Consider the following 71,841-nt stretch of genomic DNA (forward strand, 5'->3'; position numbering starts at 1 on the left):
ATGGGCAAGCTGCAAGGTCTTAAGGCGGTTGAGTTAGATTTCTGCGAAGCATTCTTGGAAAGCAGAAAAAGCTATCTTTCAGCAAAGACGGTCAACCTCAAAAGCTGGAAAGGCTTGATCTCGTGCACACTGACGTGTGGGGACCCGCTCAGGTATCTTCAATTGGTGGAGCTCAGTATTTTCTGATCTTTATTGATGATGCTACCAGGAAGTTATGAGTATTTTTCTTGAGACACAAATCAGAGGTGTTTGGTGTCTTCAAGAGATAGCGAGTAGCGGTTGAACTCGAGACAGGAAAAAGATTGAAATGCCTAAGATCCGACAATAGTGGTGAATACTGCAGCAAAGAGTTTGAAATTATTGTGCAGAGGCTGGAATAATTATTCAGAAAACTATTCCAGGAACACCACAGCAAAATGGAGTTGCTGAAAGGATGAACAGGACAATCAACGAGCGTGCTAGGAGCATGAGGATACATGCCGGATTGCCACAGCAATTTTGGGCAAAGACAGTTAGTATTGCTGCCTATTTGATCAACGAAGGACTATCTAAGAAGCTACAACTTGGGATTCTTGAAGAAGCATGGACAGGGAAGAAGATTGACTTGGCGCACCTACGGAATTTTGGTTGTACCCCATACGTCCATGTGGATTCCACCGAAAGAGGTAAACTAGATGCCAAATCAAAAAGATGCATCTTCGTTGGATATGTTGGTCATCAGTTTGGATACAGGCTTTGGAATCCAGAAAATAGAAAAATCATCAGAAGAAAAGATGTGATCTTCAACGAGAACGAGATGCAGAAGAACCTAGTTTTAGAAGAAAAACCTAAGGAGCCAAATCTTGTAGATCTTGAAGAGGAGTCTACAAATTCTGATCGAAAGGTTCAGTCCGAGCAAGAGACGGAAACTACAGTTATGGCACCCCCTCTACAGCTAAGAACATCCACCCGTACCACACACGGAAAGCCTCCTCAGCGGTATGACGGGACTCTTAGCTATTTGCTGCTCACAGATAGTGGTGAACCTGAATGCTATCAGGAAGCATTGCAGGTTGACGCCAAGAAGGAGTGGGAGTTTGCCATGGATGACGAGATGAAGTCATTGGAGCGGAATCAGACATGGGATCTGGTGGATATACCCAAAGGTAAGAAAGCAATGTTAAACAAGTGGGTTTACAGGCTAAAGGAAGAGCATGATGGTAAGAAAAGATACAAGGCCAGATTGGTTGTCAAAAGTTTTCAGCAGAGAGCCAGTGTCGACTTCATAGAAATATTTTCTTCTGTGGTGAAGATGAGCACTATTCGAACGGTGCTGAGCATGGTAGCTGCAGAAGATCTACACTTGGAGCAGCTTGATGTGAACAAAGCCTTTCTTCACGGTGATCTCGAGGAAGATATCTACATGCAGCAGCCTGAGGGATACGTTAAGGGTGACTTAGTATATAACCTCAAGAAGAGCTTGTATGGATTGAAGCAAGCACCCAGACAGTGGTATCTCAAGTTCAATAGCTTCATGCTTCAGATTGGTTACAAGAGATGCAGTGAAGATCATTATTGCTACTTTCAGGACTTCGAGTCATCTTATATTATCTTGCTGTTATATGTTGATGATATGCTAGTTGCAGGTTCTAACATACGTGAGATTGCAAAATTGAAAACGGAGCTATCCAGAAAGTTTGCGATGAAGGATTTAGGAGCAGCAAAGCAGATCCTTGGCATACGGATCACCAGAGATAGGTCCAAGCACATCCTCAAACTATCTCAGGCAGAGTACATTTGCCGAGTACTCAGAAGGTTCGACATGGAGGGTGCTAAACTAGTTAGCACACCGATAGGTGCCCATTTCAAGCTTTTAAAAGGGGAAAGTCTGAAGACACGGGAGGAAGCAAAGGACATGTCTAGAATTCCGTATGCATCGGCGGTAAAAAGCTTGATGTATGCAATGGCATGTACACGACCAGACATTGCTCAAGCAGTGGGAGTAGTAAGTCGCTTCATGAGCTGCCCAGGTTTGGAGCATTGGAGAGCAGTCAAGTGGATATTCTGGTATCTGAAGGGCACGAAAAGCATGGCACTATGCTATGGAGGGTCTGAGTTTCAGCTATAGGGATTTGTAGACTCGGACATGGCAGGAGACTTGGACAGCAGGAGAAGCATGACAGCGTACTTGTTCATCCTGGGCGGCAAGGCTGTCAGTTGGATCTCTAGGTTACAACCGGTTGTTGCACTATCGATGACAGAAGCTGAATACGTGGCAGCCACAGAGGCGTGCAAGGAATTGATATGCTTCAGAACTTGATGAAAGAGATTGGGAAGGAGCAGAAGGATTGCAGGTTGTACTCCGACAGTCAAAGCACAATTCATCTAGCGAAGAATTCAGCCTTTCATGCGAGGACGAAGCATATTGATATACGGTATCACTTCGTGAGGTCGATGCTCGAAAAGAAGCTTGTCAGGCTGGAGAAGATCCACACCAGTAAGAATCCTGCGGACATGTTGACGAAGGTTGTCACGGTGGAGAAGCTGAAAGCAAATTTAGCTTTTGTTGGTCTTTTTTGAAGATATTGAGGAGGTTTCCAATTCAGTTGCAGTGGAAGCAAAAAAACCAGAGTCTATAAGAAGGCACACCTAAAGTCTTTAAGTGGGAGATTGTTGGAGTGTGTGGAGACCCAAGGTGTTTCAAATTGTACATGAAAGTATTTTGGATCGAAATCTTGGATGAATAAAGCTTCTACAGGTTTTTCAGCAGCAGTGGAGTCGACCCCAGCAGTCCAGGAGTCGACTCGCACCGTGCCATAGTCGACTCGCGTTGTGCCGGAGTCGACTCGAGCTTTGTCCATTTTTCGGATGTTTCTGTCTTGCCTGAGAAAGACAACTCGTGCAATCTGGAGTCGACTCGCACTGTGCGGAAGTCGACTCGTGCTTTGCTGGAGTCGACTCGAGCTTTGTCCAGTTTTTCAGATGTTTCTGTTTCATCTGAGAGAGACGACTCGCGTTGTGATGGAGTCGACTCGAGCACTCTAGGAGTCGACTCCAACTCGGACGGAATTTACGGAAATTTACTGAAACGGGCGAAAAGGGTGTTATTTTTGGGAAAATCTCAAGGATATAAATTCGTGGCCAAAGACTCTGGGGAATATTGAAGGCTGTGATGGCTAGGGTTACAACGAGATAGAGAGAAAGCCCTAAGAACGTGAGAGATTGAGGGAAAGAGTTTTTCTCTTGTAAAAGGAAGAAGGTTGTTTCTCCTTTATTCGAGCAATCAGTTTGTGATTGACTCGGAATTGTGTTCTCCATTGTAATTGCTCTACTGTAATAGAATCGAGCGGTCTTGAGGAAGTAGGCAAGTTTTGTCGAACCTCGGTAAATTCTGGTGTGTTGTGTTAAAGGTCTTCCATAGCAATTTGTTTCGTATTGTTTTTCGTCTCGTGCAAGATATAAGATCCTGCAGTTCCGCATTAGGATTGTCCTCTCCAACAGGTTGTCAAAGTTGTTGGAGACTACGGGCTTTCCTTGATTTGTTCATCTTAGAACAAGCGGTATCTGGGCATACCGCCTCTTCTCCCAACATCTGATATATTCTGAAATTAACTAGCTCTAATACATTTTTCTGTTAAAATCATCTGAAACTTTTACATAATAATATGCTCTGATACAATTACAAATATCAAAAGTTGTGATACATTAATAAGTTAAAAAGCTCTAATACATTTACAAATTGAAAAGCAATTGCTTTTGGTATGGTGGTAAGCTATGTTGGATCAAGCATAAGTTAAAAAGCTATGATACAGTTAATAAATTAAAGAGCTTTGATCCTTTTATAAGTCAAAATGCTCTGATACATAATCAACAAGGATGATCAACTCTGTACTAATAACTCTCTAAAATCTTGGCACTGAAACTTCCGCTAAAACTCTAATTCTGTAATAAATTATTATCAATCTGAACCTCCTATTCAATTATTCTCCTTAACTCTAGATGTTTAATTCATGATCTACAAGTAGAAAACTTTATAATCTCTCCCCCTTTTTTTGATGACAAAAAGGGGAAGAAATAAAAGAATTTCAAAAAAAGGGAGAGAAGTAAAAGAATTTTAAAAAGGGGAGAAGAAAACAGATTGTTTTGGAAATAGAGATATCAAGAATCTTATGGAAGAAAATCGATAAATGACAAAAGATAAGGAGAGAAGCATAATTTATTTAATCATAATATAAAGGACAAAATTTTATCATCAACATATAAATTTACATATTGAAAGTTTTAAGACTCAATAATGCACATGTTTTGAATATTTCCTTGCTCTGAACCTTATTGCAAAAGTGCTCTCATACTAAACTTTATTGCACATTCTGAACTTTCTAAATATTCTTTTTGCTCTGAATCATATTGCAAAAATGCTCTGAATATTGTTGCAAAATTTTTTTAGACTCAATAGTTTTGTCATCATCAAAAAGAGGGAGATTGTTAATCCTAAAGGATAGATTTTGATGATCACAAAAATAATTGAGTTAAATATGTACTCTAATGATGTTGGCTTAAATGTGAAGGGTTAGATCTTTAGATGAAAATAGCACCTACAAACTCCAAAGAATCAAGAAAAACAAAATCAAGAAACTTGAAAATTCTGTCTATAAACTGAGCGAGCCGACCCTTGTATTTAAGGAGTCGAACCTTGTATAGTTCAAGAGAAACAGAGAAGAATCACTGCCTGAGACCAACTAGATAAGCCGACTCTTGTGTTTAAGGAAGCGACCCAATATCTACACGAGCCGACCTCCGACATTGAGAGTCGACCCTTAAGACCAGCGCAGAAAATCTGTATGAACTGAAGGAGTGAGCCGACTCTTGTACTTAAAGAGCCGGCCCATTATCTACATGAGCCGACCTCCGATATTGACGAGTCGACCCCTGAGGCAAGCGCAGGAACTTTGTATGGATTGAAGAAAAGAGCCGACTCCTATGCTTAGTGAGCCATCTCCCTTAGTACATGGGACGACCCCCGAACCTGGTGAGTCGACCTCTATTATCCTGACAGCTCCAACGACTACTTTCAATAGTACTTTTTCAAGGTGTCAACGGGTAGTTTCTTAGTGTGACGGCTATCTGGTACTTCCTAAAAAGCATGTAGCTTATAAATTCAAAGGAGCACCAAGAGAAAAAGAAGACGAAGGGAAAGGATCAAGTGAGAAAATCAAAACACCCAAAATTCAAGCTTCAAAAGATAAAATCCTCACAAAAGAGTTTTCCAAAAAAAACATATTGTGAGGAAATCAGTTGAAATATTCAACAGAGGAGTTGCTATTGTGCTATCAAGACCTTTGACTGCAGCCAACGACCATCTTCAAAGCTTCTGATCCATATTTATTATTTCATTTACTTTGAAGCTTTGTTTACATAGTTACAACATTTATTATATATTCCTTAAACTCTACTGTAACAGTTTTATTTGCTCTAAAACTGATAAAGGTTCTTACAAACTTAAATTGGAAGTTGCTGAATCAGGGGATTCAACAAAGATTAAGGTTTTGGTTGGTGAGCCTGTGAAAACCGACTAGGTTGTTTATGAGCCCCGAAAACAATCATGTAAAGATTTTGGTTGGTAAGCCTGTGAAAACCGACTAGGTTGTTTGTGAGCTCGAAAAACAAACGTGTAAAGATTTTGGTTGGCGAGCCTGTGAAAACCAACTGGATTGTTTGTGAGCCTGAAAAACAAATGATTATGGTTGTGGTTGGTGATCCTGTGAAAACCGACTGAGTTCGTTGTCATCCCAAAAAAACGAGTTGGGTTGTAAGCTCAAAAAACAACCATATTGTAATCAGGATGGTTATAGTGAAATTTCCAAGAGTCTTAGGGAGTGGATGTAGGTGTGGGTTACACCGAACCACTATAAATTCTCTGTATTTGTGTGTGCCTGTCTCTTTATACTTTTGCACTTTAATCTCTGCCATTATTCATTCATTGTTTAAGCACTTATATCTTTCAAATTGAAATTATAGTTTATCCGTTGCATTTAGCTAAAAAGTTTTAAAATCCAATTCACCCTCCTCTTGGGCTACATATCTGGGCAACAATGGGGAGGGGGAGGAGGAGTAGGAGATTGGCGCGGAAAGGTGGAGGCGGTGCTTGATTGGCAGCGATCGATTTGGGACAGAAGGAATTTGGGGCTGAGACGATGGGGCTGAAAGAAATTTGGGGCTGAGATGGAGCGGGTCAGTCGGGGGGATGGGGTATATATGGAGCCCGACGATAGAAGACGACGCTTATAAGCGTCGTCTTCTATTGCCTTCTGACAATGCTTATAACCATCGGTAATTATGGGCTTTTAGCGATGCTTAACAAAAAGTATTGGCATAGCTCTTAATATTCCGATGCTTTTTAATAGCATCAGCAAATTTTGGCGTGCGAGCTAAATTACCGGTAATTCTATCTAGTGTTAGTATATAAAAATTGAAAAGTATCATTTTTTCCGTAATGCGAGAAGCCTCTGATAAATGTCAAAGGTCAAACAAAAAAAAAAAAACTACAAATAATTTAAGATTCTTGTCTGGTAAATGTGAAAGTGCTGCAAGTACGCCCAAGCTGCACAGCTAATAACCTGCCATCGCGAGCTTTAGGGGAAAAAAATATGGCAGCAATTAATGAGCCAATCAATTGGTAAAAAGATTTATGTTTTATGTGGTTTGGCTTTGACTGCTTGAGTAAATGAATGATATGGGAACTACCATCCAAGCCTATGAAACTCGTTGTTTCGCCATTAGTGAAAGATCAATTTTTCTCATGGCAAAAGGTTAAAAAGAACATAAATTATACAGTGGCATCTTATTACTTCTTCCCATTTACACACACACAAAAAAAAAAAAAAAATCAGTAGTTCCTCTTGCATACAACAAGAAGAGAACCATAATGAGTTGTACGGTGATCTTAAACATATGTTGGTGTCGCAAGAAATAGATAATACAAGCCTAAAGAGGCAGCTCGTTCAGCTTCCATTATATGAAGCCTATGCTTCTATCTGTTAAAATAAGCAAAGGCCTACTATATAATAAGCATCTATTACTACGATGTTTTATATTATAATAATTTCCCATGACAAAGCATTACCAACTACATCACAAGCGAATGTATTTTTGCACTCTGATGGATCTTTCCTTTGAGGATTTTGCTGAACCATTGAGCAGAGCTTTTGGGGTATCTCTTAAGACCATTTTCAAAATCCACGAAAACAATGCCAAACCTAACCGTGTAGCCATCCTCCCATTCAAAGTTATCTAACAATGACCAAGCAAAGTATCCTCTCACATTTGCTCCTTTCCTGTCGAGAAAAGAAATCATACAAGTGAAGAATAGATTGAGTTAGAGCCGTGGCTCAAGGCCACAGCCATAGCCATGCCCACTCATATATCATCCCAATTATTTATGTAGGCCAGGTATTTTGAGATTCCCTACGATAACATTGCAGGTATGCATGGATTGACAGACCTGATGGCTCTCAGAACATTTAAAAGATGCTTGCTATGGAAGTTTATTCTGGTGTCATCCTTCAAGGCTTCTCCAAGCGATACGCTCTTGTTGTTGAACTCATCTACACCTACAAAATATGGAAACCGGGTTCAATGCGAGACAGTTCCGATCTACCAAGATGCTACATCTGTACGTAGATCAGTGATAAATCTTGCATTTCTGCGCGCAAAATGTTGAAATTAGCTGAACCTGAACCATCTTACCATTCTCCGTGATGTAGATAATTGGGTTGTCGTATTTGGTCTTTAAATGGAGTAAGAGATCTCCTATTCCTCGGGGGTAGATGTACAGCCAGTCCGAAGCAGCCTGTGATGCATCTTCTATCTTAAATCACTATGTAAACCCAAGTGGTCATCGTATTATGCACATGCACACGACTTGGCAACCCCATATGCAGATCTTTTTGAAATGATAAAAGGCATGCAATCAGGCCTCCGTAACAAGTTATGTCAACGCAACTCAGGTCATTCATTATATGTATTATATGCATGGAGCTGTATGCATACTGCGAACATGCATGCAAAAACATACAGATAATGAGCACATAAATAGTTATGATATATGGGGAAGTTCTAAAAGAAGGATTCTTACCTTAGGACCTATTTGAATTCCATTACGCATCTCTATCGCAAACGAATCACCCGGTTACGAAGATCTTTAATCAGAGACATAATGCAATAGCTTGTTGATTGACTGAAAAAATGACAGGGAAGTTTATATTTGTTTACCTGTCGCTTGAGCCTGCATATCGGTATCATAGCTTGCGCTAACATTCTCGGACACAGGAAGTTCAGAAACATATCGTGCTGTGTAGTAGTTAACTCCAATAAAATCAAATGATCCATTAAGCATTCTTGACTGCTGTTTGGTAAATTTGGGCAAACGGTTTCCAACCAATGTCCTCATACTCAATGGATAATCTCCTCGAGTCAAGGGGTCCATGAACCTATAGGAGTTTCAGAAAATATATCTAGCGGTAAAGCCGTAACGATTCACATGCGCTCTTAAGCAGATTACTTGTGTAGGATTTGTCAGTGACTCACCATCCAAGCATGAAATCTAAGGCCCTGTTGGCTGCATCCTTGTCGGACTCCGAATCAGAGAGAGGGACAAACCAGCGGGAGTTCAATGATATACCTATTTTTCCATTTTGCGTAGCCTGCGTCAGGGCAATACATGTAATTGCGCTTTATCTTATTATTATCAGAAGCAAGTTTGTTGAAATCTCAAATCTGAGATACTACTCATCTTAGCTAGTGACTGATATCTAAAGAGTACTGCTACGCGACCCTTAAGCATTGTCCGGATCAAAATCAAGATAATCCAAGATCTCAGCTAGTATATTATATAATAAAGTTCATTTTGACAATTACTTTAGAAAAGCACATTCGGTAAACTGAAAGAAGAGTTCGAAAATATTGGCCATCGTATTATATCTTACCGTATTATATAATCTTATGATAACTTGAAATGGGTTACAACACACATTTTTCTCAAAAAAAGAAATAATAGTAATGAAGATCAAGAATTTGAAAATACCATATCATTATCTTTAACGTGATGAAAATCTTAATCAGAAAGCTGCATAATAATTATGAAGCCATATTGAGCATCCTAAAGAAAATCTTGCAAAAAATAAAAATCTTAATCTTCGTTGAACCAAAAAATTTTAATATTTATTTGAGAGAAAAGCGAGGAAGATCGATCCACCTGTACTATAATTACCTAGGCCAAAGTACGGTCGGATGATCCAAGACTTTAACCTATAACTTCAGGTATCACTTGGAGACGAGACCCAACTCACAAACTGGAAATCTTAGTGCTAAGGCCATTAGGATATTAATATTGGCCTTTTCTTTTTGTTTGTTTGTTTTTGAGAATATATAACCCAGTATATTGCATTGTGTTGAGTTATAAAAATAATATCAAAATCGAAGTGGCGATCATGGGCTCCGAGTTGGCACCTGATACTCGTCTTTGTATAGCCGTACGGCAGCGGCATGAGCTAGTAGCATGTGATGGCCGGCCATGTATGGCTCCATTCCCGAATCCCCAATATCACACTTTCCCTCCTTCCATGGGGAACACCGGCCCGGTGCTTTCGTGCCGTCCCCGTACCCTTTGGCGCAAAATGTCAATGGTTCATTGACTGTGATCCAATTCTTCACCTGATTGCCAAATTCCCTGAAGCAAATCTCAGCATAGATCTTGAAGTCCCGCCTGCATAATTGTCACAATTAAAGACAAAAAACAAAAGGGAAAAAAGAAGGGTCAAGATATCTCTTTGAAGCATAGAAATATGGCCCAGCACCGGGCTGCCAAACATTGGTGTAAGAATATACATTTTATTTTTCGAATTAGTTTTTGCGCCCAAATTCTTTATTTTTGAGGGGAAAAAATAAAAAATTATCAAAGCTTGCTAGCTTATGGAATTTCAAAATTATCCTTATGAAATGACAATATGTGACCTCAAGTTCAGCGCAATTGTCTTTGGGGAGCAAATTATCATAGCTTGCTAACTTATGCAATTTCAAAATTTTTGAAGGCTTTTGTCTTTTTCCATAAGCAGATACGATTGATTGTATTTTTAAGTAGAGTCAGATGCTTATATTTTCTGCACATACTGACTCAGGACAGGCTTAAGAGGCAGAAAACATAAGGTGCTCCGATACCAAACTATCAAAGGATAGAGGGAGAAGAAGGAGAAAACAAGAAGAAGAATAAAGAAAGAAAAAAAAGGAGGAGAATGCAACTTAATATTCTCGAATCTTAGTAATGCAAATTTGTACTTTTAAGTACATAGCAATGGATTTATACGGACTCAAAATCCTAATAGGAGTCCACATAAAACGAAAGAACTAGAATCCTAATACAATTCTAGCTAAATAAAAATAAAATCCTCTAATTTTCAAAAAAATAATATTTAAAATAAATTTTTAGTTGCTATATTTGTGTCTAACAGAAGTGCATGTAAATATCTTATAGGACGATTTGCTGTCACATACTTTTTATAGGCTGAACGTGTATATTAATTATTGGGTTCATATATTTTTGCATTAAAATAGATGCAGAGTATTTGCAGGAATAGAGTTAAAAACATTCATTATTATCAAAATGAAGTTATTCTTCCAAATTAAATTTTAAAAAATGGCCCAAATATCAAAAAATGAAATGAAATGAAATGGGTCGTTTCAGAAATAGACCCTTTATGTTTTCTGTACTGTAGTATCAGAGCCAGAAACAAAGAAACACGTAGAGTTTAAGGCCATCAACGGCCCAGATAAATTGTCGGATCCCAATTTTTACATTCAGCTTGAAAGGAAGTTTAGCCGGGTCAGGATTCATTTTACATAAAAAGGATACAAAGAGCTGGGCTTCGAATGAGAAATCCAAATTTTTGAATGGTCCAGACTAGAACCAGCACAAATTAATATGGTATTTGGTAAAGGACTAAAGTAAAGTAACGAACTTTGTAAGGAATAACCATCAAATAGTAGTCAAGCAAAGGACGTGTGTATGTGTTCAATTTCCTTGAAGCAAATAGGTAGGACACATTAGTAGGTGACACTTCGTAGCACATCTCAAGATACTAGTGCATAGCTTCTAAGTTTTTTGCAATGCTCTCTTGGTTTTGCTATCAAGAATGGAAGGGCCTAAATTTTATCTCTCTGAATTCGATTTGTTTTAATGACTATATCACGGCAAAATATGGTACCATACTATAAAATCTTTAGAGGTCTTTCTTCCACTGTCTCGAGCTAAGCTTGGGCAGAGCAAATCCTAAAGTTGAATAGTGCAGCATGAGACCCAGTCAAAAAAGATGCAAGATTTGGACAGCAAAAGCAGCACAGTAGCAGCTAGCCCTGTCTATGAACAGTAGGAGTGAGGCTTATAATTAACAACTCACACGATATGATGGCTCAAGAAACCTCCATATTTCTCTTCCAAGGCTTGGGGAGGGTCAAAATGGAGGAGGGTCACGAATGGTTGCACACCTGCCCATATTTTCAACTGTAGAATAATAAGGTTGACAACGAAATGGCCTAATAATCAAGGGAAAGAAATGGAGATGGTCGAACCAATACCATTGGATATGAGCTCATTGATAAGCTTGCTGTAGTACCTGATACCTTCTTTGTCGATTCCTCCACTTAGGCTGCCATCTGCCGTTAGACGATAATATTAGCCATGAATAAAGGAGTTTATTTGAGGGAAAATAATCAAAGGAGTTTCTTTTCTTTAGAGAAAAGGGATGCCACCAGTCCCACCAAATCATTTGAATAATAATTTTTTTGGATGTAGAACGGATTAAGATCAATTACAAAAGTCTAACTAGAATCTTTACTCTCTGCAGATCATAATGTCAGCCTCAAACCCTTTTATCCGTATTCTTGAGACCAACCGATTGACCGGTACCAATTACAGAGACTGGCTTAGAAATCTCAAAATTGTTCTGAGTTTCGAGAAAATAGGCTATGTGCTCGACAATGACATCCCTGCATTACCAGTACGTCCGACCGCTGATCAGCGTGCGACGCATGAGAAGTGGACAGACGATGACATTAGGGTCAAGTGCTATATCATGGCATCCATGTCCAATGAACTACAATGCTAGCATGAAAAATATGAAGACTGCTAGGGACATACTGGCACACCTGCAAGAGTTGTATGGTGAGCAGAGTCGCACAGCTCATTTTGAAGTGTCCAAGAGGCTCTTCAAAGCAAAGATGCGCGAGGGGCAGTCCGTCCATGATCACGGTCTGACTATAATCAAGGACCTAGAGGAGCTTGAGAAGCTCGGTATGAACATGCACAAGAAATTGCAAGTAGATCTGATCCTTCAATCCCTTCCTGATTCATGTAGTCAGTTTATAGTAAACTACCACATGAATAAGATTGAATGCACTAAGACTGAACTGATAAATATGTTGGTAACTGCTGAGGGAGCCTTGAAAGGTTCAAGGGGCAATGTCCTTGCTGCTGAGTTGACTTCTGGTTTCAAGAGAAAGTCTACTTGGAAGAAAAAGAAGCCTGCTAAGAAGCAGAAGAAAGACAAGAAGCCAAAGAAGGAAGTTCAAAAGAAAAAGGCTAATGACAAAGGAAAATGTTTCCGCTGCAATGTCGACAGCTACTAAAAGAGGAACTGTCCTTCATACCTCGAGAGCCTGAAGAACAAGAAAGGTGACACACCTTCAGAAGGTATAGACTTGCTCATAATTGAAACTAATATAACGATTTCTTCTACTTCTAGTTGGGTTATAGATTCTGGTTCTAGTGCTCATTTGTTCACTACCATGCAGGGTCTAAAGGAAAATAGAAGGCTGACGGAAAATACGGTAACCCTTCGGGTTGGCAACGGGGCAAAAGTTGCTGCTATGGCTGTAGGCACCTACCATCTGCGACTACCGTCTGGTTTTAGTTTATTACTTAGAGACTGCTATTATGTACCTGCTGCTAGCAGAAATTTGATTTCTGTTTCATGTCTAGCACAGGAAGGTCATGTTTTTACATTTGACAAAGACTGCTGTTCTATTTATTTCAGAAATAAAATAGTCGCACGTGGTTTTATGATTAACAGTCTCTATCATTTACATATGGATGTATCTATAAATGTGTCTGAGCAAGAAGTGAATGCCAAAGGATCCAAAAGATCCAGAGATAAGATAAACCAAAAATATTTGTGGCACCTCAGGCTTGGCCATATTGGAGAGAACAAAATGAACAAAATGGATAAAGATGGGCTTCTCGGCTCATTGACTTCCGAGTCATATCCAGTTTGCGAGTCCTGTCTTCAAGAAAAAAATAGCTAGATTGCCCTTTGTAGGACATGGGGAGAGGACCACTGAAATACTTACCCTGATACACACAGACGTGTGTGGCCCATTCGATGTGCAAGCCAGGGGACGTTATTCATACTTCATTACCTTTACCGATGATTATTCACGGTATGGGTATGTGTATCTTATGAGACACAAATCTGAATCTTTTAAAAAGTTCAAAGAGTTCAGAAATGAAGTAGAAAGACAAACTGGAAAATTTCTTAAGGCTCTTCGATCAGATCGAGGAGGAGAATATCTTAGTGGAGAATTCCGGAACTATCTCAAGGATAATGGCATAGTCTCACAATGGACTCCTCCGGGTACATCTCAACTCAACGGGGTGTCAGAGAGGAGAAATCGGACTCTATTGGATATGGTCTGGTTCATGATGAGCTTCACTGATTTACCTATATTTCTTTGGGGAGATGCCTTACTTACCGCAATATATCTACTGAATAGAGTTTCCTCTAAATCCGTTTCTACCACACCGTATAAGATATGGCATGGTAAGAAACCAAGTCTTGGTCATCTCAAGATTTGAGGATGTCCAGCCCACGTCAAAAGACTACAGGCGGACGAGCTAGAGGCTAGGACCATAAGTGCTCGTTTTATAGGATATCCTAAAGAGTCATTAGGATACAATTTTTACGTCTCAGAGGATCACAATGTCTTTGTGAGCCGTCATGTCATCTTCTTGGAAAACCAGTTTATCCTTGATAGAGGCAGTAGGAGGAAAATTGAGCTTGAAGAGAAAGTCTCTGAAAAGCAACGAGTCATGGATCCTATGGAACCCATTCATACAGAGCCAGTACACGATGTCCCTCAACCACCTCGCAGATCTAGTAGGGTCTCCCATCCTCCCGATAGATACTTAGGTATACTAGAAGAGGATACCAAGAAAATGTTCCTAGTGGGAGATAGGGATCACATACAGGATCTCAAAACCTACGACGAGGCGATATCTGATATCGATTCCAAGAAATGGTTGGAAGCTATGAAATCAGAGTTAGACTCAATGCATTCCAACCAAGTCTGGACCTTAGTAGATCCACCAGAAGGTATTGTACCTATTGGATGCAAATGGATCTACAAAAGAAAGATAGGTTCGGATGGAAAGATAGAGACCTATAAAGCAAGGCTAGTGGCGAAAGGGTATAGTCAACGCGAAGGCATTGACTATCAGGAGACCTTTTCACCTGTAGCCATGCTAAAATCCATCCGAACATTACTTGCCATTGCAGCATTTCATGATTATGAAATCTGGCAGATGGATGTGAAAACTGCTTTCCTGAATGGATATCTTGATGAAGATATCTATATGGAACAGCCTTTGGGTTTCACTTCCAGTGATGGAGATCACAAGGTCTGCAAGCTGCAAAGGTCCATCTATGGACTAAAGCAAGCATCTCGAAGTTGGAACACTCGTTTCGATGACGCAATCAAAACGTTTGATTTCATCAAAAACGAAGAGGAATCGTGTATTTACAAAAAGGTTAGTGGGAGTGCTGTCGTGTTTCTCGTACTGTACGTGGATGACATCCTCCTGATAGGGAATGATATTCCCATGCTAACCTCGGTCAAGGTCTAGTTGTCAAAAGAATTCTCCATGAAAGACCTTGGAGAAGCATCCTATATTTTGGGAATAAAGGTCTATAGAGATAGATCCAAAAGGATGCTTGGCCTATCACAGAAGATGTACATAGAGGAAGTGCTGAAAAGGTTCAGCATGGAAAACTCTAAAAGGGGTCTCTTACCCCTAAGACATGGAATTCATCTCTCCAAGAAGATGTGCCCCAACACATCTGAAGAGTTCAACGCATGAGCAAGATCCCCTATGCATCGGCAATAGGGAGCCTCATGTATGCCATGCTATGTACACGACCTGATATAGCCCTTGCTGTGAGTGTCACAAGCAGATATCAGTCGAATCCAGGTGAAGAACACTGGACAGCCATGAAGAATATTCTTAAGTACTTGAGAAGAACTAAAGATTTATTCTTGGTTTTTGGAGGATCATCAGAGTTGAAGATAGAAGGGTACACAGATTCAGACTTAATGACTGATGTCGATGATAGGAAGTCAACATCTGGATATGTGTTCTTGTGCAATGGTGGTACGGTGAATTGGAAGAGTTCTAAACAACCGATCATTACTGACTCTACTATGGAAGCTGAATACATCGCCGCATCTGAAGCTGCTAAGGAAGGCTTCTGATATAATAAATTCATTGCAGAATTGGATGTGATGACATCAGATGCCATAACACTCTACTGCGATAATAATGGCACCATAGCTCTTGCTAAGGAACCAAGATCTCATCATAAGTCCAAGCATATAGAGCGACGCTTCCACCTCATACGCGACTATGTTGAGAAGAAGTATATCGAGGTGCAGAGAGTAGACTCCGCGGACAATGTGGCTGACCCGTTCACCAAGCAGCTAAGTCAACAAAAGACTGAAGCCCACCTTAAGAAGATGGGACTAAGATATATGACTAATTAACTTTAGTACAAGTGGGAGATTGTTAGATGTATGCCCTAGAAGCCAATTTTGGCTGACACATTATTAATTCTAGAACATAATTTGTACTTGACTTTATTATTGTTGAATAAATGAAAGGCATCTTTTTCATTCATATTGTTGTTGTGTCTATAAATCGTCCAAGGAATTAATAAGATGATGATGCATATTCTCAAGAGTTGAGAATTTGAGCCATGTATCATTAGTGATTAATTTCTAAAAAGCTCCTGATCGATGGATCATCACGAGGACGGTGATCGATCCGATGAGATCAGTGCACACATTACTTTCCCTATGGATGGACGAGACTCGAGTCCATGGTGTGGAGACACTGAAGTAATAGTGCAGGTGCTTATTAGAGAACAAGGGTACTGAGCGTGACCAAGACAAGAAGTCACTTGGATGTCTATCCACTCGTCAGTGACTTGCTTGATGTTGCAGTAATGTGACTAGTCCTTTGACCTGCGGTGCTTCGGCTACTCACAGTAAGGTTATTGTAGTTTGACTGCACACATGCATGGTCTCTAGCCATATGGGTCCATGCAGTGTAGATTGGCTACAGTAGGTTCACTGTAGAAGTAGGGTATGCACCTATAAGGAATCTATTGACCTTGATAGATAAGGAGAGATCCTGTGTGATTTATAAGACTGAGTTTGTAAGACCTCGGCCGGGGCAGTATGCACAGTGGAGAAAGAGTTTTCTACCCTCGAACTTAAGTCGAATAAATCTTCACATACGACAGACGATGGGGTTTGACGAGTTGTCCATGACCTCCGTCCTGTAGGGATCCACGATAGTAGGACTATATAACATAATAACTGCACCTAGAGGTTCATCATTCTATTCTGCTGGGTAGCCACTACATGCTGCTAGGTGTCACTGGTGGATGGTGAGACTCACAGGAAATATCTCGACGATCGATAAACCCTAATGAGTTGAGTTGGAATCGTTCCAACCTATTGAAAGGAGTTTTCAATGATATTGTGATGGAGATCGCAATATATCTCACTACCAGTCAGAATAGAACCTATGGGGTCACACACACTAGAAGTATTGACCGATCCGATGGTTGAAATGTGATTATGAATCACGAGTAATCAATTCGATTGATAATCAGTTGAAGAAGGAACACTGGGGATTGATTAGTTGGACTTAAAATACGAATCCTACTTGAAAAAGGATTTCTAGAGTCCTTATTGGATTAGGACTAGGAATCCTACTTGGACTAGGACTGGGAGTTCTACTTAGAGTGGGATTCCTATAATCCTAATTAGATTAGGATTTTGAATTCAATTTGGATTCCTACTTAGAATAGGATTCCTAGAAGTCCTAATTGGATTAGGACTTCGGATTCAAATTAGAGTTCTAATTGGATTAGGACCAAAATTAAATAAGTCCTAATTGGATTAGGGTTTCTTAAGTCCTAATTAATCATTAATCTAATGGATCAACATGACTCCTAATTGGATTAGGATTGAAGGGTTCAATTGAGTCATGGTTCATTCAAGTCCTAATTGGATTAGGACTAGCATTGATTGAACCTAATTGATTCAAGCCTAATTAGATTAGGACTAAACCATGAGAGGGACACCTAATCCTCCTTGGAGGAGGATTAGGTTAACCAAAAAAAGAGGGGCATGAGCCCCTCTCCTTTTCTTGGTGCGGCATGAAGAGAGGGGGCCGGCGCCCCCTCTTAGGAAGTTAGTCTAGGGCTCCTAAATTGTAGGAGCCCTAGATGGCTTTAAAAAGGGAGCAAGGGCCGGCGCCCTAGAGCATGTGAAGCCCTCTTCCTCCTCCAGCCGTGAGCCCCCTCACCTCCTTTTGTTTCAGCCGCACGCAAGGTGAAAGAAAAGAAGAGGCTTGGCGGCATCCTTTCTTCCCTCTCTTGGTTCCAACGTGAGCAAGGGAAAAAGGCTGCAAGCAAGCATTGGATCTTCATCCATCTTCATCCTTCTTCTTCCTCCTCCCAAGCACAATCAAGGGTTGATCAAAAGGGAAGAGATCAGCCACTTAAAGTTGTTTCTGCAAGGGAGCTAGCACCCCGGAGAGACAAAGGAACTAGAATCGGTTTTTGCTTCGTGTGGATACCCGTAGAGGCCGGACGCGTGTGCGGCTTTAAGCGAATCTTCCTCCAAAACCACGATTATCAGTTTGCGGCGATCATCTACCCGCACAGAGGTGAAGATCTGATCTTCCTAATAGTTTAAAATTTTTAATCCTTATCTAACTACGAACGGTTTTTGAACAATGTTCATGCGATGAACAGTTGATCCCGCGCATGCCTCTTCCGCTGCCATCTGAATTTTTTTTAATTTTCTGCGGCATGGGCGGGTTCTAACACTATCATTGCACTTACTATGTATTTGTCGCTGGAAGAGGAAATTATTAGACATCAAACATGTTTATTCACAAGTTGGACGAATCGTAAGAGATTTTTTTCCCAAATACATTCGGGTAAGGGGTTTAACTTACTCGGTAGGATTCTTGACCATGAGATGGAAAACCTGTAAGCGTCCATGCCGATGTCCCTCATAATGTCTACATCTTCCTGTGTTTAACTTTGTCATCAGAAGCTTTTAAAGTAAAATGATTAAAGACCAAGCCTGAATAGGAGAAAATGTTAGAGAGAAAAATGATAAGATGGAAAGAGGCTGCTGGGAGCTACCTTGTAACGATGAAAGGAATCCACTGCTACATCACCGTTGCTTCGGTCCAGAATCTTCTCTGTAAAATTGTGTATGAAGCCATTAGGTCATTTATTTCCTTTTTATAACTTTCAAAGAAAACTCACTGCATTTTTTCTTTGGAAAGGTTGCTGAACATAGGTGGTGGAGCCAGGTTTAGTTATTCATGCCCAAATTAGAAAACAAGCGGTCGAGCCAGGCTTTTGAATCTGGAAGCTATCTTTCTTCTACCGCTTTGCATATATTGTTAAATTATCCGCACATGGAACCTTGAACTACTTAGGCGTTAGCCTAAACAGCTAAAAAAGAAATTGGTTTCTCATCAATCTATTAGAAATTTATTTCTTGGTAATTTGCGAGAGAGAAAGAGAGAAACCCGGGTGCTTGTGGGTGAAGGCATCCCATATGCTCGGCCCCCTGCCACCGTCTCTAGCTCCACCTTCGTACTAAAATGAAAGCTAGCACGCCATCAAACAAATCCTTCTAGATTTTTTTTCCCCTTAGATTCATTAATTTTTAAATCGAGGCTAACCTGGTAAGCCGAGGAGGACGTCCCAAAAATGAAACCAGCGGGGAAACTACTCCGGTCGAGCGATGCAGAAGCATTCTTCAATATAGCCACGAGGAGGAGGAGGAGGAGTGGAGGAAGGATACCAAATCCAAGAGCCATGGTGGGAATAAAATCTGAAATGCTGGGAATAAAATCTGAAGGCCCTCACAGTCTAAGCAAGGATAATTTCTGGTCCCCCTTTAAGAAACTCCAATAATTTAAAATCTTGTCAAGGCTTCGTGGGTGGGCACCCTCTGTCATTTGCTGCACATGGAAAATTATGGAAAGGAGTTTGCTTGACCCCAAGAGTTTGCTACCCATAATTTACGCAAGAAAAAAAAAAATCACTGGCTGCTGCAAAAGTAATTACTTGATCAGTTTTTATTACCGACCGTCTTTTTTTTTTTTTTAAGGTTGTTAAAAGAATAAAGATATTAGTAATAGAAGGTCTGCTTGTAGAACAAAAACCTTCTAAAATGTGCGCCCAAGAAGGTCACCTGGGGATAGCTTCCATTTTTGCCGTGTAAAAGGTCTGCAGAGAAAAAAAGGAAGCTGTTTTTACCCAAAAAAAAAAAAAAAAAGGAAGCTGTGCCCAGGTGGCTTTTGGTGCGCCTATCATAGGATTTTTTGGTTCATGCTTGTGAGTTTTTTTAGAACGCTTTGCGTGGTTCCTTCCTATTCACTGTTGCTCCTGCTTTAAGTCACAATTAACTAATTAATTTTCAACTATTTAAATAATTACAGAAACACTAGGAGGACAAGGTCACCTCCTATGTAAAAATTAGGTTCCTATTTAATTAGATCCTAGAAGATTCCTCCACCAAACCTTGATTGCTCCCCTAATATCTTTTATTTATTGCTGCATAATTTTTTCGTAATTGCGACTGTCAATTTACAGGTATTGCTTAAAAAAGGGAAATCAATTTACCAGTGGCTGTCAGATGGATTCTTTAGTCTTATATCATTCGACTAGATTTGTATATTTTTAAACAGGATGATAAGATTTTCAACAACCACGCACCTGCCTTGCGCTGCAGCATGTAAATTATTAATGTCCCATCAACCATGCTCGGATTGGGAGTGATTAGGTGCGTCCTTTTTTTTTTCGTGCATCAATCATGCACAGAGCTGTGATATTGATGGGAAACGTTATTGATTTTTTTTTTTTTTTTTGAAGGGAAAGGTAGGCTGGATACGTCATTGATTTAATAGGTGCCCCGCGGTTGGTACGATTCACGGGCGTCAATACTGGCAGAGCGCCCATTCACTCGCTCGAAGGGCTTCGACTTAGGCCTTTCGCACGTGATAGCTTCGATAGGGCGAAAATTAGGCAGGTTAACAATTCGAGCCGAATTCAAACCTGAAAGATTTAGGTTCGGCTTGTTTTACAGAAGCTCAAACTCGGACTCGAACTCGGTACCGAGGTCTGTACTGGGCTCGAGCTTGGGGCTTGCTTGGCAAAATAAAGGCTCGGACTTGAGCTTGTAAAGCTCGTTTCAATTACGAACCCGAACCCGGGCTCAGGCTCGAACTTGTAAAGCTCGTTTCAATTACGAACCCGAACCCGGGCTCGGGCTCGAGGTCGGACTCGGGCTCGATACGAGCCCGGTGGTCTGTTTTTTGTTTCCTTGAAATAGCACAGAAATAATTTGAATGTATATAAAAGAAATCATAAAGTGGTAGAACAATAAACAAGTAGGAAATGGATGAGCAAGATTGAGAAATTTAATTATGCCAGCATAAATTCTTTTTGGCTCAGCGCCTTGGATTACCATAAGACCACAGAGACAAGCGTCACATGAAATTAAGGGAAAGTATGAACACAAGTTGTTAAAAAGATGCATTATCTTGAGCGAAGACATCTTAAATGGTATTCATCAGATTGGCTGCCAATAAAAAGAACAAGAAAGTTTTGAATTAGACATTCATCACTGTCCTCTGCTGCTTAATTTACAAAGAGAGCACTGCATGAGCAAGCTATGGTAACCGCCAGGTGTTCTGGATGTTGTTTGAGCGGATAACCTCCATGGCTCCATTTCAGTAACATCCTGTGGCCTGGAAAGAGAAAATTGACTATTTGATGCATCAGTTCAGCCTATGATGCACGATAGCAATTATGGCGATGTCAACTATGGGTATATCCTGGCTCTTTTCAAGGAACGAGCTTCGCTTTTCCCTTGGGAGTATTTCTCACCCAACGGTCACCTTGGACGCAAGTCAAACTGTATCATGGCAAACAAGCAATTAGGTGCTGTGGCTACTAAACAAAACAAGATTATAAAAGCAAATGTAAGAAATAATTTGCAGGGTTTTTTTTCAAAAAAGAAAGGGAACTAATTTGCATGTTTCGAAATGGCAAATCAAAGACTTGGATAAGTAGCATTCACCAACCTGTTTCCAAACAACTAAGAATTTGCTGAATTTGCTTGTGAAGAAAAAAGTATACAATGGCATGTTATAGGAACAAATACAATGGCATATTCACCAACCTGAATTGCCATGTTATAAGATCACAGCCATCAAACCAATGGCATATGCATAACAAAGCTGCACTGTTCATTCCATGGCACGAGAGTTTACAGATCTGCCATTGAAATCAGCTTACGCTAAGCATCTCTAAACAGCCATTGATGTTAACAGGATTGGCTCTTACCTATATAAAAAGGTATAATAAACTGAACAAAGATGAAGATGGATAGCTGATGAACACTGCTCAATGACCCAACTCCAACAAGGTCTCGCTTTTCCTCCCAGACCATTAAGATCTGTTGGTTATTAAACTTATTTTTTAATATTAGAAACTTATGGTTTTATTTTGTAATTGCATATTAATATGGTGAGGAGTTACATATCTTTTGGGTTTTTAGGCATGTGGGAGTTACATGTCTTTTGAGTTTTTAGTCATGTGGGAGTTACATGGAGTTATAAGGGATTTATTTAGAGGAAGTTATTTGAGATTTATTTAGAATTGTGAATGGTGTAATGACCAATTCAATTAGGAAGGTTAAAAGGCCATCTAATGATGCCTATAAATATCCATGTACTCTAGTTGTTTTAAAAAAATAAGTGGAATACAAGTTATTCATGTATGCCTAAAATCCACTCCACTTTTCTTCCATAGAATAATTTGTGAGTATGAATCCTCTTGATTTCCAACAAACTGGTATCAGAGCCAAGACTTTTCTTGTGAGAAAGAGTGATGGCAAATGGAATGCTTCCGTTTCTTATGCCGCGGTTCAACAAGGATAACTATGAAAATTGGTATATCCGCATGAAGGCAATCTTGAGATCTTAAGATTTGTGGGAGATCATTGACAAAGGCTACACGGAATCGGAGGATGAAGATTCCTTGACTCCAGCTCAAAAAGTGTCCTTACAAGCCACAAGAAAGAAGGATCGGAAGGCCATCATGATCATCCATCAATGTTTGGATGATGGCATGCTACAACGAGTTGCTAATGCAACTTCTTCGAAGCAAACTTGGGAGATTCTCCAAAACTCCTATCAAGAAGTTGACAAAGTCAAGAAGATTCGTCTTCAATCTTTGCGTGGTGAATTTGAAGCCTTACATATGAAAGAATTCGAATCAATCTCAGATTACTCTTCAAGGGTGTTGACCGTCGTAAATCAACTAAGGTGGTACGGCGAAAATGTGAGTGATACAAGGGTTATTGAAAAAATCCTTCGTTCACTGGATCCCAAGTTCAATTTTATTGTTGTAGCCATTGAAGAGTCTAAAAATCTAGACTCCATGACAATCGATCAACTCATGGTGTCACTACAAGCTCATGAAGAGAAGGTTGTCCAGAAGCAAGAGACTTTAGAGCAAATGTTATAAACAAAAGTCTCTTTGAAAGAAAAAGAAGATCGTAGTTGGAAAGGCGAAAGAGGTCGTGGACGTAGAAATGGACGTGGTAGAGGAAGAGGTGGTCTTGGATCATCCAACAAAGAAGAAAAGAAGCAAGAATGGTATCAAACAAGAGGATATGGAAGAGAAAACAATTCGAGATCAAATAGAGGGAGGTATGATAAATCTCGATTTCGTTGCTATAATTGTCAAAAATATGGTCATTTTGCTTCGGAGTGTAGAAGTTCTTCTCAAAATACCGAAGAAGAAGCTAACTATGTTGAAAATGAAGAGACGGAGCAAATTTTGTTGTTGGCATGCAAAGGAGAAGAAAATGGAGATCATGATTTATGGTATCTTGACAATGTGGCTAGCAACCACATGTGCGGTGACAAAAGCAAATTTGTGGAGTTGGATGAAACTGCAAGCGGTAATGTGATTTTTGGAGATTCTTCCAAAGTATCGATCAAGGGAAAAGGTACAATTTTGATTCGCTTAAAAAATGGTGATCATCAATTTATTGCTAATGTTTTCTATGTCCCAAGCATAAAAAATAATATTTTGAGCTTAGGACAACTCTTAGAGAAAGGCTATAATATTCAAATGAAAGATCTTAATCTTTCGATAAGAGATCAAAAGGAAAGTTTGGTGGCCAAAGTTAAAATGACAAGAAACCGCATGTTTTTGCTCAACCTTCAAACCGATGTTGCTAAATGCTTGAAAGCTTGTATTGAAGATCCAAAATGGCTTTGGCACTTGAGGCTTGGGCACTTGAATTTTGATGGGCTAGAATTATTGGCCAAGAAGGATATGGTGAATGGGTTGCCCTTTATTGACCACCCAAATCAACTTTGTGAAGGATGTCTCTTTGGCAAGCAATCAAGAAAAAGCTTTCCAAAAGAAGCCAGCACAAGAGCAAGGGAACCACAACAACTTGTTCATTCAGATGTTTGTGGTCCATTCAATCCACCATCTTTTGGTAAGAACAAGTACTTTCTCTTATTTATTGATGACTTTAGCCGGAAGACTTGGGTGTATTTTCTTAAAGAAAAATCGGAGGTGTTTGAAGCATTTAAAAGATTCAAGGCACTTGTTGAGAAACAAAGTGGTTTTGATATAAAGGCTATACGATCCGATAGAGGAGGTGAGTTCACATCAAATGCTTTCAAAAATTTTTGTGAAGAAAATGGAATTCACCATCCTTTAACGGTTTCAAGATCCCCGCAACAAAATGGAGTTGCAGAGAGAAAAAATAGAACTATCCTTAATATGGTTCGGAGTATGTTAAAAAGCAAGAATATGCCTAAAGATTTTTGGACCGAAGCCGTTAATTGTGCAGTGTATTTATCCAACCGGTGTCCTACTAAAAGTGTGCCAAATCGAACACCACAAGAAGCATGGAGTGGAAGAAGACCAAGTGTCTATCATTTGCGTGTTTTTGGAAGCATAGCCTATGCACATGTGCCGGATGAAAAGCGCTCCAAGCTAGATGTCAAGAGTGAAAAATTGGTCTTCATCGGTTATGATGCAAGGTCCAAGGGCTACAAGTTGTACAATCCAAGAAGTCACAAGATCATCATTAGTAGAGATGTTGAATTTGATGAAGCAAGTTCATGGAATTGGAATTCTCCAAAAGAAGAGTATGACTTTTTTCCTTTCTTTGAAGAGGCGGAGCCCCCTTCTCCACCTTCAACACCTCCATCATCTGCTCAAGTGCAATCATCTCCATCATCAAGTGAGGCAAGCTCAAGTGAAGGACCAAGAGGCACAAGGAGTCTTCAAGACATATATGATGCCACGGATGAGGTAACGGAAAGATTAAGTGATTTAACACTTTTTTGTCTTTTTGCCGGTAGTGAATCTCTAAGATTTGAAGAAGCAACTCAAGACAAGAAGTGGAGAGATGCTATGAATGAAGAAATCAAAGCCATAGAGAAGAATGAAACTTGGGAGCTTACTACTCTTCCGGAAGGGCAAAAGGCAATCGGAGTCAAATGGGTGTACAAGGCAAAGAAGAATTCAAGAGGAGAAGTCGAGAGGCACAAGGCAATACTTGTTGTCAAGGGATACAACCAAAGGCCTGGGATCGACTATGATGAGGTATTTGCACCCGTTGCTCGTTTGGAAACTATTAGATTAATTATTTCTTTGGCGACACAAAACAATTGGAGAATCCATCAAATGGATGTGAAGTCCGCTTTTTTGAATGGTTTTCTTGAAGAAGAGGTTTATGTGAAACAACCTTTAGGATATATTGTGAAAGGGCAAGAAGACAAAGTTTTGAAATTAAAAAAAAGCCTTATATAGCTTGAAGCAAGCACCAAGAGCTTGGAATACCAAAATTGACAAGTATTTCCAAGACAACAAGTTCACCAAGTGTCCTTATGAGCATGCCCTTTACACAAAGGTCAATGATAATGGAGATGGTTGGCTTGTATGTAGATGACTTGATTTTTACCAGCAATAATTCTATTATGTTTGAAGAATTCAAGCAAGCTATGTCTCAAGAGTTTGAGATGACGGACATTGGCCCTATGGCTTACTACCTTGGCATTGAAGTGAAGCAAATGGAAGATGGAATGTTCATCTCTCAAGAAGGTTATGCTAAAGAAGTTCTCAAAAAGTTCAAGATGGATGATAGCAACCCGATGAGCACCCCCGTGGAATGTGGAGTCAAATTATCAAGATATGAAGATGGAGAAAAGGTAGATCCTACATTCTTCAAAAGTCTTGTTGGAAGTTTAAGATATTTAACTTGCACAAGGCCGGATATTCTATTTGGGGTTAGACTTGTTAGTCGGTATATGGAAGCTCCTACTTCATCCCATTTGAAGGTGGCCATGAGAATTCTTCGCTACATCAAAGGTACCCTTAATTATAGCCTATTCTATTCATTTGTTGATAACTTCACACTTGTTGGATATAGTGATAGTGATTGGGCCGGAGATGTGGATGAAAGAAAAAGTACAATGGGATATGTTTTCTTTATGGAAAGTGCGGCTTTTACATGGTCTTCAAAAAAGCAACCTATTATGACACTTTCTATTTGTGAAGCGAAGTATGTTGCCATCTCAAGTTGTGTTTGTCAAGCTATTTGGCTAAGATATTTGCTGAAGGAGCTTCATATGTTACAAGAAGAACCAACGGAGATTTTTGTGGACAACAAATCAGCAATAGCATTAGCCAAGAATCCGGTGTTTCATGAGCGAAGCAAGCATATCGATACAAAGTATCATTTCATTAGAGAATATATGGCTAAGAAGAAAGTGAAGCTCAAGTACATAAAGTCTCAAGATCAAATTGTCGATATTTTCACTAAGCCCCTCAAGAGTGAAACATTTTGCGAGTTAAGGAGTTTGCTTGGAGTTGCAAAACCAAGTTTAAGGGAGGGTGTTGGTTATTAAACTTGTTTTTTAATATTAGTAACTTATGGTTTTATTTTGTAATTGCATATTAGTATGGTGAGGAGTTACATATCTTTTGGGTTTTTAGTCATGTGGGAGTTACATGTCTTTTGAGTTTTTAGTCATGTGGGAGTTACATGGAGTTATAAGAGATTTATTTAGAGGAAGTTATTTGAAATTTATTTGGGGTTATGAATGGTGTAATGACCATTTCAATTAGGAAGGTTAAAAGACCATCTAATGATGCCTATAAATATCCATGTACTCTAGTTGTTTTAAAAAAATAAGTGGAATATAAGTTATTCATGTGTGCCTAAATTCCTCTCCACTTTTCTTCCATAGAATAATTTCTGAGTGTGAATCCTCTTGATTCTAACAAGATCAGCCGCGATCCTATCATTCTATCAAGATCAAGACTTTCAGTCGCGATCCATTGCTAAATAAGTGAAGTTCCAAACCATATTCCAGCTAATAGGCCTAACTCCTGAAATTGAAAAAGATCTTTAAAATTTAAAACCCAATTCCAGCAATTACATGTGATTTTTTAAATTCATGATATCTTTCCTTTGATCTTATAATTTTGGAAAATAATCATCAGATTATGCATCAAAACTAGGGAACAAATTCGGCTATTCAGTTTCGCATAAATTACAGCATCTGTCTCTGCAGAAAAAGATAAGAATATTAAGAAATCAAAATATAGCTATATACATCATATGGAAGCTGAAAATCAACAAAAGATTAGTCTATATGACCAAAACAAATAATAGTTACTGTAAGGACAAATAAGAATCAGCAAAGCTTGTAACTAATGTCAACATCTTAAGTGCTCACTATTGAAGATTCCAGAGGTTTTGCATCCAATATTAGTACAATAATACAACTGACAAATGCTAAATGAAGCATTACCTTGAGTAGAAGAATAACAATAAGGTACCTCCTGCTCATAGGTGGATGAACTTGGACCAAAATTTCTTTGCGAAGAAGTCATATGATCTTTATCTACACCACTAGCTCCATCTTCAGCATTGTAATATGGACGTCCATCTATACCATAAAATGACGACCCAGAACTAAAGGATGTAGAAACCATGAACATGACTAACTTGTTTCTGTTGATCCATCAAGTGGGCTAGCAATTGTTGAAATGGTCACAGACAAAAAAAGGCAATGACAGCAAGCCCGGTCACAGACAAAAAAGAAAATATATGTTCGGCCAAAGAAAGACGACAAGCTTGGAAATCAATATCCCATTCCAAAATACCTTAGAATTTCAAAACAAGGCAATCTCAGATCCCAAAACCAACTAGGAATCACATTATGCTCATAAAAAAAATCTCAATTAGCAAAAAAAATGAAGAGAACAGAGGAAAGCTCACTAGAAAAGTGATATAGAGAGGAGAGAGATGGGCGCAGTGAATGCCAAACAAAGGCGAAGAAGGTGGATGACATCAGAATCCTTTGTATTCTAATCCATTCCAACTTTCCAAGAGAGCATTAAATTAATCCGAGAAGAGGCCAAGAACTCACCCTCTCCAGCTGCACACACGTGCATCCGCCAATCCAAAAACCCTCAAAAGATTCAAAAAAAAAAAACCACTAAAAATCCCCTCAAAATCTTGCCTTTTTTCCTCCTGCCTAAAATCAATTAATGGGATTCTTTTAATCGAGGACTCACCTCGTTCTGCTTGCAATAGTCGACGTCGGTCTAGCTATTCTCGTCCTTGACCACGTCGGCGGGCCAGCTAGGGCTGGGGATGATGGTCGAGATCGATGACGTCAGGCGAGTTTGAAATCGGCAACCGGCAGATTGGGAGGTTAGCGAGGTGGAGGATCCTGGAGTGGAGGTCGCTGACGGAGATGGAGGTCGCACCAAAAGCAGATAAGTAGAGAGATGATGGAGCAAAGAGATGACGGTAGAGGAGCAAAGAGATTTCCGTCGCGATGGAGGCCGTCGCGATGAGGAGAAGTGAGGAAAGAAGAGGGAACTCACCGAGACGTCGAGGAGGAGGACGATGAGAAAGAAGAGAAGCACCGCACCGGCCGCCGGGAGGAGGAATGGAGGTTGGTTAGAGTCTGTATTGGAGTTGGAGAGGAGCCAAGGAGGCTTAACCGTTTGCCCGTTTAGAAAATTAGGAGACTAGGAGAGGGAGAGCTGGGGAGGAGGGCTTTGGCCCATTGGATGCAGGGTTTGGTTTCCAAATGATCTCGACCGTCGAATTTCAAACTTTAAGTCACGGGCTCGTTTAGGCTCGTAAGCTGCTCCGGCTCGGATTTAAACGGGCCTCATTTTGAGCTCGGGCTCGTTTGCCTAACGAGCCAAGCCCGAGCCGAGCCCGAGCCGAGCCCGAGCAGCTCGGCCTGTTATCAGGCCTAGCGAAAATGACCGGAAGGTTTATTAACTCTGACCAAAAGATTGTTTCTAACTTTCTTACTTTGTGAAGATTTCCCACAACTCTAGGCTTGAGAGGACTTTATTTTTATAAGAATTTGGCCGCAAAGGGTCAAACACCGAGGTGTCGAGGGTGAAAAGGCTGAAAGGCCTCGAGCTAGAGGAGCAACAGGGGGTCAAGCAGGAGGAGAAATAATAGATGGAGGAGGATGAGCCGAGAATGGTTGAGGTAGAAGTGACGATCTAGAAGACAAACATGGGCTTCAAAATAGTACATCTAAAAAAAATATAGTGCCACAGTTGAATCAGAAAACTTCCACAAGGAACATTTGAGGTATGCCTAGGATCTGTTATATTAGGGCTTGTTTGATTCGCAGAAAAGGAAGGAAAAAAAGTGTGGTCAACGAAAAAGTAATGAAATGCCTCTTATTTAGTTGGAGTTTTCAAAGAAGAAAGACGGAAAAGTTGTATTTTCATGGAAATATGATTCCCACATTTCATTAGAAAGTCTTTTTCATGGAAAACATGGAAAAGTTACTTTCCCATGAGCTGGAAATTACCCCATTTTTATTTTTTTTTCCAAAAAAAGCCTTTAAACATTAAAGAGGCATTAAAGACCTAATTTTTATTAAGGATATAATAGAAATTACACGTAACTTTTTCAAGAAAGTGGATGGTCAACCAAACATAAACACTTTGGAAATTTGTCACTTTTTCATAGTCAACCAAACATGCCAAAAGTACTTTTCTAGGCATTTTCTTCCTACGAATCTGCTTCCTAGAAATCTGCTTTCCAAAAATTATATTTGTAGAAGAAAAAATACTTTCCGCAAACCAAACGAGCCCATAGAGTAATTCCCCCAGATGAAGTCTTAAGCCCTAACAACTAGATAAGAATGGAATCACTTTTTTCACTTGGTTGGATCTTTAGCATATGAAACTTGCCTTACCAATGAGCAGAGCTTTTGAGGTCTCTTCAGATCTTCAAATTATACAAATTAAGACCATACCTAATGCAAAGCCATCTGTTCCATCAAACAAAATATCCTCACTCACATTTGCTACTTTCCCTTCAAAAAGAAATCATAAATAGGCAAAAAGAGATCGAGTTGTATCCGTTGGTGTGGTGGGACCCACCTCATTTAAAATTTAAACACAAAAAGAATAAGATAACGGTAATTGCGGAAAATTGGAGGTCTTCGGCCCGAAGTAAACAGAGAAAGAAAGAAAAATTTGTCGGGAATGGTTGATTTTCTTCAAATTTGGCTAAAATTTTAGTTTATTGTATCCAACATTAAAAGCTATAGATTAAATGATTTGGATTTTCGAAAATTCTCCTCTATTGATTATTTCAAGCAACAAAATTTGATGAGATCTATTCTCTATTTTGCTGTTTATTATTAAAATCTGCCTTATTGGTGATGGATGTTCTTATTGTGGAAGCCAAGATTAAATCTTATTGATGATTGTGCAGCCTCTAGTTGATCTAGAGAGGATCTATTATAATCTTATTATTCTAAATAGTAGAAGTTTTAGCAAGACTAGGTTCTGTAGTTTTTTCTCCACATCAAAAAATTTGCCATGTTAAAAAAATTGTGTTGCCTCTTCTGTATAGATTGCTTAATTATTTTGCTTGTTAGTTGCTTGAATAGATTGCAGAGATTATTGTTGTTTGGTGAATGAAATCCTATTTAATTACACAAAGAGAGAAAAGAAGTTAATAGAATTATTATTTCTTGATTGCATTTTTCCAACAAAATCGTATCAGATCCAAGTTGCTAGTGGCCGATTTTTTCTTATGTTGATTAAATCGAAGAGCATTCAGGTGGCATTATGGTTAAACTCATATCTTCCAATTGTTCCATATGAAAGTTCTGAATGGAAGATTTACTATTTTGTAAATATTTGTATAATCTTATTAAAGGAGATAGTGCCAAACCAAGTGACAAAACCCGGCAACAGTGGAATAAAATAAATAGAAAGATGATTGGATTAATCAGGTAGTGAATAGAGTTGGGCACTGGGCCGGGCCGCCCACGGCCCGGCACGAAGAGGGCCGTGCCTGGCACGGCCCGATAGCTACAGTGCCGGGCCGTGCCTGGCACGGCCCATTTAAAGGGGCCGTGCCGGGTCACAGGTAACTGGCCCGCGGGCCGACCCAGGCACGCCCTGCTTCGGGCCTGGGCCGGCACGGCCCGCTCTAGGCCCGCGGGCCAAGCACGGTACGGCCCGCGGGCCAGCCCGGCACGGCCCATCAGGGCCTGGGCCCGGCCCGGCCCGATAAAAATTAATGCTTCATAAATTTTTTTAATAAATTAATAAATATTGAAAACTAAAGATTTATGAATATAAAGCCACCTTAATGGTGGGGGGTTTGGCATAGACCCCTACCAGTTTATTAATTTAAATCAAAATGGTACATGAAGGGAGGTTTGGACCTTGGTCTGACCTCCAGAATACAATAAGAAAGGGGCCAAAGGGCCGAGGTTTGGACCTTGGTCTGACCTCCAGAATACAATAAAAATGTACAATTATAAAAAATTAAGAAATCTTACTAATCATCAGTGATTCAGTGAATCAGTATTCACTCTTCAGTCTTCAGTAGTGTTTGTATCATCATCATCAGAGGATGTTGTATTATGTCCACCTTTATCTTGAAGTCTTGCCTCAGCATCCAACCAATCTTTGAAGCAGAGAAGCATCTCCACCGTTTCGCCCGTCATCCTACTTCTCTTTTCGTCAAGAACACGCCGACCTGCACTAAAAGCGGATTCCGATGCTACCGTGGACATCGGCACAGCTAAAATATCGCGTGCAATTGCAGACATAACAGGATATTAATTTCTAACACTCTTCCACCAAGATAATACATCTAGATTTTCTATTTAATTTTCATCATATGCAGACTGAAGATCATTTCGTAAATAAAATTCTAGTTCACTACTTAAAGATGAAGAAGATGAAGATAAACTTGAAGCATGTGTGTGTCTTCTCTGTGCAAAGAATGAAAAAATAGATGACGAACGAGAACTACTAGAAGAAGGAATAGAGGTTTGTATTTGTGTTCTAGATCCACGAATTTTTTCATCATATATAGCATAAATATCATAAAGAAGTTGTTTTACCTCATTTTTAGCAGGTTCAGGATCTTTAATCATATTTTCACAGTATGCATCAAGTAAAATTAGCACGCCATTTAATTTAACTCTAGGATCAAATACAGCAGCTAAGTTATGCATAGGACATATCTTGTCCCAATACTCATTCTATTTAGATTCCATTAGGTCAATAATAGGCATTAAAACATCATCATATCTATGTTCTGCAAATTTTTGACTAATTATATATGCTTGTTGTAAAAATGAACATGAAGTTGGATAATAAATACCAGAAAGAACATTGGTAGCATTATAAAAACTAAGCAAAAAATCTTCCAAAATTTTTCCTTTATTCCAATCAGTTTCAGTCAATGTAAAGCCTAATCCACGATCATTAATATATGCACTTAATAAGTTTCTATATGGGTATGCATCATGTATCATGCTATATGTTGAGTTCCAACGAGTAATTACATCAAGTTTAAATTTTTTAAAATGTTTACCATGATTTATACATAGTTCCTTAAATTCTTGAAGTCTTGATCTTGAAGCATGAATAAAAGAAACTGCATTTCTAATTTTACCAATCACATCTTGAATCATACCCATGCCAGCTTGAACAAAAAGATTTAAGATATGACATGCACATCTAATATGCAATAAATTTCCATCTAACATGGGATGCAATGAGTCTTTTAGTAATGCAACAACAGAATTATTATTAGATGCATTATCAAAAGTAATAGACATAATTTTATCATTAATATTATATGAACATGCAGTTTGATAAATGATATTTGAAATTTGTTGCCCAGAATGTGGAAAATCAAAAGCACGAAAAGCAAGAATACGTTTATTTAATTGCCAATCATTATCAATATAATGAGCAGTAATGGCAATAAAACAATTACTACCTACAGATGCTGACCAAATATCAGAAGTTAATGAAATTTTTACATTTAAAGTAGAAAGTGATTCAATTAAACTTTGTTTCATTGCTAAAAAGTTAGTCATAGCTACTCTTCTAAATGTACGCCTACTAGTTCTTTTGTAAGCAGGTTGTAGGTTTAATTGAACATATTCTTCAAAATTAAAAGATTCACATAAACTAAAAGGTAATTCATCCTTAACTATCCATTTTGCAAGTGCTTTTCTTTGATTTTCATGATTATATGCAAAATTACCTACAAGTAATCCCCCTTGTATATTAAGGGTACTTTGAGTTTGAGCATGAGAATCATGCATCCTATGACTCTCTTGATGTCTTTTTAAATGCCCTGTTCCCCCACTACTACTACAACTATAAAGTTTGGCACATTTTTTACATTTAGCTTTCCAGACTCCATCAACCATAACTCTATCAAATTCAGTCCATACAGCACTAGTCCTCTTACGAGAAGAGGTTTGATCTTCACTCGGTTCACTAGTTCTAGAGGAACTAGGAACATAGGGTTGGGGATTAGTTTCTTCTCCATCAGAAACAGGAGGAATGCCAAACTGACTTTCCTCAAAAGATGACATATCTAAATTGATGAATTAAAAAAATAAAAACTAACCACAAGGAGGATTGGAGGAATTGAGTAGAGGGTCGGAGGGCAGAGGCAGAGCCGCAGAGCCGAGATTCTGAGCTTCCTCTTGTGCTCTCAACAAGAGTGACCTTCTCTTCTCAACAGGAACCTCCTCTTGTGTAGCACTTGAACACTTGCTAAATGCAAACTAAAAATTAAATTGCTAGAAGAGCACTTTAGAAGAGAGAAATAATAGTATTAGAGAAGGAGAGAATAGTTGGTTTGGTGTGGTGAGAATGAGGGAGGAAAGGGCTATTTATAGAAGCCCAAATTTTTTTTCCCCAAAATACCCCTCAATTCAGCCGTTATTGGACTGTTGGGAGGGGTAAAACTGACTTTTTTCCAAAATAGCCTTTGGAAACGGCTATTTTCCTCACCCCTCACCGTTGCGGGCCGTGCCAGGCACGGCCCGTTTGCACCCGTTACGGGCCGTGCCTGGCACGGCCCGTGGCGTGCCGTGCCCGGCCCGGCCCGCCAATAGACGGGCCGGGGGCCGGGCCGGGATTCCTTTTGCGCCCGCGACGGGCCGTGCCGGCATGGCCCGCTTCATAAGCGGGCCGGGCCAAGCACGGCCCGTTTAGACCTTGGGCCCAGTGGGCCTGGGTCGGGCCGGCCCGGCACGGCCCGATGCCCAACACTAGTAGTGAATAGATGATGGCATTTTTCTATAGAGACTAATGCCCATAATTTATGAAAGAAATTAGAGTCTTTATTAGCGGAAGACTACATAGAACAAGGCATTCATAATCATAAAGCTTGTGAATTGAAGTATAAGGAGGGAAGTTCAGTGGCCAAGCATTTAAGTAGATTTCAGGATGTGGTAATCAGCTAAATACTATAAAAATAATGCTCGATGATAAGTTGCAAGCATTGTTGTTGCTCAGCTCCTTGCATGATAGTGTGAAAACTCTAGTTGTATCACTTAGTAATTCAACTCCTAATGGTGTGGTAACATTAGGAATGGTAAAAGATAGTATGTTTAATGAGGATACCAGAAGATGTAGGACCTAAAACGGGCCCCAAGGCGGCGATGCTATATAGCAGTGAAACTAGATATGGAGAGGGCTTATGATAGAGTCCGTCGGTGCTTCCTCAAGCATACGATGGAGAACTTTGGCTTTCACAAGACTTGAATTGCCTGAGTTCTGGGCTGTGTAGGGACCGTCCTTCTCCACATCCTGGTCAATGGAACGCCATCATCTTTCTTCCATTCTACTATTTGGCTTCGCTAGGGTTATCCTCTGTCCCCGTATCTTTTTATTATCTGTGCTAATGTACTCTCCTATGACCTATGGGCTGGTTGGCGGGAGCGGATGTTGGAGGCTTATGTTCCAGCCCCCGAGGCCCGACCGATCACTCATCTTCTTTTTGCAGATGACTTCCTCTTTCTGGCTAGAGGAAGGATAAGGGATGCACGGGCCCTCAGAGGGGTTATGGAGGACTACTGCAAGGCATCTGGATAGAGGATGAATCTTCACAAGTTTACCAATTGCTTCAATCTGAAAATGGAGCTACGAGTAAGGCAGAAGATCAGAGAGCTTCGTGGCATGAGGGAGTAGGAGGGTCGTTGGAGCTATTTGGGTGTCCCCATCATAGGAAAGAGGTTGTGGGTGTCGGAGTGCCTCAGCTTGGTACAACGCATTTAGGAGTCGCTGGAGGGCAGCTTCGCTGTCCATGATGGGCAGAGTGACACTGATCAGGTCGGTCCTTAGCTCTATGCTTGTATACCTCATGTCTAACACCGTAGTTTCAAAGACTGTACAGATGAGGATTGAGCGGCTACTTTGGAGTTTTCTTTGGGCATCCCATGGTGGTGGCCATAGTGTGCATTTATGGGCTTGGAAGACGATATGCCAGCCGACCCGCGAGGGAGGGCTGGGGATGCAGTCTTTTCTAGTGAGAAGAAAGGCTTTGATTGCTCGGCATGCAGTAAGATTTGTCCTGGAGCTGCAGTGTTTTTGGACTCAAATGATGACAGCCTGATACAACCCTGCAAGGGCTGGTGAGGCAACTTAGGGTAGTCGGAGGTAATCTTCTATTTGACAAGAGATCTGCAGGTATGTGCTTATGGTCATGGCCAACTTTAGGTAGCTAATTGGTGATAGGCGAAGTGTAGATGTGGTGGAGGATCCTTGGGTGGACTCACTCCCGGTGAGACTTTGGCCAACTATGGTTAACATCGAGGCTGTGGATGGACTACGAGTTTGTGATCTTCTTCGCTCGAAGGGGGTTGGGTAGGATACCATCCAGCTTAGTCAATTGTTTAGGGATCAACTTGCAGAAAGAGTCCAGTCACTTCCTATCCTAGGGTGTGCCAGTCCAAATGTAAGGGTATGGGAAAATCCTATAGACCTAGGGTGAGAGTGGGTGACATCTATAGCATCCTCTAGAGTGAGCAAAGCCCAGGGTTGGACTATGCCTGGATCTGATGATTCGATCTCCATCTGAGGGTGGCTTTATTTCTCTGGAAGGTGTCCTGGGACTGGCTCCTAATGAGATGGGTGTTGTTTAGGGGGGGGGGCGACTAGACATCCACCCCTAGTGCCCGGAGTGCCAGGTGGATGAGTCTGTGGACCACGCTCTATTCCAGTGCGAGCGTGTTGGGAGAGTCTAGAGGCTAGTTGCGATCCCGCAAGATATGTGGTGCCACTCGATTTCTTTCCTGCATATGCTCAGACTGTGGGTTGTCGCCCCACAGACTCGGTTGGTGGCCGTTGGTGTGACTTATATTGCTTATCAAATCTGGCTGGCCAAGAATGCCTGGACCTTGGGTGAGAGCTATCATTCTCCGAGGTTTGTTGTGAAGCGGGCCTAGGTTCAGACGACAGAGATTATTTATGCGGATCTGGTGGATGGGCCTTTGATAGCTCGGGACACTTAGAACTCTACTTCTGCTCATGTAGCTTTTCGATTAGTGTTCTTCACCTGGGAGCCCACACCTCCGAGTTTTCTCAAGGTCAATTTCGATTGGTGCGTGCTAGATTGCGACAGGAGGGGAGGTGTGAGCTTTGTTATCAGATGCCCGGATTCTAGGGTGGTTGTGGCTAAAGGTTGCCAGATCTTCAACACCTCAATCCCAGATGCTAAGCCCAGGGCGATGTGGGCCCAACTGGGCTATGCTCGACGGGTATTGCGGGTTAGAGTGGTACTGCTTGAGGGTGATTCGGTTACAGTTATTAGCTGAATCCAGAGAGGTATCGACGGTATGGATGGGTGTTGCCCCTTGTTGTTTCGAGACATCCGGGCTATGGTCTGTAGTGAGGTGACCTTCCAGGCTAAGCACGTCTACATAGAAGCTAACGGGGCTACAGACTAGGTGGCCTCGTATGTGGCCAACCACTCCGAAGATGCCTTTTGGGTCGAAGAGAGGAAGCTGCCTAGAGCGCTCTGAAATTTGTTATCTTTTGACTTTTTAGATGTATCCATACTAGATTTGTATAAATCATTCATTTTAGTTATAAAAAAAAGAAAATCATTCTTCTCATAGCAAAATGTTATAAAGAACATAAATTATACTGTAGCCTCCTATTACTTCTTCCCATTCACAGAAAAAAAAAAAAAAACAGTAGTTCGTCTTACATAGAAAAAGAAGAGAACCATAATGACTTGTACAGTGACCTCAAACAACTGTTGGTGTCACAAGAAATAGATAATACAAACCTAAAGAGGCAGCTCGTTCAGCTTCCATAGTATGAAGTCTATGCTTCTATCGTTAAAATAAGCAAAGGCCTACTATATATAATAAGCATCTATTACTATGATGTTTATATTATAATAATTCCCCATAACAAAGTATTACCGACTACATCACAAGCGAATACATTTTTACACTCTGATGGATCTTTCCTTTGAGGAATTTGCTGAACCATTGAGCAGAGCTTTTGAGGTATCTCTTAATATCATTTTCAAAATCCACGAAAACAATACCAAACCTCACCGTGTAGCCATCCGCCCATTCAAAGTTATCTAACAATGACCAAGCAAAGTATCCTCTCACATTTGCTCCTTTCCTGTCGAGAAAAGAAATCATAGTCGTGAAGAATAGAACGAGTTATATCTGTGGCTCATGGCCACAGCCATAGCCATGCCCACTCATATCTCATCCTAATCATTTATGTAGGTTTTTTGAGATTCCCTACGATAACATTCCATGTATGCAGGGATTGACAGACCTGATGGCTCTTTGAACATTTAGAAGATGCTCCCTATGGAAGTTTATTCTGGCGTCATCCTTCAAGGCTTCTTCAAGCGATACGCTCTTGTTGTTGAACTCATCTACACCTACAAAACATGGGAACCGTGTTCAATGCGAGACAATTCCTATCTACCAAGATGCTACATCTGTACGTAGATCAGTGATAAATCTTGCAGTTCTGCGTGCAAACTGTTGAAAATAGCTGAACCTTAAAGGACCATCTTACCATTCTCCGTGATGTAGATAATTGGGTTGTCGTATTTGGTCTTTAAATGGAGTAAGAGATCTCCTATTCCTCGCGGGTAGATGTATAGCCAGTCCGAAGCAGCCTGTGATGCATCTTCTATCTTAAATCACTAAGTAAACCCAAGTGGTCATCGTATTACGTACATGCAGACAACTTGGCAGCCCCATATGCAGAAATTTTTGAAATGATAAAAGGCATGCAATCAGGCCTCCGTAACAAGACATGTCAACGCAACTCAGGTCATTCATTATATGTATTATATGCATGGAGCTGTAATGCATACTGCGAACATGCATGCAAAAACATAATGAGCACATAAATAGTTATGACATATGGGGAAGTTCTCAAAGAAGGATTCTTACCTTGGGACCTATTTGAATTCCATTACGCATCTCTATCGCAAACGAATCACACGGGTACGAAGATTTTTAATCAGAGACAGAATGCAATAGCTTGTTGAGCGACTGAAAAAATGACAGTGAAGGTTATATTTGTTTACCTGTCGCTTGAGCCTGCATATCAGTATCATAGCTTGCGCTAATATTCTCGGACACAGGAAGTTCAGAAACATATCGTGCGGTGTAGTAATTAACTCCAATAAAATCAAATGATCCATTAAGCATTCTCGACTGCTGTTTGGTAAATTTGGGCAAACGGTTTCCAACCAATGTCCTCATACTCAATGGATAATCTCCTCGAGTCAAGGGGTCCATGAACCTATAGGAGTTTCAGAAAATATATCTAGCGGTAAAGCCGTAACGATTCACATGCCCTCTTAAGCAGATTACTTGTGTAGGATTTGTCAATGACTCACCATCCAAGCATGAAATCTAAGGCCCTGTTGGCTGCATCCTTGTCGGGCTCCGAATCAGAGAGAGGGACAAACCATTGGGAGATCAATATTATACCTATTTTGCCATTCTGCGTAGCCTGCGTCAAGGCAATACATGTAATTGCGCTCTATCTAATTATTATCAGAAGGAAGCTTGTTGAAATCTCAAATCGGAGTTACTACTCATCGTAGCTAGTGACTGATATCAAAAGAGTACTGCAACGTGTCCGTTTCAAAATGAACCCAAAATCAAGATAATCTAAGATCTCAGCCAAAATATTTTATAATGAAGTTGATTTTGACCATTACATATTAGAAAAACATATGTAGTGCACTGAAAGAAGAGATCAAAAATATTGGCTATAATCATATCATATCATATCATGTCTTAATATATCAGATTATCTTATGATATCTTGAAATGGGATACAATACCGTTTTTTTTCTCAAAAAAAGAAATAATAGTATTAAAGATCAAGAGTTTGAAAGTATCATATCAATTGGTAGAATACTAATATTAACCCATATCTTCACTAAGATGAAAATCCTAATCAGAAATTCGCATAACAATTATGAAGCCATGTTTAGCATCCTAATTAAAATCGTGTACAAAATGAAAAACTTAATATTTTTGAAAAAAAATAAATATTTCTTTGAGAGAAAAGAGAGGAAGATTCATCTGTACTATAATTACATAGGCAAAGTACCGAGAGTTGGATAATCCAAGACTTTAACCTAGAATTTCTGGTTCTTAGGTAGAGAGAGATCACTTTGGAGATAACACCCAACTCACAAAATGAAAATCTTAGTGCTAAGGCCATTAGGATATTTATATTGGTCTCTTCTTTTTTTGTGAAAACATAACCCAATGTACTGGGCTATGTTGAGTTATAAAAATAACATCAAAACCAAAGTGGCGATCATGGGCCCCGAGTTGTCACCTGATACTTGTCTTTGTATAGCCGTACCGCAGCGGCGTGAGCCAGTAGCATGTGATGGCAGGCCATGTATGGCTCCGTTCCCGAATCCCCCATGTCACACTTTCTCTTCTTCGATGGGGAACACCGGCCCGGTGCATACGTGCCTTTTACGTACCCACTAGTGCAGAATCCCCACGGTTCATTGACCGTGATCCAATTCTTCACTTGATTGCCAAATTCCCTGAAGCAAATCTCAGCATAGACCTTGAAATCCTGCCTGCATAATTGTCACAATAGAGGCCAAAAAACAAAAGGAAAAAAAGAAGGGTCAAGATCTCTCCTTGAAGCATGGAGATTTGGTCTACAAACCAGGACATGGCTGCCCAACATTGGTGCAAGAATATATATTTCATTTTCCGAATTAGTCTTTGCTCCCAACATCCTTCTTTTTGAGGGGGGGAAAACAAACTAAATTATGATGGCTTGCTAGCTTATGGACTGACCTCAAGTATAAGCCATTTATCTCTGGGGATAAGGACATGATGCAATTTCAAAATTTTTGAAGGCTTTTGTCCTTTTCATAGGAAGATAAAATTGATTGTATTCTTAAGTAGAGTCGGATGCTCATATTCTCTGCACATACCGACTCAGGACAAGCTCGACAGGTAGGAACATAGCATGCTCTAATACCAAACTGATAGAGGACAGAGGGAAAATGATAATATTCAAAATTATCAAAATGAAGTTATTCTTGCGGAATAAATTTTAAAAAATGGCCCAAATATCAAAATATGAAAATGAAATGGGCCGTTTCATAAATATGCCCAGGTAAGTTTTCCGGTCCTAAATTTTCATTCAGCTTGGAAGGAAGGTTAGCCGGGTCAGGAATCATTTTATATAAAAAGGATACAAAGAGCCGGGCTTCGAATGAGAAATCCAAAATTTTGAATGGTCCAGACTAGAACCAGCACAAATTAATATGGTATTTGGTAAAGGACTAAAGTAAAGTAACGAACTTTGTAAGGAATAACCATCAAATAGTAGTCAAGCAAAGGACGTCTGTATGTGTTCAATTTCCTTAAAGAAAATAGGTAGGACACATTAGAAGGTGACACTTCGTAGCACATCTCAAGATACTAGTGCATAGCTTCTAAGTTTTTTGCAATGCTCTCTTGGTTTTGCTATCAAGAATGGGGGGGCCTAAATTTTATTTCGTTGAATTCGATTTGTTTTAATGACTATATCACAGTAAAATATGGTACCATACTATAAATCTTTATAGGTCTTTCTTCCACTGTCTCGAGCTAAGCTTGGGCAGAGCAAATCCTAAAGTCAAAAAAGATGCAAGATTTGGACAGCAACGGCAGCACGGTAGCAGCCCTGTGTATGAACGCTACGAGTGAGGCTTATAATTAACAACTCACACGATATGATGGCTCAAGAAACCTCCATATTTCTCTTCCAAGGCTTGGGGAGGGTCAAAATGGAGGAGGGTCACGAATGGTTGCACACCTGCCCAAATTTTCAACTGTAGAATAATAAGGTTGACAAGGAAATGGCCTAATAATCAAAGGCAAGAAATGGAGATGGTTGAACCAATACCATTGGATATGAGCTCATTGATAAGCTTCCTGTAGTACACGATACCTTCTCGGTCGATTCCTCCACTTAGGCTGCCATCTGCCGTTAGACGATAATATTAGCCATGAATAAAGGAGTTTATTTGAGGGAAAATAATCAAAGGAGTTTCTTTTCTTTAGAGAAAAGGTATGCGACCAGTCCCTCCCAATCATTTTATTAATAATTTTTTGGAGGTAGAACAAGCGAAAGCCCTCTCGTATTGCATGTCCAAGTCCTATACTGTAGCAACCTAGGACTTCACTCAAAAAGACTAGCCGAAAGGTATTATTTGAATTCTTTGGTCCTATATAAATATCCAAGATCTACGCACGTCCCCATAGATCCTCACATACTCCTTTCGTTTAAACCCTGATATCCTCGTCAACCTAAGGGTTCAAATCTATTTAAATCTAATTACAAGCACCATGATCGGCTCATAGTCAACTCCAATAAATTCGTACTGCAGTGTTTCCTAGTCCACATAGGTTATAGGTCGGATCTACTATGATACCATTTTGTAACAACTCATGACCTTACTCAAAAAGGCTAGCCAAAAAGTATTATTTAAATTTTTTGATCATGTATAAGTACCCAAAATCTATCCAGCAGATAACCAGTATGTTTAATCAGCACGAATCCTCGCAGAAGAAACCATAAGACCTGTACAACTTTCATTGCACTTACTATGTATTTGTCGCTGGAAAAGGAAATTATTAGGCATCAAACATGTTTATTCTCAAGTTGGACAAATCCTAAGAGATTTTTTCCCCAAATACATTTGAGTAAGAGGTTTAACTTACTAGGTAGGATTCTTGACCATGAGATGGAAAACCTGTAAGCGTCCATGCCGATGTCCCTCATAATGTCTACATCTTCCTGTGTTTAACTTTGTCAGAAGCTTTTAAAGTAAAATGATTAAAGACCAAGCCTGAATAGGAGAAAATGTTAGAGAGAAAAATGATAAAATGGAAAGAGGATGCGGGGAGCTACCTTGTAACGATGAAAAGAATCCACTGCTACATCACCGTTGCTTCGGTCCAGAATCTTCTCTGTAAAATTGTGTATGAAGCCATTAGATCATTTCTTCCATTTTTATTCATTTCTTTCAATTTTACAACTTTCAAAGAAAACTCACTGCATTTTTTCTTTTGAAAAGGTTGGTGCATATATGTGGCGGACAGTAGTTGCCTCAGCCGCACCATAATTAGTTATACAAGTCCAAGTTAGAAAACAAGCAGTGGAGCAAGGCTTTTGAATCTATAAGCTATGTTTCTTCTACCCGTTTGCATATATTGTTAAATTATCCGCACATCAAACGTTGAACTACTTAGGCGTTAGTCTAAACAGCTAAAAAAGAAATTGGTTTCTCATCAATCTATTAGAAATTTATTTCTTGGTAATTTGCGAGAGAGAGAGAGAGAGAGAGAAACCTGGGTGCTTGTGGGTGAAGGCATCCCATATGCTAGGCCCCCTGCCACCATCTCTAGCTCCACCTTCGTACTAAAATGGAAGCTACCACGACATCAAACAAATCCTTCTAGATTTTTTTTTTCCCCTTAGATTCATTAATTTTAAAATCGAAGATAACCTGGTAAGCCGAGGAGGACGTCCCAAAAATGAAACCAGCCGGGAAACTACTCCGGTCGAGCGACGCAGCAGCATTCTTCAATATAGCCACGAGGAGGAGGAGAGGAAGGATACCAAATCCCAGAGCCATGGTGGGAATAAAATCTGAAGGCCCTCAGAGTCTATACAAGGATAATTTTTGATCCCCCTTAAGATACTCCATTCTCTCCCTGAACAATATTTAAAGTCTTGTCAAGGGTTCGTAGGTGGGCACCCTTCGACGTTTGTTGCAGGTGGAGAATTATGGAAAGGAGTTTGCTTGACCCCAAGAGGTTGCTACCCAAGATTTACGCAAAACAAAAAAAAAAAAATCACCGGTTACTACCAAAACAATTTTATCAGTTTTTATTACCGACCTTTTTTTTTGTTTTTTTTCAGAGAAGTCAAAAGAATAAAGATAGTAATAACAGAAGGTCTGCTTGTAGAACAAAAACCTTCTGAAATGTGCGCCGAAGAAGATCACCTGGGCACAGCTTCCACTTTTGCCATGTAAAATGTCTGCAGAGAAAAAAAGGAAGCTGTTTCCCAGGTGATCCCTTTCCGTTCGCCTATCATAGGATTTCTTGTTCATGCTTGTGAGTTCTTTCAGAACGCTTTACCTGGTTCTTTCCTATTCACTGGTGCTGCTGCTTTGAGTCACAACTAACTAATTAATTTCAAACTATTTAAATAATTACCAAAATCCTACGAGGACAAGGTCATGTCCTATGTAAAAATTATATAGGTTCCTATTTAAATAATTGCTCCCCTAATATCTTTTATTTAATGCTGCATTATATATTTTTTAATTGCGAGCATCAATTTATGGGTATTGCTTAAGGAAGGGATATCAATTTATGCATGATTGTGAGATGCTTTCTTTAGTTATATATTATTCGACTAAATTTATCACCTCTTTTCATTTTTCAAACAGGAAGAAAGATAAATCGGTGGTCCCAAATGTTTCTCGATGATAAAGATGCCAACAACTCCGCGCTTGCCTTGCACAGCAACACGTTCCTATTGATGTCCCATCATGGATTGATGAGGCCTGTCCTTGTTTTTTTTTTGCCCCTTTCTGGCCCATCAACCATGCTCGGATCTGGGAGTGATGAGGTATGTCCTCTTTTTTTTTTTAGGTGCATCAATCATGCACAGAGCTGTGATATTATTATATTAATGGGAACCGTCATTGATTTTTTTATAAAATTTTTTGAAGGGTAAGGTGGGGAAGATACGTCATTGATTTAATAAGTGCTCCGGAGTTGGTACGTTTCACGGGACTCGATACTGGCTTTCGGATTACGCTACTCCTCCTCGCCCATCTGGAGCGGATCCACGAGGCAATGCGCTACTCCAATAATGAACTAAAAAAGCAACGTGCCGTCGGCGTGCCAAAGAAAAAATAAAAATATATCTAAAAAAATCATCATCTTGATTGAGCACGCGTTATGTAGCCAAAAAAATCCTGTGAGAATTATGAGATGACCCGTAGCCTCTATGCATCCAAGAGATACCTGCAGCAGAAATTCCTTCCAAGACTGAACTTCTGTTTCTCTTCCCTAATAGCCATCTTAGAAATCCCTGCAAGAGATTTCACCGCACAAAAAGTGACATACAAACAACTCAAAACAAAAACGAGTGAGATCGAGATTGTAGCATCAGTTCTCTTCATCCATCTCAAAAGTTGCCAGATAAAATCTAGCACACCATGTCCCATTGAAACCAAAAACAAAAACGCTGCATGATACTTAAAAGATCAGTACCATCATTCTCTATAAAATGGTCGTAAAACATTTGCAGACTCCATGCCCGTCAATATCGAAATAAGCAAAAGAAAGGTCCTATATTAAAAATATAAAAAATCAACCATTAAACTAGAGGAGACAATCAACAAGAACATCAAAACGAATCTCAAGGACATAGGTTGTAACTCCAATAAGTAATTAAATTTTAATCATTGAACTTAGCATACTAGTAGAATTATAGTAAAAAATGATCCTGATGATCGACAAAATATCTTGGGAGAACAAGAGAAGGAATGTAGGAGGCAGTATGAAAAAATATTTGTTGCTAAAAACTAACATATTTTCATAATAAAAATGAAAAATAATTTAATGTGTTAAAGAGGAACCTCAGAATAATTTTTCGATATATAAGTTGTTGGTGGAAAAATGGACCACCTCACAAATGCAATTATAGCACCCAAATCCGTCAGCAAGATCGAGCTCACCCAGGCCGAGCTTATGCGAGCTCATCCAAGTGCTCGGGCTCTTCCGCTCTCGAGCTCATCCAAGTGCTCGGGCTCTTCCGCTCTCGGCTCATAGGCCGAGTCGAGCACAGCAGGCCGAGACCAGAAGGTCGAGCACAGAAGGCCGAGCACAGCAGGCCGAGACCAAAAGGCCGAGCACAGCAGGACGAGACCAGAAGGCCGAGCACAGCAGGACGAGACCAGAAGGCCGAGCACAGAAGGCCGAGCATAGCAGGCCGAGACCAGAAGGCCGAGCACAGAAGGACGAGCACAGCAGGCCGAGCACAGAAGGCCGAGCACAGAAGGCTAAGACCAGCAGGACGAGACCAGAAGGCTGAGCTGACCTCAGAAGGCCGACCTCGTCGTCTATATGCTGCGGCCATGCCCTGCAGCAGCCTTACCGCACCATGTTTTACTTGCCGGCCACGCCACGACATATTAATCAGGAACCATACTCTGCTACGACTGTCAACGCCTCATCATTCCCAAGAATGTACTGCACTGCGCCTCAAGCAAGCTCTGGCTGCACGCCATCTCCTCCCATGATGGGAACGGGCCATCCACGGCAACTCATTACTTCCACGCCCACGTCCAATCGTGACGGTAACCCATTAATTCGCCCAGTCACATCACAGTTCTCCACGGCAAATCAGCACGGCAGTGTTCAATCAACCGGGACAATTCTCTGACTCCGACGTGGTCTCCCACTACAGTATTAATTCGCCTGATCGTGCGGCATGCTCAAACTGTACGACGACCTCGCTCCATCATCTCACAGGTAATCCAGCACCTCTCTATAAAAGGAGAACCACTCCATTTTAGAGGGGGGGCTGGCTGGTAGGCAGACAAAAAGACTCTGATTCATACTATTTCCTCCAAGAACACATTGGCCCCCTCTGACTTAGGCATCGGAGGGCCGGCGCCGGAAAGCCCGGCCACCGGCTTCTTGCAGGTTCCCCCGGAAGGAGCCGCACGCCGACGATCCACCGCCCACCGTTCTCGCTCACAGGCCCCCCGGAGGACGCCGCCAGACGATGAACCGCCGTCCGCCGATTCTCCCACCGGAGCTCCTCCTCCTCGGTTCGCGGCCGCCCCCGGGTCCAATTTCCAGCAACAGTTGGCGCTAGAGGAAGGGCCCGAGTTGCGGCCATGAAACTAAGGAGCAGAGGAGTCTTTGACGCCTCTCAGCATCATGTTCCAAGTCCCAAACGCTCAGTCCAGAATTCACCACCAATGTTGCCCAGAGATGGTCACCCAAGAGGGGGGTGAATTGGGTGTTTTAAAACTTTTTGTCCAATTAAAAATAAAACACACAAATGTATGAGCTAAAGTAAAAATAGAGGTATGAAAACAGACAATCGCAAACACAAGGTTTTATAGTGGTTCGGAGCTTCCACTGCTCCTACATCCACTCCCCAAAGCACCTTTGGAAATTTCCACTATAATCCAAGATTACAGTCCGGTAGTTTTGCGAGTGCACTACCCAACTCGTTGTTTTACACCGGGCTAACAACGAACCCTACAACCCCCAATTTCACCTAGGCTTGGGACGCCTTTTCCTTGTTCCAAGTCTCTTGACTGGAACAAGCACAATAATGAAAAGTTTTACAAGGATTCAAAAGCTCTTAAGAAGCTGTTGCCCAAGGTGACAAGCCAAGAGGGGGGGGGGGTGAATTGGTTTCTTCTTAACTTTAGTGCTTTTAAAACTTTCTTAGTTAAATGCGATGGATGCTTACTTAGGTTATTAGAGTGAGTTAAACTAATGCAAGAATAGAAAGTAAAGCAAGAGAGAATGAAAGCACAAACACAATCCAAACACAACAATATATAGTGATTCGGTGCTCTCCTTAGCACCTACGTCCACTCCCCAAGCGTACCCTTGGGAATTCACTATAATCTCGCGGATTACAGTTGGATTGTTTTCCGGGCTCACAATCCAAAAACCTTGTTGGTTTTACGGGATCACCAACGAACCTATACAACTTTGGTTTTCCGGGTTCACCAAAAACCTTGTTGGTTTTGCGGGCTCACCAACGAACCTTTACAACTTTGGTTTTCCGGATTTACCAAAAACCTTTGTTGGTTTTGCGGGCTCACCAACGAACCTTTACAAAGTATTCAAACAAATGAAAAGAAAAGATTTAAACTCCTAAATGAGCATATAGAACAATATGAGCAATGAAGAAGAGTTAGAAAGAAATTATCGCTTTGAAGTCGCTTGGCTCTTCTTTGTCAAGGAAGCTTCACTCTTCAATGGGGGAACGAGCTCTTGATGCCTCTTTGAATCTGCTCAATCCCTTTCTTTGATTTTTGAATGAAGCTCTTGATGAAGAAGATTAGGGCACTTTTGTATTCTTGTGTATTCTTTGATAGACCTCTCAAAAGATATTTCTCTCTGATGAATAGTGCCCCTTTAAATAGCCTCCCACCTTCTTTGGTCAAGCCCCAATGGTTAGAATTCAAAAACTAGCCGTTACTGACCTTGGGAAGGACAAAAAGTACATCTGCAGAACTATCCGTTACTGTTCAGCCCGTGTTTGGGTCGGCTCAACCTGTCCTTGGGTCGACCCAACTTGGCCTTGGGTCGACTCAAACATTCCTTGGGTCGACCCTCTCAGAGAACACAGAAACATGAATTTCAACCTTCCTTCACTTGGGTCGACCCAACCATTCTTTGGGTCGACTCAAAGTTCACTTGGGTCGACTCAACTTCTTCTTGGGTCGACCCTCTCAGTAATTCCAGAGAGCCATTTTCTGTCTGTCTTTCTGTCTTCCATTTGGGTCGACCCTCTCAGGGTTTGGGTCGACTCAAAGTTCACTTGGGTCGACTCAACTTCTTCTTGGGTCGACCCTCTCAGTAATTCCAGAGAACCATTTTCTGTCTGTCTTTCTGTCTTGCCTTTGGGTCGACCCTCTCAGGGTTTGGGTCGACTCAAGCTTGGGTCGACTCAACCACTGTGTGGGTCGACCCTCTCAGTAAATCCAGAGAGCATTTTTCCTTTGCATTTTGAGGTTCTTTGGAGGTTGGGTCGACTCATGCCTACCTTGGGTCGACCCAACTCACTGCTCATTTGTGCTGTTTTTGCAGGAGTGTGCCAGATGATTCCTTTAAGTCCCGGGGTCGACCCAATCAACCTATGGGTCGACTCAATTCACACTTTGCGGCATTCTCAAGATTAGATCCATCCAAATGAACAAGACCATATATATATTTTCAATTAAGCATATGTACTGAGAGTAATGAACTTATAAATGAAGTATCAATTTAACTTATAGCATGCTTTGGATAATTGTTTGTTAATCATCAAAATAACACTATCATCCTCAATCTCCCCCTTTTTGATGATTACAAAATAAAGAGTATAAGCCTATTGATACTTGTCTTTAAAATCAGTTTATAAGAGGGATTAAATTTCTGAATTTCAGCTTTTCATATATACTTGTGAAATCTCCCCCTTTATCATCCAAAAGTTGCCAATTTGACTTTTTGAATGGCTCCCCCTTTCATTTATAATTCATTAGCAATGAAACTTCAAAAATTTTATGAGTTTCAGCTTATGTATCGGGGTGCGAGAGGAGCGTGCCAAATTCTGAATTTATATGTGCCAAATTCTGAAACTTGATAGAAATTTTTGATTTTGTGATTTTCATTGTTGCAAATTGCTCCCCCTTAGATATATAAGCTTTCTTATATGATTTTCAATTTGTTTGCCCATTTATTTCTCTTTTCTTTTCATAACTTCTTTACTCACTCTTTCTCACAAAAGTAATACTCTTTCTTCTCAAATGAAATACTCTTTCTTTTCTTAGAGTGAATACTTTATCTTTTCGTCTCCCCCTTTATATACTCTTTCCTTCTCTTCTCCTTTATATACTCTTTCCTCTTGTCCCTTTATATACCCTTTCCTTCATAACTTCTTTTATATACTCTTTCCTCTTCTCTTCTCCCCTTTTTGTCATCATCAAAAACATAGATATGGGAAAAGATGCAATAACGAACAAACTTCAAACTTCATTGATCAAAATAGGAACATTTTCATATATTAATGCTCAAAACGATGAAAAGTACAATGTTCCACAATCAAGATTTAAAGGTATAAGGGAAAGACAAGATACATAAGGGAAAAAGCAAGATACATATAAGAAAAGGCAAGATACATACGAGAACTAGATTTCTAGCCTAGGCTCTAAACATAAATGCTAAAATCAGCCTAGGGAGAATCTAATGGCTGGGATCTAGTCCTCATCCGCCTAGCATAAGTGGCGAGGGGAGGTCGAGCCTGGTGAGACTGGGTCTGGCGTGGAGCACGTCGAGCTGGATGACTCTGTGCCGATATCTCTGACTCAGCAGCCTGTGGCACAGAAGGTCCATGTGTCTCTCTCTCTCTCCTGAGTGCTCCAATCTGCTGCCTCAGATCACTGATATCAGCAGACATGACATCCAAGCGGGCGTCCAATCGGCTCGTGAGCCCGTCAGTAATAGTCCTCGCCTGAGCTGACATGAGCTCTGTCATCCTGCTCCAGAAGTCATCCGTATCTGTCGGAGGAGCAGATGACGATGGTCCAGCCTCTGAGGGTGCAGTAGGATGATCCATAGGCTCCTCATCCTCACCCTCTGGTGCCTCTCCCTCTGGTGCTTCACCCTGAATGCCTGCACCAGTATGTATCCACTGCCCGTTCACTTTCTCATAACCCATGCGTATGAGTGACCGTGCAGTGTACGTGTCTGTGGGTTGCAGATTCTTGAATGCTTCCTCCTCGAGAGGTAACCCATGCTGACGGAAGATCAATGTAAGTATCATGCCATAAGGCAATGATACCCTGTTGCTGCTTATTACCTTTCTCATTTGCCTCAATATCATGGCCGGAAGATTTAGGGGAATCCCCCTAATCATGCACTCCATAACTGCAAGATCTCGTTCTGAGATGAGATCGAATCTCCCGGTCTTCGGAAATAAAATTCTATTTATCATATTAAGCAACAACCTCATCTCGGCGGAAAGAGAACTAGCTATTACCTTCTGAGAGAAATCGAAGTTCTCATTTTCCATGATCAGCTGAAGAGCTCTCATTTTGTTATCTGATCTTTCCGGAATAGCTCCCGTGCAAGGTAGGTGTAGAAGCTCACTCAAGCTCTCCTCGGATACACGGATCCGAACCCCTCTAACATCTGAAACAAGCCCTCCCATACCAGTCTTGAGGAAGGCGTAGAACTCTTGGACTAACCCGGGGTATATCACCACATCAAGGGAGCAAAGATACTCCCATCCTTGTCTTTGGATCCATTCCCAAATTCGAAATCCTTCTTGGTTGAAAAACTCCGAATGGATCCTTCTTCCGGTAGTAACCGGCCTCCCCGCAAATCTTGCAAGGAGCACTGAGGGGGAAGGAGGAGGAGGGACCTCCGCACGTGCCTCACGTGGTGGAGACACGGGAGAAGGCTCGGTAGGGCGCCTTTCCTCTTGTTGGACTCGGCTCACTCTTCCGGATCTTTTGGCTACGGCTCGTTTGGGACCCATTTCTCCAAGATCTTAAAGAAATCTACTGTTTGGAGGAGTCTAGTGGAGATTGGAGAGTGGGGACAAGGATTTTCGAAAGAAGACAAAGGGCAAACAGTGCCCTAGATGAGCTCTCGGGCCCCCTTTTAACAGTGGGGTCCCGACGTTGGGTCGACTCAAGAATTTTCTTGGGTCGACTCAACGTTGGGTCGACCCTTGTTCTGGGTTGGGTCGACCCAAGTGCAGAACTTGGTTTTCTCTCCCTTTTTGCTTCTAAAAAGTTTTCCTCGCTTTTAATCCTTATAAGCTCCTTATGGGACATTGATACATGAGTAAGAAATTTATAGACAACAAATTTGACTCATGTTTCATGGGATTTTTGAAGTTAGAAGAATGTATCATGAGACTACTAACTTCCTTTCATATTCATTCAATAAAAGGATCACATATACCTAATTCCCTTCTGAGCATACAGAATCTATCTTCACTCAGTGGTTTTGTGAATATATCAGCCAATTATTTTTCCATGCATATATGCTCAATGCATACATTTCCATTTTGCACATGATCCCTAATGAAATGGTACCTTATTTCTATGTGTTTGGCCTTAGAGTGCTGAACTGAATTTTTAGTGAGATTGATAGCACTCGTATTGTCACACTTAATAGGAATATTTTCTAGTTTAACACCATAGTCCTCTAGTTGTTGCTTGAGCCATAATACTTGAGCACAACAACTACCAGCAGCTATGTATTCAGCTTCGGCTGTGGATAGTGCTACTGAATTCTGCTTTTTACTAAACCATGATACTAAATTGTTTCCTAAGAATTGGCATGTGCCACTTGTGCTCTTTCTATCTAATTTGCATCCGGCAAAATCTGCATCTGAGTATGCAAGCAAATCTAGACATGAGTCTCTCGAGTACCATAATCCAATGGTGGTGGTTCCTCTTAAATATCTAAGGATCCTCTTAACTGCACTTAAATGTGACTCCTTAGGATCCGATTGATATCTAGCACATATCCCTACACTAAATACAATGTCGGGTCTACTAGCCGTAAGATAGAGCAAGGATCCAATTAGTCCTCTATAGAGCTTAATATCTACACTTTTCCCTTTTTCATCCTTGTCTAGCTTATTAGTGGGATTCATTGGAGTGCCAATTCCCTTATGATTTTCATTACCAAACTTCTTCAGTATTTCCCTTGTATACTTAGTTTGATGAATGAAAATACCTTCTTTGGTTTGTTTGATTTGTAATCCTAAAAAGAAGCTTAATTCTTCCATCAAACTCATCTCAAATTCTCCATGCATTAAATCAGCAAATTCTTTGCATAGAGTATCGTTAGTGGCACCAAAGATTATGTCATCTACATATATTTGTACCACTAGTAGATTTTTGTCCTTTCTTTTGAGAAATAGAGTTTTATCTACATTTCCTCTACAAAAGTCATTATCAATGAGAAACTTACTTAGTCTATCATACCAAGCCCTAGGTGCTTGCTTTAATCCATATAATGCCTTATGCAATTTAAACACATGATTTGGTAATTCATGATTTTCAAATCCTGGAGGTTGTTCTACATATACTTCCTCTTCAATAATACCATTTAAAAATGCACTCTTCACATCCATTTGATATAATTTAAAGTCCATAAAGCATGCAAATGCTAGAAGTAATCTTATAGCTTCTAATCTAGCTACAGGAGCAAATGTCTCATCATAATCTATTCCTTCTTCCTGATTGTATCCTTTAGCTACAAGTCTAGCCTTATTTCTTATAACTACTCCATTTTCATCTAATTTATTTCTAAATACCCATTTTGTTCCAATTACTGAATTATGCTTTGGTCTTTCAGTTAATGTCCATACATTACTTCTTTTAAATTGATTTAATTCCTCTTGCATGGCATTTATCCAGTTAGTATCTTTTTCAGCTTCTTCATAAGTTTTAGGTTCTAATTGTGAAACAAAAGCAAGATAATCATTTAAATTCCTAAGAGAAGATCGAGTTCTTACCCCTTGAGATGGATCACCAATAATTAAGTCTTTGGGATGTCCATGTGCATACCTCCATTCTTTTGGCACGTCTTGGGGTTGTGGTGGCACGCAATCTTCTCCCTTATCTTGATTTGGCACGTCATCTATATTCAACTTTTCAAAGTCTATAATTCCTGTATCATCATCAACAATACTTTCTTTCCTAGCAGACTCACTATCAGACTCATCAAATATAATATTGACCGACTCTTCCACTACTAAGGTTCTTTTGTTGAGTACTCTGTATGCCTTGCTAGATGTGGAGTATCCTAAGAAGATACCTTCATCTGACTTGGCATCAAATTTACTTAAGTCCTCCTTGCCATTATTTAAGATAAAACATCTACATCCAAATACTTTAAAATATTTTGCAGTTGGTTTCCTATTGTTCCAAAGTTCATAAGGAGTTTTCTTAGTTATAGGTCGTATTAAGACTCGATTTAGAATATGGCAAGAAGTGTTTATAGCTTCAGCCCAAAAGTACTTTGGAAGATTTGACTCGCACAACATTGTGCGTGCCATTTCTGCCAATGTCCTATTTTTTCTTTCAACAACCCCATTTTGTTGAGGCGTTCTAGGTGCTGAAAATTGATGTGATATTCCATTTTTAGTGCAGAATTCCTCGAAGTGTTGATTTTCAAATTCCGTGCCATGATCACTTCGAATTGCTACCAATGTGAGTTTCTTTTCATTTATGATTTTATTGTATAGTTTCAAAAATTCTGAAAATGCTTCATTCTTATGTGCCAAAAATAAAACCCATGTGTACCTTGAAAAATCATCTACAATAACTAGTCCATACTTCTTCCCTCCTAGACTTGTAGTTCTAGTAGGTCCAAATAAATCCATATGTATGAGTTCAAATGGTCTAGTTGTTGAGACTACATTTTTCGATTTGAAGGATGACTTAGTTTGTTTTCCCAATGAACATGGTCCACATATTTTGTCTTTTTCAAAAGTCAATTTTGGCACATCTTTTATTAACTCCTTCTTAACTAGTTTTGATATTAATTCCATACTAGCATGTCCTAGTCTTCGATGCCAAAGCCAACTAGTTTCATTTTTCTTTTCTTCATTAGTAATTAAGCATAAACCATTTTTCTTGCCTAATTCTTGAAGATCTACTAAATAAATATTCCTTTGCCTTTGTCCTACAAGTACAATACTATTATCTTTAGGATTTGTGATTATACATACAGATGCTTCAAATGTAACTTTAAATCCTTTATCACAAAACTGACTTATGCTAAGAAGATTATGTTTCAAACCTTTAACTAATAAAACATTTTCTATAAAAACAGATGGAGCAATGAAAATTTTACCCTTTCCAGTGATATACCCTTTACCATTGTCTCCATAGGTTACTACTCCACCATTCTTTGGTTCCAAGGTGACAAATTGATCTTCGTCACCAGTCATGTGTCTTGAACAGCCGCTATCTAGATACCAACGTTTTTCAACTTTGTCAGCTGCAAGACACACCTGCAATCAAAATCAAGAAGAAACTTTAGGTACCCAAACTAAGTTGGGTCCTTTAGGGTTAGTACTCCATGTTCCTTTTGGAACCCAAACTTTTTTGAATTTTATCTTTTGATTATTACTTGATTTGTTTTGACTAGACTTTCTAAAGTTACATTCACATGCTCTATGTCCTAACTTATTGCAATAATAACAAGTAATATTTTCATTTTTAGCTTTTACAAAAATATTCTTTAATAATTTTTGTTTCCTATTTGTTTTATATCCTAAACCGGCCTTATCATATACAGCTTTTTGGCTATCAAGAATCAAATTTAATTTGGTAGAACTAAGAGTAAATTTATCTACCAAAGTTTTATATTTTTCAGCATCTTCTTTTAACTTAATATTTTCAGCAATTAAGTTCTTGGTTTCATTTTCAAGTTTCCTACTTAATGTTTCGTAGTTATGAGACAGTTTTATCTTATCTTTAATGAGAGATTGATTTTCTTCTTTTAGAGCTTTGTTTTTATTAATTACTTTCTTATGTTCTTCCATGAGTTCTAAAAATGCATCATGTAATTCATCAACAGTAAAATCACAGTCAAGTTCAGAATCTACCTCATCGTCATTGGCCATATGACATATTTGGGCCGTGTCTTGATGATCTTCGTCCTCCGAACTTGATTCCTCACTCTCACTCCAATCGGCCATAAAATTCTTCTTTTTCAATTTTCTTGCCATCCACTTCAAATCTGGGCAATCTATCTTATAATGCCCGGGTTTGTTACACTCATAGTAAATGGGAGTTTCTTTCTCCTTTTCTTTGTCCTTATCCTTTTCTTTGCTTGAGTTACCTTTAATGAAGGGCTTCTTTTTATGGAATCTATTCTTACCTCTCATGAATTTTCTAAATTTTCTCCCAAGCACTGCCATCCCTTCTTCATCAATATCTTCATCATCATTTGAATCTTCCGATTCAGTTTGTTGTCTAGGGGTGGTAGTCTTTAGGGCAATAGGCTTTCTCCTCTTGACCTCATCTTCTGAATTTTGCCTCATTGTCAACTCATAGGTCATGAGTGATCCTAGAAGCTCCTCTAACTGCAGTGTGTTGAGGTCCTTTGCTTCTTGAATAGCGGTTACCTTGGCCTCCCAATTCCTTGGTAGAGACCTGAGAATTTTACGCACCAAATCAGAGTTAGAATAAGACTTTCCTAAACTCTTAAGCCCATTTATAATATCAGTAAAACGAGTAAACATATCAGTTATGGACTCAGTAGATTCCATTTTAAACAGTTCATACTTGTGTACTAATATGTTTATCTTAGACTCCTTAACTTGATTGGTCCCTTCATGTGTGACCTCAAGTCTATCCCAAATTTCTTTGGCGGTGGTGCAAGTGGATATTCTATTAAATTCATTTACATCTAAAGAGCAGTAAAGTATATTTACAGCTTTTGCATTTAACTGTGCTAATCTTCTATCATTTTCATTCCAATCCATTTCTGGTTTGGGTATGATAGTGCCCTCTATGTTAAGTGTGGGTGTGTGAGGTCCTCTAGTGATGATTTGCCATAGTTCATAATCTGAGGCTTGAATGAATATCCTCATTCTGGCTTTCCAATATGTGTAGTTTGTGCCATTAAATAGAGGAGGTCTATTTGTGGATTGTCCCTCACTCATTGCACATCCCACTTGGGTTGTCATGATCTTTAACTCTTGATTGTTAGATCAATGAGTACTATTAGAGCACCTTGCTCTGATACCACTTGTTGCCCAAGGTGACAAGCCAAGAGGGGGGGGGGGGGGGGTGAATTGGTTTCTTCTTAACTTTAGTGCTTTTAAAACTTTCTTAGTTAAATGCGATGGATGCTTACTTAGGTTATTAGAGTGAGTTAAACTAATGCAAGAATAGAAAGTAAAGCAAGAGAGAATGAAAGCACAAACACAATCCAAACACAACAATATATAGTGGTTCGGTGCTCTCCTTAGCACCTACGTCCACTCCCCAAGCGTACCCTTGGAAATTCACTATAATCTCGCGGATTACAGTTGGATTGTTTTCCGGGCTCACAATCCAAAAACCTTGTTGGTTTTACGGGATCACCAACGAACCTATACAACTTTGGTTTTTCGGGTTCACCAAAAACCTTGTTGGTTTTGCGGGCTCACCAACGAACCTTTACAACTTTGGTTTTTCGGGTTTACCAAAAATCTTTGTTGGTTTTGCGGGCTCACCAACGAACCTTTACAAAGTATTCAAACAAATGAAAAGAAAAGATTTAAACTCCTAAATGAGCATATAGAACAATATGAGCAATGAAGAAGAGTTAGAAAGAAATTATCGCTTTGAAGTCGCTTGGCTCTTCTTTGTCAAGGAAGCTTCACTCTTCAATGGGGGAAGGAGCTCTTGATGCCTCTTTGAATCTGCTCAATCCCTTTCTTTGATTTTTGAATGAAGCTCTTGATGAAGAAGATTAGGGCACTTTTGTATTCTTGTGTATTCTTTGATAGACCTCTCAAAAGATATTTCTCTCTGATGAATAGTGCCCCTTTAAATAGCCTCCCACCTTCTTTGGTCAAGCCCCAATGGTTAGAATTCAAAAACTAGCCGTTACTGACCTTGGGAAGGACAAAAAGTACATCTGCAGAACTATCCGTTACTGTTCAGCCCGTGTTTGGGTCGGCTCAACCTGTCCTTGGGTCGACCCAACTTGGCCTTGGGTCGACTCAAACATTCCTTGGGTCGACCCTCTCAGAGAACACAGAAACATGAATTTCAACCTTCCTTCACTTGGGTCGACCCAACCATTCTTTGGGTCGACTCAAAGTTCACTTGGGTCGACTCAACTTCTTCTTGGGTCGACCCTCTCAGTAATTCCAGAGAGCCATTTTCTGTCTGTCTTTCTGTCTTCCATTTGGGTCGACCCTCTCAGGGTTTGGGTCGACTCAAAGTTCACTTGGGTCGACTCAACTTCTTCTTGGGTCGACCCTCTCAGTAATTCCAGAGAACCATTTTCTGTCTGTCTTTCTGTCTTGCCTTTGGGTCGACCCTCTCAGGGTTTGGGTCGACTCAAGCTTGGGTCGACTCAACCACTGTGTGGGTCGACCCTCTCAGTAAATCCAGAAAGCATTTTTCCTTTGCATTTTGAGGTTCTTTGGAGGTTGGGTCGACTCATGCCTACCTTGGGTCGACCCAACTCACTGTTCATTTGTGCTGTTTTTGCAGGAGTGTGCCAGATGATTCCTTTAAGTCCCGGGGTCGACCCAATCAACCTATGGGTCGACTCAATTCACACTTTGCTGCATTCTCAAGATTAGATCCATCCAAATGAACAAGACCATATATATATTTTCAATTAAGCATATGTACTGAGAGTAATGAACTTATAAATGAAGTATCAATTTAACTTATAGCATGCTTTGGATAATTGTTTGTTAATCATCAAAATAACACTATCATCCTCAGAAGCAAATAAAACAGTGAGAAATAATAAAACCCGGAAGAACCCTTTTAGCCGTTGGAAGCGTGGGAAGTGGTGGTTCTTCCGATGTGGATTGCGTTGGCTTGAATGTGAGCTTTGAATGCCAAGCGGGAGAGAGTAGTTGAGCACGAAATCAGTTGGGAAGCTTGAAGGCACTTGATTTCTTCACTTGAATGCACTAACTCCCTTGAACCTCATTTTCTTTCTTCTCTCTTGAATGATCTTATGTTAGGTTGGTGAGAAGTTGTTGGAAGGCACTTAAGAGCTCCCTTTTATAGCCCAAAAAGCAAATATAGCCATTAGACACAAAGAAAGAAACGTTTGAAATTCAAACAAACCTGCAAAAAGGTGTCAGTCACGTCCCAGGCGCTCCGGAGACGTCTCCGCTTCAACGCGAGACGTCTCGGCTGTAAGATTTTTCTTTTGACGTTGTTTGGGGTCGACTCGGCGCTTTACGGGGACGACTCTGATGGTGAACCGTTTGAATGCTTGTTTTTCTGTTTTTCTGAGAGGGTCGCCTCGGCACTTTACGGGGACGTCTCGGGATGTTTGCACTTTTTGCATGGGGACGACTCCGCTGCCTCGGGGACGACTCCGCTGTTTTATCTTCGAAAAACAAGTCCTCTGGAATTCTCTGAGAGAGTCGACTCCGCTTTTTCAGGGGACGTCTCCGCTGCCTTATCATCGAAAAAGACATCCTCTGGAATACCCTGAGAGAGTCGACTCCGCTACCTCGGGGACGACTCCAGAAGTCTGCTTTTTACTCGCGGGGACGACTCCGCGTCCTGTGGAGACGACTCGCGCGCATCCCTTGAAATCGGCCTTTCTGCCGCCTCTGAGAGAGTCGACTCCGCCTCTGAGAGAGTCGACTCCGACCCTGCGAGATGCCTTGCCAGGTGCCGGGGACGTCTCCAGACGTGCCAGTTCTTCCTGTTTGTGCCAGAGACGTCTCTGAGACAACCCGGAGACGTCTCGACTGTCCCTGATCTATTTTCTTCAACTCAAAAATTCTTCAATAAATTCTTAAAAATTATGGAAACTTGCCTAAACATTTCTTAACAATATTATTAATTAATCACCTGAAATTCTCAAATAAATTGTTAAGATAAATGGAATTATACTCTAGTATTTTGTATTCATCAAAATCCATTAGGGGGTCAACAATCTCCTCCTTTTTGATGATGACAAAACACTGAGTATATGCAAAATTCGAAATTTAAATATATACACAGTATTTGATCAGATGTACAAGTATAATGTTTTGATTTGAGCTAGATACAGTGTGCATAATTCAAAATAGTCAACTTTCAGTTCTATCCTTATGCATAAGATTGATCTTAACAGCTCTTAAGCAATTTTAGCATATCAACTGAATTTGAATCAAGTTAAAATTTAAATTAATGAAATATTGATGCTAAAGACAATTGAAGGCTAAGTTCTTTTTGACTCCCCCTTTCTTTTCCAGAAGGGCAATTATCTTAAAGCCAATATTCTTCAATTTTATCTTTTTCTAATTCAATTTTTTAAGTATGAGTGTAAATTTTGCATTCCATATTTAGGTTCTACTCGATATACTCCATATATATATATATCTACTCAATACACTCCATAAATTTTGCATTCCAATATATCCAATATCCATATTGGTTCTACTCCCCCTTTTTGTCATCAACAATGAAGGGGACAAATTATCCTTAGGTACTTAAAACTCAATTCCTAGTAGAATTCAGCATATTACCATGAACCACTCAAGGATATTTAAGTTATTTTTATTAAAGAATTCAGCATTCATTTCACTCCCCCTTTGTTTTGGAATTCATTTCAGACTCCTCTTTTTGTTTAAAATAGTTATCACAAGATGTGCTCCCCCTGTTTTATATGCATTGATAAATTGAGTCAAATTTGAACACTTAAGGTATGTTATGAGATTTTTATGGCACAACACAGAATCACATACACAAAGTTTGATTCCACAGGATTTGAAACAAACACAAGATTTTAAAAGAAATTGTATGTCATTCATATGTCATTGCAATCATTTGAAGGCATTACAAGGTTAAAAAAAAGAGAAAATCATTATAAGTATTGATTCCTAATACAAAAGAAGTGTCAAAATGAGCCTAGGGTTTTACAAAAACAGATGAACCCTAGATGTCTACAAAATGTCCCTCATCGGCGACGTTGCTCATAAGCCCTAGCAGCTGCATCTATAAATGCATTAATTGAATCTAGCAGTGTTCTGAACTGATCTCCCTGAGACTGATGGAAGGCTGCCACTAGTGCTTCAAATTCAATGCTTGCCCTTTCAATTCTGCCTCTAAGTTGGGCAACCACAGTGCCCACATTGCCTCCAGGGCTTGTCAATTCTTGAAGGCTTTTTGATATGCTCTTCAAGTCATCCTGTAGCTCAATTGATCTGAAGGATTGGGTGGCACTCACATGAACTAGTTCTGTCGCTGTAGCTTCTATCTGAGCTCTAATTTCCTTCAACTCTTGTAGAAGCCCTTCATGTGAGGTTCTGATGGGGGCCAACTCAGCAGAAATCATCGATCTCATCTCCTCCCTCATCTGCTGGCATATTACAGATGCTAAAGTGCGCATCTGTTCTTCTGATAGGGAGAAGGGCCCACTGACTGGAGGAGGAGGAGGCACAGATGTGGAAGGTCCAGCTGAGCTGGAGGGTACATCAGGGAAGGCCATGTGGCTATGTGGAGGAGAGTGGTGGTCAGGCTCCTGATGTGGGATCTCGGGCTCTAAGGTTTGAGATTTTCTTTTTGGTACCTTGACCCAAGACCCATCTACCTTGTGAAACTCCATTCTACGCATTGTGCTTTCATTATAGTAGTCGGTGTTTCTCAAGGGTTTTGCAGGCTCATTTTCTGGAATTTGAACCTTGAAATGTTTGAATACTAAGGTAAAGATCATCCCATAGGGTATGCTAAACCTAGAATACCTATGACATATAGAAATGTAGTTCAGCATAAGTCTAGGGAGATTTAGGGGAATCCCTAGTAGGATGTGGTGCATGATGACTAAATCTCGCTCCGAAACAAAATCGAAGCGACCGGTTTTTGGAAACATGTTGCCCAGTAGATACAACCCAAGAGGGGGGGGGGGGGGGTGAATTGGGTCTTTTAAAACTTTTATGCTACTTCTAAAACTTTTTGATTAACTATGCTAAGTTGTATAGATGCACAGTGAAAGTTAAACTTAGCAAGGGTTTGATGTATAGACTTCGACTTGATTAAATATGCTTGCAACTAAAGGATGTGCGGATAAGAATTAAGCAAGCAATTTATCTAAGTAAGTAAGTGTGTTAGTTAGACAATAACTAGAGGCATTACAAACACAAAGGACATATAGTGGTTCGGTGCACCCCAGCACCTACATCCACTCCCCAAGACCTCTTGGGAATTTCACTATAATCCTACCGATTACAGCCGGTTGTTTTACAAGCTCACAACCCAACTTGTAGTTTTACGAGCGCACAACGAACTCGGTCGGTTTTCCCAGGCTCACCGACTAGAACCTCCCCGATTGTTTTCTCGGGATCACAATCAAACCCTTACACGTTGGTTTTACCCTTGGCTCACCAACAAACCTATCACCGTTGGTTTTCCCTTTGGCTCACCAACAAACCTTAACACCGTTGGTTTTTCTTTGGCTCACCAACAAACCTTAATACCGTTGGTTTTTCTTTGGCTCACCAACAAACCTTAACCCCTTGATTCAATCCCTTGATTGAATCAAGTTACAAGATATTAAAACAAAGTATAAAACAAAACAAAGCTTCTTAAACAAGCAAATATGACAATATAAACAAATAGAGTAAAGAGAAGCCCTCAAACGAGTTTTGAAGATGGAGGAGCTCGGCTTCTTCTTTACTTGATCCTCCTCTGATTTGGCATGAAGTAGAGGATCCCCGAGGCAGCACACGGATGGAGAGGAAGCTTTCAGATTCACTTGGATGCTCTTCTTCTCTCTATTTCGTTTTGGATGGCCCTTTTGTGCTTATGGGAGATTTCCTTTGTAATCTCTTTGAGATCTCTTTCCTAGATGATCTCTCCCACTTCCATGAGTTCTTCCCTAGCTCTCTTCTTGTTTTTATAGCTTTAAATGGCGTGGAAACAAGAATATAGCCGTTAGAGACAAGAAAAAGAGCCGTTGGACACAGTCTGCATTTTCTGACAATGTTACCGTTGGGATCGGAGTCGACTCGCGCGATCAGGAGTCGGCTCGCCTGTTGCAGGAGTCGGCTCGTGTTTTACCGGAGACGACTCGGCCACTGTTCCAAATTTGAATTAATGTGCTTGCCTCGACTGGGAGTCGACTCGTCTTAACCTGGAGTCGACTCGCCAACTTCTGGAGCTGACTTGGCAATTTCGGAGTCGGCTCATCCACTGAAGTCCGTGGATCCAATTTTGAATTTTGTCCTCTCGAGTCGACTCGATTGTCCTGGGAGTCGACTCGAATCTCAGAGCCCGAACTCCCGATCCTCTGTCTTTTGGCTCGTCCAGTCTTAGAGTCGACTCGAACTTCCTTGGAGTCGACTCGGCTCTTAGTTTCTGAAAATTAGTCTTCTGTGTCTTTGGTGAAGTGCTGTCTTGGAGTCGACTCGAGCTGTCTGGGAGTCGACTCGAATCTCAGAGTCAGCAAATTAGTCTTCTGTCTTCTTTGGGGTCGCGGTGTCTCGGAGTCGACTCGTGCAATGCGGGAGTCGACTCGAATCTCAGAGTCCAGAAACTGCCCTCTGATTTTTTCTTCATGTACCGCTGAGAGTCGACTCTTGCTTTCTTTGGAGTCGACCTGCCAACCATCGGAGTCGACTCGCGTTCCACTGGAGTCGACTCGAATTTCAGACCCGAAAACTGCTCTCTGACTTTTCTGCCTGTGACTCCTAGGAGTCGACTCATACTTCTCCGGAGTCGACTCGGTAAACATTGGAGTCGACTCGAATTCCTCAGGAGTCGACTCGAAGACTATTCTTTTGAATTTTTTCTTTGATTTTACTCCTCCAATTTGAATCCTTTGAACTTTAAGCTTGGGCCAATAAATTGTAGCTTTCTTCCAACTTGAGAGCTTTGGAGGCCTTCTTGTGTTCTCCCAACTTGCTATGTTCCTTGCAAAATAAATATCTTTCTCCTTGCAACATAAACATTAGTATCTATACTTCAAGGTTTTGTGATCATCAAAATCAATCTATGAATCAATCTTTGGGTCATCAATCTCTCCCTTTTTGATGATGACAAAACTTGGAGTATATGCAATATAAAAGATATTGTTTTCTAGAAGTAATACATAGCTAAGTTGCATGAAGTAGAAAACATATATATTTAAAAAACATACTTCATGATAATGCTTTAGATTTAATCAGCTTAACACAATCAACATATTTCAATTTAAGCTGATTTGTATTCAATTCAAAGCATAAAGGCATTATGAGCATATACTTAGATATTTCTCCCCCTTTTTGACAACATCAAAAAGATAGTGAAACATTAAGCACAAAGATCAGAATGCTCATATATTTCTTTTCCTTATTGTACTCTGATTTGCAAGTCAAATTATTGCAAGGATATGAATCATATAACTCAAGGCAATAATATTAGAATCAGATTAATGAGCATAGATCAGAGCCAATTAAGATAATTTCAGAGCAGAACACATCGAATGTGATACCACAGATAGTTTTCTAAGCAAGTGTAGGTGGAATCTTTCTTAAGTTAATTCAAGAAGTACCACACGAATGGAAATCTAACCTCTCTTCAATAATAAGTATGAAAGCTTGTTCATTTAGGACCTTTTGCCCAATCTATTAAGTATTTTATCAACCATGAGAGCAAATTAATTAATTCTCTTAATGACTTCAAAGTTCTTTTATGATAATAGGAGCATTGGGGCACAAATATCAAAATATACATTCATGCAATTTTTGATACATCTTAGAGCTCTTTTAAAGACTTTCTTTTATTTCTTTAGAAAATAAGCACAATTTGATACATAAAATAATGAATTGGCAAAAATTGAAGTTCTAAAGAGCAAGCCAATTAGGACTCATTAGTGAAGTTCAAAATAGATTTTCTAAGAGATACTCTTGTAAATTTAATACATTGTTCTCCCCCTGTTTCATTAAATTAGAGGCTCTTAAGATTTGTAATTTGGTTTATGAGTGATGCATAAGATATACTAACCAAATAACACGCCTCAAGGTGTATCATAAAGATTTTCAGATTTAAATTTCAGATGATACATATTGGAGAGTATTAGGATCACTTTTTATTTAGTATTCTTTCCCTCTCCTATAGATTTATGTAATTAAGTTCCATAAGACCTCTCTTTCTGAAATTTTCTTTCTCCCCCTCAATTGATCATTCCATTTAAGAGTTTAGAATCCTAAGATAATGTTCAATAAGATTGTCAATCTCAAAAATATATTTCAGCTTATTTTCATAAGACTCAAGATTTGAGATAAGACAACCTTTATAGAACTCATCTCAAGAAAATTAAAGCATGTCTTGCAATATAAGGAGGTTCATCAAAATCAATCCATAAAATTCAAAGTATGCATCAAAATAAAGTGTCTTTGGGATAGGATACTGAATATCTAAAGCTCCCCCTCAAAAGATGCATTCTTCTTTAATCATTTTAATTGTTGAATTTTAGATTTTAGTGATAAACGTGAATAACACTGAAATTCTGTAATATCAAGAATGTAGAGTTATCTAGAATTATTCAAAATTTATAGCAATCACCCTTTTTAATCTATCAAGAACAAGTTATGCTTCCTCTTAATCTTTGAGAAAATGTACTGAAATATTAATCAGAAAATGATTCATTTGACGCTCAGTTTCTTTCAACAGCATTTACATTTTCTTTCTTTTAGAGTCATTTGAGTGAGGTGAAATATTTCTAGCTTTTAGATCATTCACTCTATATATATTCTGATGGAAATCTTTAAGAATGTAGGCGAGAAAAAACATATAGATGATCATTGAGGTATATATATTTTTAGAACTCAATTTCTTAATCATAGTTTTTCAGCGATGTATACATGAAGCTCAATAAATTTTTAAATATTAAAATAAAGTCATATATTTTAAAAATATTTACTTGCAATAAGATCATCGTAAGACACATCATTTGAATCAAAATTAGTATACTTTGAAGATAAGAAATGATATGTTTCGGATGCGTATCGGAGCAATCAAAATAAATTCTGTTTTTCTTACATTAACATTTTATTTAGTAATCATATGGAGTTTAAACTTTTATACAAAATCGGATTCTGAATTACATAGGATTTTTAATAGAAGCTTTCTAAGTCATAATATGAGATATGTATCTTTCACAATGTAGCTCATCTTAAATTGTTACGATTGAAAAATACATATTTCAATAACATTAAAGCACTTTCAGAATCTTTGTGTTTAATTTTGAGTTTCGATACAAAATAAAGGATATTTTAACAAGTATTAGGACATTATGTATCAAAGTTAGGCAAGTAGAAAGATAGATCAATATCAATTTATTTTTCCTAAATAGAGATGTTCTTCTCTTCTCCTTTCTACAATTTTATTTAGCTTTCAGATTTTAACAATGATTGTGAATGACAAATCTGAAATTTCTTTTCAATAAAACTAAACAAAAGATGTTATATAGCAATTCAAACATTCAATCAAATTGTCCAAGTATGAAACATTACAAAATATTGAGAACCCATAAATCAAGACATCATACCATATGCAAAATATACTATGTGTTAAGTCATGCATTAAAATACTAAGAACAAGAATGTCAAGGATCAAAATCAATTCTTTTCAAATAAACCCCTCCTATTTAAATATAATCTTGCAATGATTTCATCCTTAAAGTGTGTTTTCAAGTGATTAAAAATTTGACTTAATTCTACTTTCATTTACTTTGTTTTTCATTTATAACTTTCTTATGCTCTATACTCTATTTGCTCCCTATCCGGTGGAGTTGGGAAGGGGCACGAGGTACTACCACTAGCCTCCCTCTTGTGCCGTCCCTAATATGCCCTACACCGAATAGTTGGGTCAAATAGTGCCGGGTACTACCACTAGCCTCCCCATTAGCACCATCCCTATGATGAGCAATATAGAAAGGTTAAAATGTTTACTTCAAAACCTCCCTGTTTAAGTGTAATTAATTATGGATTTTATCCCTTCCAAAAGAATGCTCACACAAGTCTCACAAATGTGTCGAATATATTAAGTTTGTTTTGCTTTTCCTTAAGGTTGAAGTGTTTGCCTCTACTTGGATTTTACTTCTCTTGAATAATATCCATTTTCTTTTCTTTATCTCTCTCTCTTTTTGTTATTCTCAAGTAATTTTCATGAGAGAGCAGAATAGAGAATTAATCTTACGTATCATATATATGTATATCATGCAAACAACATTTTCATTATGCTCAAGGATTCATAACTTCTCACAAGTTATTTTACATCAACATTTTAAGCATATACTTGTGTATTTCATGGTTATGACATAGGCAAAGATATATTTTAGTTTGGGCAAACCATGAAATAATTTCTAAAAGTATAAGTCAGTCAATACACATATAGGCATGATATCAAAAATTAATAATTAAAGAATTTAATCATGCCATAATAAGATTTAAGTTACTGACTTTGCTCAACTAATTTGTGAGAAAGGTATCTAAATTACCTATTCATTATATGTTCTTCAAGCCAAACTAGATTTCTTATGTGTGAACTTTTGGCTGAAGAAAATCTTCTCTCTTGTTTGCATGTGAATGTTTAGTGTATCTTACATGAAGATATCCTTCAAGTTGAAATTTCTCATTTTTCTTTCTTGAAGGAAGGTCATTAGTTTCTTTAAGATACAAAGCATTCATCCAACATATATATTTTTTTAACTAGATGACTCAATATAAGATATGACAATAGTTGCATGTTGAGTCACTTTACTCAAGAGATTGCCTAAATATAAGCAAGCACATATCATTTGAACTAAAGAGATAGATTCATTAACCAAGATAGTTCAAATCAATTTAGTTTAGATTCTATTTGCTTAAGATAATTATCAATAAGATATGTTAACTATGTTTTAATCAATTTATCTTAAACATTTGTTTCTATCAAAATTCAGATTATGATTTATTTGTTATCAATAAAATATGATTAATTAAAGTTAGATTGAAGTCTTGCACAAGGTCACATAATGAGCATACAATCTGGTCTACTAGCTGTATGATAAAATAATTATTCTATCATGCTTCAATACAGCTTTAACACAATAGATCTACTTTGCTCATCCTTTTCAAATTCTACAAGATGGGGTCATAGATATACCTTCTTCATGCCAATCTTCTATAAGAGTTTTCTTGTGGACTAACGTTGGTCAATGAAGATCCCCTTTCCTGTTTGTCTTAATTTGGAGTTTGAGAGAAGATGTTAATTCATTCATCATATTTCAAACTCACTTTGCAATATAACTCTTCATTAGTAGAACCAAAAATGATGTCATCAATGCATACTTTGAGCAAATAAGATATCACAAATTCATTTTTTTGATGCATAGATTTATCACTATTACTTTCTATCAAAAAGGTTGCTTAAGCTTTTATATATCATGCTTTTGATGCTTGTTCTAAATCACATATTGCTTTATCATATATGTAATGTGTATTTTTAAATATGGTGGTTATTTTTCATAGATCTCCTTTTTAATGAAGTAACCACATAGGAGTGAATTCTACACATTTATTTGACAGAATATAAAGCTCATGAAGCAAGCACATGATAATGATGATCTTTACTTCTAATCATGCAAGAATCTTTATCAAGATCTATTTTCTCTTTTCTTGATTTAGTCTTTTAGTAGTCATCAATTTTTCTTCATTAAGTGCATATGTAAAAGATTAACCATGTAATTTGATTTTAGTATTTTGATAATAAATCATTAGTCTCATAAAGAATAAAATGACTTGATATTTCTGCAACTAAAATCTTTTCATTGAATATTCTATATGCATTGCTTGATGAATGATATCCAAGGATAGACATATCTCTATCAGATTTGGCATTATTTTCATAATAACATGTATGACTGAAAAATATGAAAGATATGCAATGGTTCATTTTCTATTTTTCAGAAGATCAAAATTTTCATCAAAAATAGAAATCATATGTATGACAAGCAGTGATGATAGTCTTTTAAAAATTATTTAAGTAGATGACTATCATACATAATTGCCTTTTTCATTTCTTCAAGAATTCTATTAATCCTATTTTGCTTATGGTGTCCTTGGTGCTGAAATCATTGGATTTAATATTATTTTCTGTATAACCTTTATCAGAATTTTGGTTTTCAACACTGTGTCATGATACTCTTTATCTTCACAGTTTGGAAACCTTTATCATTTGAACCACTTTTACAAGATTTAGTAAATACAGAAAAATACTTCAGTTTTATTTTTCAAGAATAAATCCAATGTAAGCTTTTGAAAAACTTGGAGATGGAAACAACATCTTTAGATTTAGAAATGATTTTTGTTTGTTTCCTTAGTTAGCATGCATAGCAAAACTTTGACCTTTAAGTAGATAATCTAAGTAAGCCTATGGCAAGGTCTTTTGAGATTAAGTACATACTAGCATGAGTTGATTTTATATGCCAAAGATGGTTTCTTTAATCTTGGTATTCATAGTGCATATATTCCAAAGCATACCAAGTACACATTATCATATTTATGATTAATAAACAATAATGCCATGGATACAAATTCTTAATCAAGCATATAAAGAATTCATAGAGTTATTCTTAATAAATTAATTAATCATTTAGCAACTTATCCAATAGTGAGTGGAGAATACTATAAAAATGAAGTGATTTGAATATATTTTCTTTTCATACCCAAGAAAAAAAATCACTTATATAAAAATGATTAATACTTTCAAGTTATGTTTTAATCAACTAATAAAGTAATTTCAATACGATAAGATGTAAGAATTACTTATTTCATTCTTTCTTTCATTTAAATCATTCTTTTAAATTACATTTTAAATTCAATTCTTTAACACATGTCTAGAGCACCCATTGTTTAGATAACATCTTTCATTAGAACCTTGGATAGCTAGACATGCATGCTGAAAGAATAATCATATTTTCAATTTAGGAACCCAAGCTCTTTTGGGTCCTTGTAGGTTAGCTATAATTGTTCCTTTTGGAACCCATATTCTCTTAATAGCTATTTTGTCCATGAATTTACAGATTTTAGGATTACAAGGGATGTATTTCTGTATCCTCTTGTTGAATTTAACAAACTTAGATCGAACATGAGTAGTAGGAAAACTTTTAATTTTCTGTTTCTCCCTTTTTGGTTCATCAAATTTGTAATGTATAGATTTAGGAACAACAGAAGAGATTTTACTTAGCTTTTGTTTATAAGAATCTGTTTTAGAGTAATTAAAAACTGTTTTAACAAACATATTCTTAAAAGGTTTTTGGGTGTACCAAGGTTGATATCCTAATGTAACTTTATCAAATTCAGCTCTTTGATTATTTATCATTAGGTTCAATTTTTCAGAGCTGAGGGTAAATCTTTCAACAACAGGTTTTAATCTGTCAACTTCTTTAGTTAATCTTCTGTTATCTTCTGAAAGTAACTCATTGTTTTTCTTAAGTTTATCATGACTTTCAGTGAGAAGTTGATCTCTTTGATTTAGTTCTTGATTTTCTTTAATTAAGATTTCAGTTTTACTAGTTAGTTTCAGTTTTTCATCTATTAGAATTTGATTTTCAATCTTCAAGTTTTTGTTCTTACAAATAAGTTTCTTATATTCTAAATACAAATCAGAAAAGGCATCATGGAGTTCATCAAATGGAAAATTGCTTTCAGTTTCAGCATGTACCTCTTGTGCCACCAAGCATGGATTTTCAATGTGATACTGCTCTCCTTCTACACATGATGTTTCAGATTTGTTAGTGCATTCATATTTGTCTTCAAGCATATTCCATATTTCTTTAGCAGTCATGCAAGAAGATATGCAATTAAACTCATTCCTATCTAGTGCACAATATAGTAGGTTCATGGCTTTTGAATTTTGTTGAGCCATTTTCTCATTATGACTAGTGTTTGTGTGTGTTCCATTGACTATAATGCTCCATAAATTATAATCAACTGATTGTATAAAAATGCGCATGCGTATTTTCCAATGTGTATAGTTTATGCCATTAAATAGTGGAGGTGTATCAATTGACTGTCCTTCTCCTAGAAAACTATCTATTTGAGTTGTCATGATCTTTGGCTCTAGTCGGTTAAGACTACAAATAATATTTGAGCACCTGCTCTGATACCACTTGTTGCCCAGTAGATACAACCCAAGAGGGGGGGGTGAATTGGGTCTTTTAAAACTTTTATGCTACTTCTAAAACTTTTTGATTAACTATGCTAAGTTGTATAGATGCACAGTGAAAGTTAAACTTAGCAAGGGTTTGATGTATAGACTTCGACTTGATTAAATATGCTTGCAACTAAAGGATGTGCGGATAAGAATTAAGCAAGCAATTTATCTAAGTAAGTAAGTGTGTTAGTTAGACAATAACTAGAGGCATTACAAACACAAAGGACATATAGTGGTTCGGTGCACCCCAGCACCTACATCCACTCCCCAAGACCTCTTGGAAATTTTACTATAATCCTACCGATTACAGCCGGTTGTTTTACAAGCTCACAACCCAACTTGTTGTTTTACGAGCGCACAACGAACTCGGTCAATTTTTCCAGGCTCACCGACTAGAACCTCCCCGATTGTTTTTCCGAGATCACAATCAAACCCTTACACGTTGGTTTTACCCTCGGCTCACCAACAAACCTATCACCGTTGGTTTTTCCTTTGGCTCACCAACAAACCTTAACACCGTTGGTTTTTCTTTGGCTCACCAACAAACCTTAACACCGTTGGTTTTTCTTTGGCTCACCAACAAACCTTAACCCCTTGATTCAATCCCTTGATTGAATCAAGTTACAAGATATTAAAACAAAGTATAAAACAAAACAAAGCTTCTTAAACAAGCAAATATGACAATATAAACAAATAGAGTAAAGAGAAGCCCTCAAACGAGTTTTGAAGATGGAGGAGCTCGGCTTCTTCTTTACTTGATCCTCCTCTGATTTGGCATGAAGTAGAGGATCCCCGAGGCAGCACACGGATGAAGAGGAAGCTTTCGGATTCACTTGGATGCTCTTCTTCTCTCTATTTCGTTTTGGATGGCCCTTTTGTGCTTATGGGAGATTTCCTTTGTAATCTCTTTGAGATCTCTTTCCTAGATGATCTCTCCCACTTCCATGAGTTCTCCCCTAGCTCTCTTCTTGTTTTTATAGCTTTAGATGGCGTGGAAACAAGAATATAGCCGTTAGAGACAAGAAAAAGAGCCGTTGGACACAGTCTGCATTTCCTGACAATGTTACCGTTGGGATCGGAGTCGACTCGCGCGATCAGGAGTCGGCTCGCCTGTTGCAGGAGTCAGCTCGTGTTTTACTGGAGACGACTCGGCCACTGTTCCAAATTTGAATTAATGTGCTTGCCTCGACTGGGAGTCGACTCGTCTTAACCTGGAGTCGACTCGCCAACTTCTGGAGCTGACTTGGCAATTTCGGAGTCGGCTCATCCACTGAAGTCCGTGGATCCAATTTTGAATTTTGTCCTCTCGAGTCGACTCGACTGTCCTGGGAGTCGACTCGAATCTCAGAGCCCGAACTTCCGATCCTCTGTCTTTTGGCTCGTCCAGTCTTGGAGTCGACTCGAACTTCCTTGGAGTCGACTCGGCTCTCAGTTTCTGAAAATTAGTCTTCTGTGTCTTTGGTGAAGTGCTGTCTTGGAGTCGACTCGAGCTGTCTGGGAGTCGACTCGAATCTCAGAGTCAGCAAATTAGTCTTCTGTCTTCTTTGGGGTCGCGGTGTCTCGGAGTCGACTCGTGCAATGCGGGAGTCGACTCGAATCTCAGAGTCCAGAAACTGCCCTCTGATTTTTTCTTTATGTACCGCTGAGAGTCGACTCTTGCTTTCTTTGGAGTCGACTCGCGTTCCACTGGAGTCGACTCGAATTTCAGACCCGAAAACTGCTCTCTGACTTTTCTGCCTGTGACTCCTAGGAGTCGACTCATACTTCTCCGGAGTCGACTCGGTAAACATTGGAGTCGACTCGAATTCCTCAGGAGTCGACTCGAAGACTATTCTTTTGAATTTTTCCTTTGATTTTACTCCTCCAATTTGAATCCTTTGAACTTTAAGCTTGGGCCAA

The 71,841-nt window shown here is 39.3% G+C and overlaps 2 protein-coding genes and 1 long non-coding RNA gene across 8 annotated transcripts; all 3 read right to left on the minus strand.

Annotated features, from left to right (window-relative positions):
• Positions 1 to 6,789: 6,789 nt before the first annotated feature.
• LOC103698062 (beta-glucosidase 12-like) lies at positions 6,790 to 19,760 on the minus strand. 2 transcript variants are annotated; one of them, XM_039116149.2, is made up of 14 exons: positions 19,565 to 19,760; positions 19,079 to 19,360; positions 18,923 to 18,992; positions 18,528 to 18,586; positions 18,335 to 18,410; positions 11,608 to 11,685; positions 11,430 to 11,517; positions 9,487 to 9,742; positions 8,566 to 8,681; positions 8,251 to 8,468; positions 8,114 to 8,145; positions 7,726 to 7,828; positions 7,481 to 7,589; positions 6,790 to 7,313 (listed from the first exon to the last, which is right to left on the minus strand). In XM_039116149.2, the coding sequence occupies exons 2-14, from the start codon at positions 19,214 to 19,216 to the stop codon at positions 7,106 to 7,108; spliced, it is 1,551 nt and encodes a 516-aa protein (XP_038972077.2). In that variant the 5' UTR covers positions 19,217 to 19,360; positions 19,565 to 19,760; the 3' UTR covers positions 6,790 to 7,105. The 2 variants fall into 2 exon arrangements, with proteins under 2 accessions (XP_038972077.2, XP_038972078.2); XM_039116150.3 differs by lacking the exons at positions 18,923 to 18,992; positions 19,565 to 19,760 and having other exon boundaries at positions 19,079 to 19,391.
• Positions 19,761 to 20,913: 1,153 nt separating this feature from the next.
• On the minus strand, positions 20,914 to 28,517 carry LOC103697185 (uncharacterized). Of its 2 annotated transcripts, none has more exons than XR_015975246.2 (4): positions 28,341 to 28,517; positions 28,026 to 28,198; positions 27,285 to 27,919; positions 20,914 to 21,318 (listed from the first exon to the last, which is right to left on the minus strand). It is a non-coding gene; the product is annotated as an uncharacterized LOC103697185 (long non-coding RNA). The 2 variants fall into 2 exon arrangements; XR_005507027.3 differs by having other exon boundaries at positions 27,257 to 27,919.
• Positions 28,518 to 36,902: 8,385 nt separating this feature from the next.
• LOC103697187 (beta-glucosidase 12-like) lies at positions 36,903 to 43,552 on the minus strand. 4 transcript variants are annotated; one of them, XM_088715781.1, is made up of 14 exons: positions 43,445 to 43,552; positions 42,808 to 43,015; positions 42,650 to 42,719; positions 42,210 to 42,268; positions 42,020 to 42,095; positions 41,202 to 41,279; positions 41,024 to 41,111; positions 39,621 to 39,876; positions 38,662 to 38,777; positions 38,347 to 38,564; positions 38,210 to 38,241; positions 37,827 to 37,929; positions 37,578 to 37,686; positions 36,903 to 37,415 (listed from the first exon to the last, which is right to left on the minus strand). In XM_088715781.1, the coding sequence occupies exons 2-14, from the start codon at positions 42,934 to 42,936 to the stop codon at positions 37,208 to 37,210; spliced, it is 1,542 nt and encodes a 513-aa protein (XP_088571907.1). In that variant the 5' UTR covers positions 42,937 to 43,015; positions 43,445 to 43,552; the 3' UTR covers positions 36,903 to 37,207. The 4 variants fall into 4 exon arrangements, with proteins under 4 accessions (XP_088571907.1, XP_038972079.2, XP_088571909.1 ...); XM_039116151.2 differs by having other exon boundaries at positions 42,808 to 43,121; positions 43,280 to 43,461; XM_088715783.1 differs by lacking the exon at positions 43,445 to 43,552 and having other exon boundaries at positions 36,903 to 37,462; positions 42,808 to 43,400.
• Between the last annotated feature and the right edge of the window lie 28,289 nt (positions 43,553 to 71,841).

This window comes from Phoenix dactylifera, chromosome 2, assembly GCF_051530095.1.
Source record: "Phoenix dactylifera cultivar Ajwa chromosome 2, Ajwa_hap1_PhDact_Kaust_v1.1, whole genome shotgun sequence".
Classification (NCBI taxonomy): domain Eukaryota; kingdom Viridiplantae; phylum Streptophyta; class Magnoliopsida; order Arecales; family Arecaceae; genus Phoenix; species Phoenix dactylifera.

Excerpts from the sequence above, each read along its gene's own strand:
- LOC103698062 (XM_039116149.2), bottom strand. The coding sequence starts at position 19,216 with ATGGCTCTTGGATTTGGTATCCTTCCTCCACTCCTCCTCCTCCTCCTC. Across the intron at positions 18,587-18,922 it reads CTTCACCCACAAGCACCCGG|AGAAGATTCTGGACCGAAGC; the intron begins GTTTCTCTCTTT and ends ACAATTTTACAG. Across the intron at positions 11,686-18,334 it reads ATGGTCAAGAATCCTACCGA|ATGGCAGCCTAAGTGGAGGA; the intron begins GTAAGTTAAACC and ends GTCTAACGGCAG.
- LOC103697187 (XM_088715781.1), bottom strand. The coding sequence starts at position 42,936 with ATGGCTCTGGGATTTGGTATCCTTCCTCTCCTCCTCCTCGTGGCTATA. Across the intron at positions 42,269-42,649 it reads CTTCACCCACAAGCACCCAG|AGAAGATTCTGGACCGAAGC; the intron begins GTTTCTCTCTCT and ends ACAATTTTACAG. Across the intron at positions 38,778-39,620 it reads TATACAAAGACAAGTATCAG|GCTACGCAGAATGGCAAAAT; the intron begins GTGACAACTCGG and ends GCCTTGACGCAG.